At 40.7% G+C, this 72,089-nt stretch overlaps 1 protein-coding gene across 1 annotated transcript; it reads left to right on the top strand.

Moving 5' to 3' along the window:
• Positions 1-33,791: 33,791 nt before the first annotated feature.
• LOC111884522 (REF/SRPP-like protein At3g05500) lies at positions 33,792-35,496 on the top strand. Its single transcript, XM_023880834.3, has 3 exons — positions 33,792-33,995; positions 34,535-34,759; positions 34,882-35,496. The coding sequence occupies exons 1-3, from the start codon at positions 33,957-33,959 to the stop codon at positions 35,254-35,256; spliced, it is 639 nt and encodes a 212-aa protein (XP_023736602.1). The 5' UTR covers positions 33,792-33,956; the 3' UTR covers positions 35,257-35,496.
• The last annotated feature ends 36,593 nt before the right edge of the window (positions 35,497-72,089 follow it).

The raw sequence follows: 72,089 nt of genomic DNA on the forward strand, positions 1-72,089 counted from the left end.
TATATTTTGTTAATGATAGTCACACTTGGGAAAATTACACACTTTTACAAGAAACGAACATACAAAACAGTCGGGCCTTGGTAGAAGGCTACTTTTAGTAGAAAATATAGGATTTTCTAGGAGTTACAAACCTTTGCAAACATTTACAAACCTTTACAAACATTTACAAACATTCACATACTTTTACTACAAACATTTACAAACTCATACTTCAAACACTGATACAAACATTTTGATACAAACAACGACACTAAAATGCTTATGAACTCACCAGCTTTAAAGCTGATAAACTCTTTCAAAATAAATTGTATTCTTAGGACATCAGTAGACAGGTACCGATGCCAGCTTTTGAAAAGATGGAGCGCATTCATAACTCGTCTTTTATTTTGATTCATATTTTTGGTGTCTTTTAAACTATACAGAATACTTGTATTAAATTATATTATTAATGCAATGGATGATGTTGTTTGCTTGTTTACTGTTACTTTGTGTTATGATACTATACATGATGTCTTCCACCCCCGAACGTTTCCGCCGTTCCGATTTTGGGGTGTGACAAAGTTTCACCTTGATCCTCCAAAATGTAAGCATTTTTTCCATTTTATTAAGTATTATCCTTCTTAATCTTGTATCACCCATTGATTTCATCCATGAAAATCATGTTTTTTGGTAGATCTTCAAGTGTTCATCATTCTCACCAAGAACACTCACTAGTTCTTGGGCTGTAAACCCCCCCCCCCCAAAGTCTCCAAAGTTCTTGGTTCATGTTTTGGCCTTCAAACTCATCTAATTCCAAATCTAGGACCAAGAACACGTAGGGAATGCTTGTAAGACCTTAAAACACATCTTTGGCACAAAACATCTTGAGTTTACATCCGTAAACTCAAAGGGCCGCAAACCCTATGGCCGTAAACTCATGGGGCCGTGAGCCCTTGGACGAAAACACCAAAGTGTGGCCATACTCCCTTTATATACAATCATATGTGATTTGTACACTTCCATTCAAGTGTTTCCTTGCCCTTAAGATGTTTTCCCTTACATGATTGGCTGTATAAACACTAATTATATACATATATGTACCATTATATACTTATTAGGATCCGCTTGTGCCCGAGATTTCACTTAGCACTCAGCATCCTTTTCCGATCTTTCAGTCAAACCACTAACTAAAGGTGAGTTCAAACCCCTGCAATCAACCTTTTAAACTGTTTTAAGTGCTTTTAGGGGGAATACAAGTGAACACAATTGAGATTGTGTTAGTATAAACATTTATATCCTTGCTAAACGTCTTGTTTGAAACTTATTTTCAAACTACTTTTAAACATTGTTAGACTTCATTATAAAACCCTTTTCAAACTGCTTTTAAACTCTTGTCAAAATCTTTTACTTTCAAAGCCATATTTATTTATGTATTAGTGTATAAGTATGCTTTAATGGAATTAGGACTATTATGGATAACCTTGACTCCTGTTCCTTGTTTGGTTGTGAGCTTAGGGTAGGATACACTGGTCCAACTGTCGATTAACTCATAGTTATACATGCTAAATACGTAATAGAATATAAAATTTTATCTTTAAAAGTTATACTTAAACTCAATTGTTCAAGCTGAGCAATTGAGCCTTTTCTACAAGTCAAGATCAAAATAAACATCTAGTAAACTATAATAGGTATAATTTAGTGAACATAAATAAAGAACGGAAGCGAACATATACATATACAAAGAACGAAAGCGAGCATATACATATACATAGGGGTGTAAGTGAGCCGAGCTACTCGTGAGCTACTTGGGATCGACTCGTTAAAAGCTCGACTCGAGATCGAATTAAACGAGCCTGAGCCGAGCTCGAGCCTAAATATGAGGCTCGTTTATTAAACGAGCTCGAGCCGAGCTTCAATTAGTAGGCTCACGAGCCTAAACGAGCTTAAACGAGCCTAATATATATATATATATATATATATACACACACACACATACATACACACACACACACACACACACACACATATATATATATATATATATATATATATATATATATATATATATATACATGGAGGCTCGTTTAGGCTCGATTAGGCTCGCGAGCCCACTGAATTGTTCACGAGCCGAGCTCGAGCTTCATTTTAAGGCTCGAATCGAGCTCGAGCTCGAGCTCAAGCTTCCTCAAAATTAAACGAGCCGAGCTTGAGCTTAGTCAGGCTCGGGCTCGACTCAGCTCGTTTACACCCCTACATATACATCTACATATACAAAGAGAAGAAGAGAGCATATACATATACAAGAACAGGAACAAACATATACATATACATATACATATACATATACATATACATATAAGTACAGTAAGAACACGATAACTAGAATGTGAAATACTACTTCATGATACAACAATACATTGTTGTATCACATTTGTAACCAGAGTCTCCTGGAGGGAGAGTGGGCATCGTGTGTATAGATCTATACGGGATAGACACTCCCACACCTTGACTGTTAGCTACAGTCCCAGTCGGTAAGGCTCGGGGTGACAAAATGTTACCTTACTATTTTATGATGTCAGAAGGTCGTTAGGCATTCGGCCATCAATCAGTATGGTTACAACTAATTCACATCTAAAACTTTAATTAACCAAATCGGAATTAAAGGAAATAAGACTCTCCAAGGAATATAGTACATTTAATACGACTATGAGTCTTCATTTTTATCATTTCATATTCAGTAGTGTCACTGCTGAGTTAAAACATTCTATTTTCCTAATAGATGATAGTAATAAATGGGAGAAAACATACTTTTACACAGATATAAAATACTATTATTTTTTTCCATACTATTCTAAGTAGATATGCAAACATTACATTTTTACGAGAGCAAACATATAGAACAGTCGGGCCTCAAGTAGAAGGCTACTTTAATTATAAGCAGGAAATATAGGATTTTCTGGGAAAACTTTAAAAACTTTTCAAAGGTTTTAATACAAACATTTTGAGGTTTTAATTACTAAAGGAAACTAAACACTTATGAACTCACCAGCATTTTATGCTGATACTCTCTTCAAAATAACTTGTATTCTCAGGGAACTAGTAAGACAGGTACACCCATGCAACTTTTGAAGGACGAAGCAGACTCAAGACTTGTCTTTATTTTGATTATATATTTTTGGTGTCATTTAAACCTTACTAAAGAATACACATGTATTTACCTATTCTATTAATGCAATGGATGTTGTTGCTTATTTTACTATAATGCATTGTTATGATACTGTACGTGATGTCCTCCACCTCCAAATGTTTCCACCAATTCGGTTTGGGGGTGTAACAGATTGGTATCAGAGAATTGTTTATAGTGAACTGAGTATATCAACCCATAAAAGATATACAAACTATAAATGCATTGGGATTAAAATACTTTGACCAAGAGTCTGTACTTTAAAAATACAAATATTATACAAAAAGTATACATACATGCATTCATACTAATGTCAGTATAATACTAGAACAGAACAAAAGTATTATGATTGTTGAACAACACAGGTAGGCTTGGGGATGTATGGTTAGTTCTGGGAATGGAAAAGCCTGATCAACTATGCCAGTCCGATAAGTGATTAGCATATGCCCAAGAATGGTTGTGATGTTGCAACAAGTCTAAAAACCTACCAACACTACTACAATGAAAACTTTAAAACATAACATAAACTTAAAATACTATAGAGGTATCTTGCATTACCATAATTACTTATTTGAGAACTAAAGGTCTTTATTAGTAGGTCAATAGTTGCTTAGTGGATACGCTAAGGTTATATGTGACTAAGATATGAAAGAATTAGAATCTGTGATCTTTGCTTTGCTTCCTATTTCTTGTTTGTTGTGGATTTAGAGTTAGGATCGCTTATTCGAATGTCTATCCTATTTTGATTACATGTAACTGGTATACACTAAGCAGGTATTGAAGTAACTAATAAAGATCATCCTATAATTATCTTAATTAGTACGTCTAATAATTTTTCTTTTTCCCCTATTCTCGCGTAGATAACATGGTTGGATTCCATCTCCCTGGCGATCCGTACTTTCCCAACCAAGGCAATGTTAGATGGATTGATGATGAGCCAGAAGAGAATCATCCAATCCCTTTGGATGAAGACTTCACCGAGAATTTTTCGGAGGATTCTGACTCCAAGCCCAAAGTAAACAATCTACCCCCTTGTGGCTCCTGTCCCAAATCCTAACCCTCGTCCGGCTTTTCAAGGCCAGACGCCTCCGTAGGTGGAAAGCTTGGAAACATGGAGTAAAGAGCAGGATCAACCCATTCCACTCAATGGAGACAGAAGCTTCTACAATCTGAGCGCAGGAGGCTCAGCAAATAGGGTCCGGCCAATTCTGGTCCGCAGAGTTGCTTGAAATGAAATACAGGGTAGGATAACCCTCAACCAAATCATGGAAGTGGATGCCAATGCGAGAATGCATAAAATCCGAACCATCCATCTTGAAGATGCTCGTGAGAGGTCTATGAGAGACAACGAGGCCCTGCAGCAAGAGCTTGCTACAACTCGGGCTGAAGTCATAGAACTCCGAGTATGCCAAAGAGTATTTGAACGACACCTTCTTGACATGGAGCGTCAGCTGGCAAGCTTGAGGGTTCACTCGAGGGGTACCCGTCGCCGGTAGAGGATGCTCTACTCGTCCTCTATTTTGGTTTAAAGAATAGCCTTCGTATCTATGTTCTATGTAACACTTTTCCTGTAAAATATTTTTGTCTTTCAAGTACTATAACTAAAACTTCTATGCTGTCAAATTTTCCCTCTGTTGGTATGATGTAAGACCTACTCCAAGGTCGAATTTTTTGAACTCTATGTAACTCCATACCAACTATAATGACAGAAGTAGTTTCTACTATGTGATCAACTCTTTTAAATTCTATTATGACACTGTATTTATGTTGATAACCCTAAATGAAGTCTTATTACCATTTTATCTTTTATAGATAAAAGATGTCGCCTCGCAAGTGTCCAAACAGAGGCACACCTGTAAATCAAACTCCACCACCACCACCCCTCCGAAGTTTGATGCAGTAATGTTCCAGGCTGCTGTAAGCATGACTATGAACGCAACCATGAATCAAGTAAATTCTTGTGGTGCCAGTGGAGCTGGAACCGGTACCAACTCTAACCATGGTGAAAGCCAAACGCGTGCACGGGAGTGCACCTATAAAGACTTCATCAACTACAAACCGATGTTCTTTAACGGAACCGGAGGAATCATTGCACTGTCTTAGTGGTTCGAAACAACAAAGTCGATCTTTGAGATTTGCTCCTACCCCGAAGGAAGCAAAGTAAAATTTGCTACCTACACCTTCTCTGAAAGGGCCCTGACATGGTGGAATGGCCATGTCAAGTCACTCACACTAGTAGTGGCTAACGTTATGGGCTGGGAGAAACCGAAAGACCTGATGACAAAGGAGTAATGTACAAGGGGCGAGGTTCAAAAACTCGAAGAGGAACTTTGGAGCCTTAAGATGAAGGGTTCCGACATAGTGGCATATACAACCAGATTTAGCGATTTGGTGACCTTATGTCCAAACATGGTCCCCACCGAAAGCAGAAAGATCGAGAAATACATCTGGGGTTTGGTACCCCCATATCAAGGAAATGTTTTGGCATCAAACCTTGCAACCTTTGATAGTGCCAAGCAATTGGCCCAAAGGCTTATCGATCATGGGGTTCCTCCTCCAACTACAACTACAACTGCGTTCTCAGCACCAGCCAAAGCAGTCGACAACAAGAGGAAGCGTTGGGACCGAAAGAAGGGAAAATCAGCTCAACCTTCTTCCAAGAACCAACAGGTTGTGGCTGTCTGTGCTGCCACAACCCCTGTTGCCCCTGTACCAGCAAAACAATATGCATGGATTCTACCCAAGTGCACAAAGTGCAATTTCCATCACAACGGCCCCTACCGGGAAATGCACTGCACCAATTGCAACCTGAAGGGCCATACTATCCGGTTTTGCAAAGCACCACCAAGACCCATCACCCAGGTCGCTGGTATAGGAGTAACCCAGGCCTGCTACGGGTGTGGCGAGATAGGGCACTTCAAAATAAACTACCCTAAAGCTTGGAATACGGGTGGAGCAGGGAGACTACTTGTTATTGGTCATAAGGAAGCCGTGACAGACCCCACGGTGGTCACGGGTACGTTCCTCCTCAATAACTCATATGCATGTATCCTATTTGATAGTGGGGCAGAGAGAAGCTTCGTGAACCAAAAATTTAAACACTTACTTAATCAAGCACAGTAAGCACTAAAAGAAACCTTCGTTGTAGAAATGGCTAACGGAAAGACAGAGAATTCTAACGAGATTTACATAGGTTGTACCCTCATGCTAGATAACTATTCATTTCCAATCGACCTCGTACCTGTGTCAATCAAGAGTTTCGACGTCATTATGGGCATGGAATGGTTGAGTCTCCATCGTGCTGATATTCTGTGTTTTGAGAAAGCAGATCATCTAAATCTACCGAGTAACGAAACCTTATTAATCTACGATGACAAAGCAAGTACGAATCTTCGTATCATCTCGAGCATGCAAGCCCAGAAGTACCTACAAAAAGAATACCATGCATTCCTTGCTCATATAGTCGATGTGAACCAAGAAACAAAAGACCTAAATGACCTCCTAGTAGTGCGCGACTTCCCCGACGTCTTTCCAGGGCCGGTCCAAACATATATGGGGCCCGGGACGAAAAGAAAAAAAGGCCCCTCAAATACAAATATAATAAAGATTCAGAAAAATATCATTACTCTTCAATATAGATGTTTTCAATTAGAAATAAAAATCAAACTAAATTGTTTATATTTTGAGCTAAATTGAGTTTCAACCAACTTTAGGCCCTAAAAATCATTTAGGTGAGAATTTTTTTTATATATATAAACTACATAGCCCATAAATTTTGGGCCCCCTAGAGTCGTGGGCCCTGGGCGGTCGCCCGGGTTGCCCACCGTCTAGACCGGCCCTGCGTCTTTCCGGAAGAACTAACAGGGTTACCACCCTAACATCAAGTCGAATTCATAATCGACTTAGTTCCAAGAGCTACCCCCGTAGCCAAATTGCCCTATCGTCTAGCACCAGCTGAGATGCAGGAACTATCCGTTTAACTTAACAAATTGCTCAGAAAGGGCTTTATAAGACCAAACTTCTCACCTTGGGGAGCGCCAGTCTTATTCGTAAAGAAGAAAGTTGGATCGTTCAGAATGTATATCGATTACAGAGAACTGAACAAGCTAATCGTCAAGAACCGTTACCCCCTGCCCTGTATAGATGATTTATTCGACCAACTACAAGGGGCGAGCTACTTTTCAAAGATTGATTTAAGAACCGAGTATCACCAATTACGAGTGTTAGAGGAGGATGTTCCGAAGATAGCCTTCCGAACTTGTTATAGGCACTACGAGTTTGTAGTGATGCCATCCGAATTAACTAATGCGCCTGCAATATTCATGGATTTAATGAATAGGGTGTGTCATCCTTACTTGGACCAGTTCGTGATTATGTTCATCAACGACATACTTATCTACTCTCGTAGTAAGGAAGAGCACAGTAAACATCTACGGCTGATCTTAGAAACACTACGGTCAGATAAACTTTACGCGAAGTTTTCAAAGTGAAAATTTTGGATCAAAAGACTTGAATTTCTAGGTGACGTGGTTAGCAAAGAGGGAATCCATGTGCACCCTTCCAAAATCAAAGCCATTGAGAACTGGTCAGCACCGAAGACGCGTACAGAAATTCGTTAATTTCTAGGCCTCGCTGGCTACTATCCCAGATTCATTCAGAACTTCTCGGGGATTGTGAAACCTCTTACTACATTGACCCAGAAAGGCGTGGCCTTTGATTGGGAAGAGAAGCAAGAGAAAGCGTTCCAAACGCTGAAGCGAGCCTTATGCATCGCACCAATATTATCCCTCCCAAAAGGGATAGAAGACTTCGTGGTTTATTGCGATGCATCCAACCAGGGGCTCGACTGTGTCCTAATGCAACGAGGTAAGGTCATCGCCTATGCCTCAAGACAGCTGAAGACCCACGAGGTTAACTACACCACTCATGATCTTGAGTTAGGAGCAATCGTATTCACCCTTAAGATTTGGAGACACTACTTGTATGGTACGAAAATCACTATCTTTACAGACCACAAAAGCCTTCAACATATATTCGACCAGAATGAGCTTAATATGAGACAACGATAGTGGGTTGAGCTACTCAATGACTATGAATGTGAAGTTCGTTATCATCCCGGTAAAGCCAATGTAGTAGCTGAAGCCCTGAGTCGGAAAGAATACTCTGGTCATAGAGTTAAATCATTGACCATGACTATCCATTCACATCTATCCACACAAATTAGGGAGGCTCAGTTAGAAGCCTTGAAACCTGAAAATGTGGCGGGTGAATCCCGAAGAGGGATGGATAAAAACTTGGAGGTCAAGGGTGACAGAGCCTTATATCTCATGAATCGGATCTAGACACCGAAACACAGTGGCTTCAGAGACTTGGTCATGACTGAAGCGCACAACACTCGATATTCCGTCCACCCAGGTTCAGATAAAATGTATCTTGACCTAAAGAAGCTGTATTGGTGGCCTAACATGAAAGCAAAGATTGCTACCTTCGTGAGTAAATGCCTTACTTGCACCAAGGGAAAGGTCGAATACCAGAAACCCTCAGGTTTACTACAACAGTCGGAGATACCGGAATGGAAGTGGGAGCGGATCACGATGGACTTCGTAAACAAGTTCCCCAAGACAATGGGTGGTCTCGATACCATTTGGGTGATTGTAGACAGGTTAACAAAGTCCACACACTTCCTGCCCATCAAAGAAACTGACAAAATGGAGAAACTAACTCGAACATACATTAGGGAGATAGTACAACTGCACGGTGTTCCCATATCCATTATCTCTGATGGAGACAGTAGATTTACTTTGAGGTTCTGGCAGTCGCTACAAAGTTCCCTAGGAACAAGGCTGGACATGAGTACAACATACCATCCGTAGATCGATGGACAAAGTGAGAGAACTATTCAAACCTTGGAAGATATGCTGAGAGCCTATGTGATAGACTTCGGGAATGCATGGGATACTCATTACCCCTTGTTGAGTTCTCCTACAATAATAGTTATCACACGAGCATAAAGGCTGCTCCCTTTGAAGCCCTCTATGGCCGAAAGTGCAGATCCCCTCTGTGATGGGCTGAGGTGGGCAACACCCAGTTAGCTAAAGGATGAGTTCCTGACAGCACTCTCATAGGTATGGAAATCATACGCGAAACGACAAAGAAGATCGTTTAGATTCGTAAACAATTGAAAGCCTTTAGAGACCGGCGGAAGAGCTACGATGACAAAAGAAGGAAACCTTTGGAATTCCAGGTGGGAGACCGCTTTCTTTTGAAAGTCTCACCCTGGAAGGGCTTGATACGCTTCGGTAAGCATGGAAAGCTAAATCCAAGATATGTAGGGCCTTTCGAGATTCTCACTAGAATCAGCTATGTAGCTTACAAACTCAATCTACCTCGCGAACTCAGTAACATACATTCTACTTTCCACATCTCGAACTTGAAAAAATGTCTATTCGATGAGACTCTTGTAATCCCACTCGACGAGATCGAGATCAACGAGAGCCTCAACTTCATGGAAAAACCAGTAAAGATCATGGACCGAGAGGTCAAGCAAATGAAGCAAAGTCGTATCCCGATAGTGAAGGTTCGCTGGAATGCCAAGCGAGGACCTGAATTCACTTGGGAGTGCGAGGATCAAATGAAATTAAAATATCCTCATCTTTTCGCTTAGTTATTTATAACTACTTAAGTGCTTAAACTCTAATTTCGGGATGAAATTCTCTCTAACGGGGGGATGATGTGACAACCAAAAATTTCTATCTTGTACATCCATTCGATTCAATCAAAGTCAGACTTGCTTTTGGCTATCTTTTAGCCCTGTTAGAGGTCTGTTTGAGTGTGTTAAGCATAGTACCTTAAAGGATATAACATTGGGAAGTATCGTACGAGTTCAGGGTGCAACTTACAAGCCGGAAACTCCAACATAAGGAGTTTACGGCCATAAGCCCCTCCTTGGCCGTGAACTCATCCCTATAAGTATGAGATGCCTTCTTCCTTCACCTTTTTTTCCACCTCTAACTCAAGAAATCGGATTTGCTCTCAACCTTCATCAAGTTTCACCTTGATCCTCCAAAATGTAAGCATTTCTTACATTTTATTAAGTGTTATCCTTCTTAATCTTGTATCACCCATTGATTCATACATGAAAATCACGTTTTTGGGTAGATCTTCAAGTGTTCATCATTCTCACCAACAACACTCAGTAGTTCATGGGCCGTGAACCCCCCCCCCCCCCCCCAAAGCCTCCAAAGTGTAAGTATTTCATCCATCTCCTAGTTAGGCTTGATAAACCATCGATTTCTGGCCCTAAAAGATCATTTGGAGCATGAACATGAAGAGTTTACAGCCGTAAACCCTTGTGTTGGTTCATGTTTTGGCCTTCAAACTCATCTGAGTCCAAATCTAGGGCCAAGAACACTTAAGGAACGCTTGTAAGACCTTACAACACATCTTTAGCACAAAATATCTTGAGTTTACGGCCGTAAACTCATAGGGCCGCAGACCCTACGGCCGTAAACTCATGGGGCCATGAACCTTTGGCTGAAAACACCAAAGTATGGCCATACTCCCCTTATATACAATCATATGTGATTTGTACCCTTCCATTCAAGTGTTTCGTTGACCCTTAGATACAATCATATGTGATTTACATATACAAAGAACGGAAACGAACACATACATATACATCTAAATATACAAAGAGTGGAAGAGAGCATATACATACACAAGAATAGGAACGAACATCTACATATACATACATATACATACAAGGACAATGAGAACACGATAACTAGAATGTGAAATACTACCTCATGATACAACAATACATTGTTGTATCATATTTGTAACCAAAGTCTCCTGGAGGGAGAGCGGGCATCGTGTGTATAGATCTATACAGGACAATCACTCCCACACCCTGACCGCTAGCTACAGTCCCATACGGTAAGGCTCAGGGGTGACAAAATCTCACCTTACTGTTTTATGATGCCAGAAGGTCGTCAGGAATTCAGCTGTCAATCAGTATGGTTACAACTAATTCACATCTAAACCTTTAATTAACCAAATCGGAATTAAAGGCAATAAGACTCTCCAAGTAGTATAGTATATTGAATACGATTACGAGTCTTCATTTTTATCATTTCATATTCAGTAGTGTCACTGCCGAGTTACAACATTCTATTTTCCTAATAGATGATAGTAATAAATGGGAGAATACATACTTTTACACGGATATAAAATACTACTATATTTTTCCATACTATTCTAAGTAGATATGAAAACATTACATTTTTACAAGAGCAAACATATAGAACAGTCGGGCCTCGGGTAGAAGGCTACTTTAATTATAAGCAGGAAATACAAGATTTTCTGGGAAAACTTTACAAACTTTTCAAAGGTTTTAATACAAACATTTCGAGGTTTTAATTACTAAATGACACTAGACACTTATGAACTCACCAGCATTTTATGCTGATACTCTCTTTCAAAATAACTTGTATTCTCAGGGAACCAGTAAGATAGGTACACCCATGCAACTTTTGAAGGACGAAGCGGACTCAAGACTTGTCTTTCTTTTGATTATATATTTTTGGTGTCATTTAAACCTTACTTAAGAACACACATGTATTTAACTATTCTATTAATGCAATGGATGTTTTTGCTTATTTTACTATTATGCAATGTTATGACACTGTACATTACGTCCTCCACCCCTGAATGTTTCCGCCAATTCGGTTTGGAGATGTGACAATATATAATGTTAAGTTATTGTGATACCAAAAGATTTGCGATAACTTAAAAAATCCTAATTTGCTCATCACTTTTTCAAAACCATAACATTAATCTTCTCCAAATGGTGCGTCTAAGTCATATTTATGCTAAAAAAATTGACATTTTTTTATATTGAAATTTTGCATGTATGAACAATCAGTAGTTAAATGGAGTGCTTATAAGCACAATCAATAGTCATATGGATTATGGACATGCACAATCAGCAGTCATAACTACTGATTGTGCTTATCATAAGTCCATATGACTGCTGATTGTTCACATCTGCAGTTTATGTAGTCGTTGTACCTTGTTAGGTGTAAAATCAAGGAGTTTGAATGAAGCAATGGTCTTTGTTGAGGGAACAAATTCCGTGAATGTTAATGTTGTAGCAAGCTGCATATTCGTTTTGTATTAATAATATCATGATTTAGAGTTTGAGATCCCTTATAGACATCAGAAAAATAAGCAATGTCAAATAAAAAAAATAAAGAGAGTACATTTTTTTGTGATTGCCTTGCTCTTATGTTGCTTTATCTTTAATACAAGCACTAAAGAGCTTTTAAAGTAGACCATATAGTTAAAGATATGAACCAACTCCCTCACAAATCATCATATGTGAAAATCTAGTTTCCTGCAAGTTTTTATATTTAATAAATAAAGTTTTTAACTTTTTAAAAATTGAAGTTGTTACCTTCATAAAATTCAGCTTGAGATACTCTGCCATGTGATAATTCTTTATGATTCTGAGAAAGGTAGTGATGATATCAATTGGTGGCGATGCTTTAGACTAGAACAAGCACCATCAAATTTCCTTCTACAACATTCTGGACCATATTTTTCTCATGCAAAGGAGGAGGCTGATCACACACTTGAACACCCAATAAAATAAGAATAATTTTTAATCAACATTTTAAAGACGATAAATATGATTTAGAGTTTCATTTTTCATGATTTGACAACTATGTCATTTTAGACGTCTAATAAATCATCAATTAGTCATGAAATGGAGCGTTATTTAATCTCTTTCATTCATATCGTCATATTATAACCTCCATTCTCTTTACTTGGATGTCAATTAAGATCTCTTCCTATCAAACATAGACACAAATTATTGTAATTTATCGGAACCTAAAAACATAGACATAGTGAGGTGAGTCTCCTTACTGTTCTATAGGTTGAAGGCACCAATATCAGCCCATTTAGTTTGTATATTGTAGGAAAACCATAGGGTGGCCCTTGGCAATCTGTATGCAAGCAATCTGTATGCAAGACTAGAGTTTGAACTCTGACAGCTAATTGGTTAAGTAGTTGTAGATCGTATGCCAGTTGTCTTTGTGATGCTTGCATGGAAGACCAGAAGGAGGTTCCTAGCACTTGTCTGTAAGACCCGAGGTTTTGGCCCCTGACCTGGCAGCGAAGACCATGATACTGCTTGTGGCATAATGGCAAGACTATGGTTGGCACATACTACTTTCTATTGATTGTTGGATATGTATGATATGTATGGCTCATATGTTATGTATGGTATGTTGTGTTGGGGAACTCACTAAGATTTGTGCTTACAGTTTGTGGTTTATGGTTTCAGGTACTTCTGGTTTGAGAGGGAAGGGCCCAACTTGATCGCAGCACATACACCCATGTTTTTCTGTAATTCATGATTTTGAGATTTTACTCTAATAACTGTTTTACTCTGGAATACTTTTAAATGTTTGTATAAAGATAAAATAATGTTTGATTATACATTAAAAATGAAAATTTTACCTTATGATTTTCGGAATGTTACAAGTTGGTATTAGAGCCTTGGTTTGAGGGATTCAGGCATACTCTTGAGTATGCCTAGACTCAAACTGAGGGTTTGGCGAAAATTTTCATAAAATAGATATTTTATTAAAAAGGGGTTTCTAATCAAAGAAAGGGTTATGATGCGTGTAATCGGTCGAGCTCAAGTAAGTGGTTCTCAGAATACCAATACATGTTCACTATGATATATGATATGATTATGTGAATTGCATGCTAGATTAGGGCTAAGGATCTACTCATGATCTCATGATAGGAAATATGTCTGATTGTATGAGCTATTAGAATTGCATACTAGTATGGTTTTCAGATAAGTGGCTAGAATGGCCTGATTAGTGTATGCTGGTTAGACTTTTTGTTGCCTGAATGTTGCTTGCTTTATGCTCTATGAGACTCTTAGTGATGTGAATTGACTTCTAAGTGAATATGCTAAGTCACATGTGACATAGGTTAAATAATCTTAGAGTGATGGATCTAACTCTATTACACAACTCTTGTTTGAGTCTAACCATTCTACTTCTAGGGTTGAGTCTTTTACTCGAAGGATTATTTTATCTCTGTTACATATGACTATATTCATTAGGTAGCTAGTTGAAATTAATCGGTGTAACGCCCAAAATTTCAAAACAATTAAAACTTTTCAAAAACCACTCATTTTAATAACGTTGTTACAAAAAGGTTTTCAATACATTATTTGACAGAGTATTTTCCCAGGTTCATATCATAAAACACCAACGCGAGGAACGGTATGATCACGCCTTTGCCTTGCCACAGACTCCTGAGAACCTGAAACATAAAACCACAACTGTAAGCCCGAAAGCTTAGTGAGATACCCCCAATATACCAACGACATATACGCCCTTCCAGGCCACGACCTTCCGGTCCATACATATTGCCTTCCGGCCCATAACATATTGCCTTCCGGCCCATTGCATAAAGCGCATACATAACATAACAAATCATAGAACGACCCTGCATACCGGGTCACACCCCAGATCTAGCAATCATACGCATAACACATAATCATATAACAGTTCACAGTTAGCAATTGATCAACAGATCACATAACATAGCATTACTCTAATCAAGATACCGGTCTAGCCGGTCACTAGCATAACATTACCCTACGAATCAGTCCACATACTGAATGCATACATATGCCTTTCCAGGCCATGACCTTCCGGTCCACATAGCAATGCCTTCCGACCCATAACATGCAATGACAACTACCCGGATTTCCATCCGATAAAAGGGTCGGCCTTGGTGCCATAAACCCTAGCGATATAGTGAGGATAACTCACCTCGAAACTGCTGACTGAACAGATAGCTCAAGCTGCTCCGATCACTGATACGATCTCCACCTCTGGACAGCCACCAATGCACTGAACTCAAACAGTAATCAACAATTACCAAAATACCCCTGGAACCACTGGTCAACCCTTGGTCAAAGACAAGGTCAAAGTCAACCCCTGACTGACCCTACTCGCCGAGTCAACCCTATGACTCGCCGAGTCCCCATACTCAGAACTTCACTCAATCCACGATCTAACTCGCCGAGTATCCCCCTTGACTCGACGAGTTCCTCCTGGAAGAATCGCGGGGCCACCCCGACTCAACTCGCCGAGTCTGAAGAACAACTCGACGAGTCCCAGTTATTCTTCAAGCTACTCGCCGAGTATGTTCATCGGACTCGGCGAGTCCATGCCATGCAACCGCTCAAACTGCTTCCTAAGGTCAGAACTGCTCCGACCATTCATAGGTCTGACCTTCCTAGACTGGTCCATCACGTAAGGTCCTCATTTCGGTGCTCATGATACACCCCAAGACTTATAATTTACATATTGACCTAAGGCATAAGGATTCCAATCCAAAACCTTCATCAATTCCCGAAATGCACAGGCATGGGACATTCTGGACCTCCAAAGGTCCCAATACAGGGTTACAATCGTTTGGGGGACCAGGGTAACATTCAATCTAGCCACAAAAGGGGTTCCATAAACCCTAATTCTCTAAACACATCACCATAGCAGAGTATACTCGAATTCTTACCTGGATGATGTACTCTCTGTGTCCCCAATCCTCAGAACGTGACTCCCTTGCTGTTCCTTTAGCCAAGCCCTTCTCTTCCTTGCACAACCACTCCTTCAAAATCACCAATGGCCTTTAACCTTGCTCCAGATGCACACAATTGATTTAGGGTTCCTCTCAGAAGGCTAAAATGAACAATGACGGCCAATAAGTCCCTTTTATACGTCCCAAACCTGAACGGTTAGGGTTTTCGCTAAACAGCGCCGACTCGCCGAGTCCATATCCGGACTCGTCGAGTCTAGTCGCGAACCCGCGACCAGATCTGCGATCCTACTCAGCGAGTCTGAGCTCCAACTCGCCGAGTCCCCTCTTAAAACACCCAAAATCATAATTATAGCAATATCTGGAATTCCGGGGTGTTACAACTCTCCCCCACTAGGACTAGACTTCGCCCTCGAAGTCTCACTCTGAAAATAGCTCCGGATGCTGCTCCCACATCTCACGCTCCGGCTCCCAGGTCATTTCCGATCCCTTCCGGTGCTGCCACTGAACGAACACCAAAGGTATCTCTTTATTCCTCGGAACCTTGGTCTTCCGATCTCTGATGGCCACTGGTCTCTCGGCATAATTCAGGCTCGCAACCACCTGGATGTCTTCTAACGGGACCACTGCCGACTCATCGACTATATATACTTTCTTAATTGCGACACATGAAAGATGTCGTGGATTTGTCTCAAATTCGTGGGCAACTCCAAACGGTAGGCCACCCGGCCTACCCCCGCAATCACATGAAAAGGCCCAATATACCGGGGCCCCAACTTGCCCCTCTTCCTGAATCGAATCACTCCTCTCCAAGAAGAGGCCGTCAGGAGTATGAAGTCGCCGACCTGAAACTCAAGCTCGGACCGGCGTCTATCTGCATAACTTCTCTGTCGGCTCTGGGCGGTCAATAACCTCTGTCTAACCTGTTGAATCTGCTCTGTCGAATGAAGCACGATCTCTGTACTGCCCATCACTCTCTGGAACCGAGAATTACCCAAGATGCAACTCTGCTCTAAATCTCAATGATCACTTGACCCATAAGGGTTAGGAAAACATGAACCACCGGATCCCCGATCCAAAGCCCACTTTGTCCATTCCGGACCGACTGAGAGACCCATTCTCACTCTCAGAGCAACTCTCACGAGTTCTCCTCTTGCAATCACATACACATGCTGAACTAGCCCCAACGCCCGCAGGTTGGAAAACCCGATACACTGATGAGATCCTCGAACATCTCCCAAGATGAACCACTAATATCCACCCTATACCCTGATCAGAATCACACTGAGAATTCAAGATTCTCTCTCCCCCTGCATCCCTTCTATGTCTCGACAGTCATCCCAAACCGGATGGGTTCCTACTTCACTGCCGCGAACACGATGCTCAAAACCATACTCGAAATACCCTAACCATAACTCTGCTCTGCAGCTTTCACTTTCGTGAACTTGCACCCCCTTCGGAGTTACACACCTTCCTCTTTTCCTTTTCCAAGGAACCCTCTTGGCCATAATGCCACTCCAACCGGTGCCACGGTGCTCGCCTCAAGCGACACCACCCTTTTTGCGTAACCGCTATTCACATACTCTGGCTCTCATTGCAGGGGCTCTCAAGTCCATGCACTCTCTCCACTCCACCAAATCACTACCTCAACTAAACAAAATCACTAACCCGGGGCCAGACCTTCCAATGTAATCACACTGCAACATATCAAATCCGAAATCTCAAACTGATCCAACAATACCATCAGAGTCCCCAGCATGACTGGACCGACTCTCATAACACACACTAGCCACTCGAGGCTATATCCCTGTGGGTCCGTACACCCAAACTCTGTGAACCCTCAGGTTCTAACTCTGGGAACCTTCCGGTTCCAACTCTAGAAACATGCACAACATAAATCCCGTGGGATTAATGCAGTACAACCCATCACGTACATCAAGCATACAAATACTCTGATCGCATAATCCCGATCGCCTACTCAACTTGATCCCGGCCTGCTCCCAGGCCTCTACAATCAAATGCCCTAGGTCTGTATCCCGCCCCGCATACCCGACACTCGCTCTTGTCAGCCTATACTCTGAGCTGACAGAACACTGCTGAATCCCAACAGCTAAGCACCCTCACATACTCATCGATCTCCCGGAGAATTCTCCAATTCTCCCCCACTTAAAGCACTGACTAACAGCCACCGATCGCCATTAACGACCTTCTAGAACAACCCCGCACAAAGAGAACGCTTACACACTGGCTGCTTCCCACAAGCATAAGCAACCCTCAACAAAACACATCTTCCCCCTGATCAATCCGCTCAAAAGAATCCGGTCTTTCAATTATCCACTCCACGACTGCAGATGCTACCCGACATTCAACTCAGTGCCGCATCTCCACTATCAACCCTCACGAATGATAACCAACAGAATTCCCAAACAATAACCCATAACCAAACCCACAACCTGCAAAGGATGAATATCGCATCGAAAACCGCACAAGGATACCGGCACCAAAACACCAACTGTAACTATACCAAACCATCAGGGAACAACGAATGCCAAAGCGAAAACCTGAAACACCAGTCCATAATCATGCCAAACCCGCGAAACAACGAATACCACCTCGAAATCCACACAAGATACCAGCACAAACAATACGCCAAAATCAACGCGAGATAATCAAGACATCAAGAAGGCATCATACCCGCAGCTGCCTCCGGCACTGTTCCGTCTCCCTCTGCCGCAAGCTGATAAGCACGACTATGAGCCCTTGGGGCTCCGCTCCATCCTGTCCTCCTCCTGAACTCCTCAAGGTGGCCGGTGCTAGAGCCTGCACCGGTCCTGCAGAAAGTTGTGGACAGTTGACCCTCAAATGTCCAACCTGCCGACAATGGTAACAAATCCTCAAATCCCGAATCAGCACTGACTGCCGACAATCCCGCGCATAGTGCCCCTCCTTTCCGCACTTACGGCATGCACCACCGGACCAGCAACCTCCGGTGTAACCCCTCCCACACTTCTCACAAGTGTGGCCGCTCTGATCCCCCATTCTAACATCAACGGTACTGGACCGTTTTGGCGCTGGCTGCGACTGCATCGGAGCCCGCCTCAGCTCACGCAACTGCAACTCAACCTCTAACTCACGCCGCATGGCGGCCTCCTTCCACACCAACAAGGTCTCGCTCCTCTGTGCAGACACGAACTGTCGGATATCCCCCTTGAGCATACTCAGATATCGGGACATCTGAGCCTGCTCCGAAGCGAACTCAGGGCAAAACATCGCCCTCTTAATAAACATCCTGGTGATCTCAGTCACCGACTCCGAATCCTGCTTCAGCTCAAGGAACTCCCGAGCCAATCTCTCCCTCTCATCTCGCGGAATATAGCGAGTACTGAACATCTCTCGGAACTGATCCCCTGAAACCGCAGCCCCCTGCGCATCGAAATATGACCCCGTGGTCAATCTCCACCAATCCTTCGCCCCGAGCCTTAATAGGTTTAGAGCACACCTCACCCTCTGATCAGCAGGGCATAAACTCGTGGAGAAACACCCCTCCATGTCTGATAACCATCTCATAGCAACAATCGAGTCCTGAACTCCATCGAATGTGGGAGGTTTTGTATAATAGAAGTCCCGATACTGAAAACCCCGACTAGGTCTTCCCTTTGCCGCTACTACAGCCGCTGTAGCCGCCGCGGCAGCCGTCTCTGCGAGAGCCGCATATCGCTCATCAAACTACTCAACCATGGCAGTCCTGATCGACCCAAACAATTCCGGCAACTCAGCCCGTAACAATGCAGCAACCTCATCACGCAGGATCTCGCGAACCTTCGCGTCCAACTCGTTCGTGCTCGTCTGATCGATAACCTCAGACAGTACCGATCCACCCGGAACTCGCTCTCCAGCTCCCGATCCTGATCCGGATCCACTATCATCATGCCTCGAAATCTCCATACCGAAAACACCATACCCAATCCCAGACACTTCCTACAATCCTGGGATCCACTCTCGCAACTCTACCCTAGAGATCATGGTTTCCCTGATACGCGTATGGGTCCTGTGCTTTCAGTAGTACGGGCCCATACTACCTTCCACACCTACCCATATTTGTATGAAGTACTACCACAATACCCTAGAGAGCATGCATAACAACTATCAACCCTCACCACTAAAGAAACAATGAGAATCTCCCATAAGGGACCCTAGGCTACAGGCATCACAAATCAGGCAACATTATCATGAATTCCTGAAGATCCCTAGCCTAACTCTAGCATGCTGTTCTATCAAGCTCAAATAAAACAAATATCATGTATGGTATCTTGGGGTTACTTACTGGCTCTGGCTGATCGTACCTCCGCGTCCTCCTTTTACTTAATTTGAAAACCATTTTAATTTCTCTTTTTAAAATCCTCCTCGATTTGAGACTGGGGTCACACGAATGTTTCCCCAATTCACTCAAACCAAGGCTCTGATACCAACTTGTAACGCCCAAAATTTCAAAACAATTAAAACTTTTCAAAAACCACTCATTTTAATAACGTTGTTACAAAAAGGTTTTCAATACATTATTTGACAGAGTATTTTCCCAGGTTCATATCATAAAACACCAACGCGAGGAACGGTATGATCACGCCTTTGCCTTGCCACAGACTCCTGAGAACCTGAAACATAAAACCACAACTGTAAGCCCGAAAGCTTAGTGAGATACCCCCAATATACCAACGACATATACGCCCTTCCAGGCCACGACCTTCCGGTCCATACATATTGCCTTCCGGCCCATAACATATTGCCTTCCGGCCCATTGCATAAAGCGCATACATAACATAACAAATCATAGAACGACCCTGCATACCGGGTCACACCCCAGATCTAGCAATCATACGCATAACACATAATCATATAACAGTTCACAGTTAGCAATTGATCAACAGATCACATAACATAGCATTACTCTAATCAAGATACCGGTCTAGCCGGTCACTAGCATAACATTACCCTACGAATCAGTCCACATACTGAATGCATACATACGCCTTTCCAGGCCATGACCTTCCGGTCCACATAGCAATGCCTTCCGACCCATAACATGCAATGACAACTACCCGGATTTCCATCCGATAAAAGGGTCGGCCTTGGTGCCATAAACCCTAGCGATATAGTGAGGATAACTCACCTCGAAACTGCCGACTGAACAGATAGCTCAAGCTGCTCCGATCACTGATACGATCTCCACCTCTGGACAGCCACCAATGCACTGAACTCAAACAGTAATCAACAATTACCAAAATACCCCTGGAACCACTGGTCAACCCTTGGTCAAAGACAAGGTCAAAGTCAACCCCTGACTGACCCTACTCGCCGAGTCAACCCTATGACTCGCCGAGTCCCCATACTCAGAACTTCACTCAATCCACGATCTAACTCGCCGAGTATCCCCCTTGACTCGACGAGTTCCTCCTGGAAGAATCGCGGGGCCACCCCGACTCAACTCGCCGAGTCTGAAGAACAACTCGACGAGTCCCAGTTATTCTTCAAGCTACTCGCCGAGTATGTTCATCGGACTCGGCGAGTCCATGCCATGCAACCGCTCAAACTGCTTCCTAAGGTCAGAACTGCTCCGACCATTCATAGGTCTGACCTTCCTAGACTGGTCCATCACGTAAGGTCCTCATTTCGGTGCTCATGATACACCCCAAGACTTATAATTTACATATTGACCTAAGGCATAAGGATTCCAATCCAAAACCTTCATCAATTCCCGAAATGCACAGGCATGGGACATTCTGGACCTCCAAAGGTCCCAATACAGGGTTACAATCGTTTGGGGGACCAGGGTAACATTCAATCTAGCCACAAAAGGGGTTCCATAAACCCTAATTCTCTAAACACATCACCATAGCAGAGTATACTCGAATTCTTACCTGGATGATGTACTCTCTGTGTCCCCAATCCTCAGAACGTGACTCCCTTGCTGTTCCTTTAGCCAAGCCCTTCTCTTCCTTGCACAACCACTCCTTCAAAATCACCAATGGCCTTTAACCTTGCTCCAGATGCACACAATTGATTTAGGGTTCCTCTCAGAAGGCTAAAATGAACAATGACGGCCAATAAGTCCCTTTTATACGTCCCAAACCTGAACGGTTAGGGTTTTCGCTAAACAGCGCCGACTCGCCGAGTCCATATCCGGACTCGTCGAGTCTAGTCGCGAACCCGCGACCAGATCTGCGATCCTACTCAGCGAGTCTGAGCTCCAACTCGCCGAGTCCCCTCTTAAAACACCCAAAATCATAATTATAGCAATATCTGGAATTCCGGGGTGTTACAATCGGAGTCCTTCAGTAGTTGAGGGCTAGGTAAGGTCAGGAACCTAGGAGAGTCTAGGATATGTTTTAATGGGTTTAGTGGTGCTATTTAGTGGGTTTGGTGCATCGGTTTGAGAGGGTGACTTAGAGGATTCAGGATGATTCCTGAGAAAAGTATGGATATGTGTGGAGGGTAGTATTGGGCTCGTACTACTGAAAGCACAGGATCCATACTCGGATCGGGAAGAGTCTCGGAGAATCTAAGAAGCTTATAGGAGGAGGATTTTTGGGTATGCTCGGATCTTTGGCATGTTGTATTTCAGTGTGGTGATGAGCACTCAGGAAGGAGGTTCTAGTTCTGGTTCTAGCTCAGGTGTAAGTACTGAGCCGATTAGCGAGCAGATCTGGGAGTTCATTTTGTCGGTGACTACCCGCGGTATTTTGGAGCAAACTCCTGTGATCTTTGGTTCGGTCAAGGAGGGGATTTTAGAGATCTTAGATAAGCACTTGGGAGCACTTTGTGCTGAGGTTGTTGCTATTGTTAGAGCTCACACTCTTTCTTTCCGTGAGCTCCATGCTTGTAGAGCTCATGCGTTTTACGGGAAGAGGGACCCCATTGCTAATAGGAGGTGGTTAGCCAATATGGCTAACACATTCAGGATGAGTTTCCGCCCCGAGGAGGCGAAGGTCAGATATGCTTCCTGCTTTTTGAAGGACAAGGTACGAGATTGTTATGAGGAGGTTGGTATTGAGGTCACTAATGATGCAATTGATGCCATATCTTGGGATGATTTTTTGACCAGGTTCCGATATGAGTTTGCATCGGTGATCAAGGTGCAACAGTTAGCGTGAGAGTTTCATGATCTCTGCCAGACTACTGAGATTGTGCAGAGATCACTACCAAGTTCCGAGAGAGGGATTTATTGGTTCTGCAATGTGCAGCAGATGAGGAAATGAAGAAGGTGATGTATCATGATATGATGCGGGATGATATCAGGGAGTTTGTGAATATTTCAGGCTGCAAGACCTTGAATGATATGATTTCTAGATCCCAAGAGCGGGAGATCGATTTGAAGCACCTTGGGAAGAGGATGCCAAATTAGGTGCATATAACGGAGGGTCCCGGGAAGAGACCCAATACTTATGATCAGCGTTTTAGAGGCCAGCAGGTCCGGTGTCAGTGCAGCATATGTAGGAAACTACATGATGGAATTTATCGTTCTAGGGATTTGGGCTGCTACAAGTATGGCCGGATTGGTCATCTCAGTAGGGATTTCCCTCAGGAGGCAAGCACGTTATGTTTTCACTACAACCAGGTGGGCCACAAGAAGGCCAACTGTCCGATGTTGAGTGGAGGAGCAGTGAGTGCACCTACTTCAACTACTTTGAGGATTACTGATGGGCGTGAGGGTAGGGCTGGATCCCCAGTAGAGAGGATCCGGTCCTTGTGGTGTCAGACAGGGGAGGTCAGAACTCCAGCAGGTAATATTGCTGGCATGTTATCTTTTGATATCTTTTGGTTTTCATCAGTATTCATGCGGTTGAGATTTTGTATCGGTTTGGGTAAGCTTCATTTGTGGTTTAATTCTCGGTTATTGATTGTGTTGAATCATTAAGAATTTTTATATGCCATTTGCATGCTATGAATCAATAGTAGGTTAATGAGGGGTTGTATCTCGTGTAGCGGATTCCAAAGTGTTTGGTTGTTATTCTGGTTTTTGTTCAAGAGCGATTTAGGGGTATTGTATGGAAGGTATATGGTCAGGATTCAGTGGGTTCATTCTCCAGTATTGTCAGGGTTCAGTTGTTTTACCTTTTGTGCTCGGTGGGTCACTAGGAGTGCCAAGAAAAGGGGTCTATTGCTGAGGTTTTAGTCTGGGCATCAGTTCCGAGGACTTGAAGAGTTGGGTGTTGTATCATAGGAAGCATCTATGTAACATCCCAAAATTCGAGGCCAAAAATTTCACTTTTGATTAGGTGATTTATAAAATGGTTCATCAAAATGTTGCCAAAATCATGTCAATACATAAAACCATAATATCATGTCTCAAAACCAAATCATCTGAAATAACAAAATATCATAGTAAAATCCAAGAAAACTCTAAGCGGAAATCATAAGTGTGCGTGTGTGATGCGCTGCTACACCGCCAACTCCTTCCCCTTGGACGAAGAGGTACCTGAAACCAAAACTGAAACTGTAAGCACGAAGCTTAGTGAGTTCCCCCATCATACCACATACCATACAATCACATAGCATACATACTACCAGGCAATTCTGGGGCGCCCGTCCTACCCATGTCAAGCCATTCTGGGGTGCTGACCTACCCATTTCAAGCCATTCTGGGGTGCTGACCTACCCATGTCAAGCTATTCTGGGGTGCTGACCTACCCTCCGGTCTATCTTAAACGAATATGGGGACTATTTTACCCTACTACTAACACATAACATCATATCATAATCATCTTGTCAGACATATCTAGGGTGTCCGACCTACCCATTGGTCCTATCGACCGAATCGGGGACTAGTCCCCTTCTACTTATACTATCTCATATAGCATGTCAACTAGTAAATTAGCATACTCGCATATATGGTAGTCTAGCATACTCACATATCCAACAATTAGACCGACCAGTTATCAGAAAGATAACCATCCCAACTAACAATTACTAGTGGGCCGTCCTTGGTGCCTCATACCCACTCTTACTGGAATGTAACTCACCTCGATGTCGTGTAGTGTCTGAACTGTCCTCGGCGTGAAGGTCAGCTCTCCTTGACTCCTTAATCCATACATGACAACCCTCAAGTCATCAAACAGAACATACAACCCTAACCAGGGTCAATACCCAAACCAGGCAGAGTCAACATTGGTCAAAGTCAAAACCTAGTTGACCTGACTTGTTGAGTTGGTCTACCAACTCGTCGAGTCCATACTCCACTAACCCGATCCAACCCCGACTCCACTCGTCGAGTCTAGCAAGAACTCGACGAGATCTCCTTTATTCAAACCATCGGGACCATCTTCATCGGACTCACCGAGTTCTTCCTTGAACTCGGCGAGTTCATCTCCATCATAAGAACGTGTCCAATCTACGACTCGCCGAGTTTTATGAACAACTCGTCGAGTCCATCTTTAAAGATTGGGAGATTGCCTTGGACTCGCCGAGTCTGTTCATACACTTGTCGAGTCCCATCATTCCAAGGTCCCTTTTTGCGTCTAAACATCTACGGGACTTTCCTCCCTAACAACTGGTCTATCCATAAAAAGGATTTGGTGGTCATTACACCGCGACTTGCCAGTCCCAAGAACAACTCGGCGAGTCCATCCTTGACCAACACTATACATTCGATTTAGATGAGCCTTAACACCTCAAAACCATAGATCTGGCCCCCTAATGTCCATTTCATACGTAAAGCTCCAAACTTGGTGCACATGCATGGGGGCTTTGTCTCAAAAATCCATAAAAGGTGCTCTAGATGATGAATGGGGCTCTCATGGCCATAAAGTTGGCACCTTTATGCCATTATACCCTTCCAATGACTTAGCTTTGAAGTCAAGACACCATATAGCACTCCACAAATCTGAATATGGCTTGGAAAGCCCTAAATGTGTTCAAAACCCAAGTCTAAAGATGAATAAACACATAGAAGACCAAGACAGGGGCATTTTACCTTGATTGTGATGAAATGGAACTAGATCTATGAATCTCCAAGCCCCAATTCGAACTCTCAAGCTTCTTCCTTCTTCTTCAAGCTTCAAAAACCACCAAATGTACCAAAATAGCCTTAGAACACCCAAAATCAGCTAGGGTTACGATGCACAACTTTCTCGGAGTGATAAGGGCAATGGAGGCTGAGATAAGGTGTTTAAATAGGGCGCAAACCCTCAGATTTAGGGTTTTACTCAACCAGCACCTACTCGTTGAGTCAGTCCCCCGACTCGTCAAGTAGGTTACTTAAACTGTCTGCGAGTCACGACTCTACTCGACGAGTTGGGCCTCCAACTCGTCGAGTCCCAGAGAAAATCACAAAATACTTGATTAATAGGCATACCAGGAATCTGGTGTTACAAATCTCCCCCACTTATCTTAGACTTCATCCTCGAAGTCTGCTACTCGATCCTGAAAAAGCTCGGGGTAATGCTCCCCCATCTCGTCCTCTGGCTCCCAGGTCCATTCCGAGCCCTTGCGCTATTACCGTTGCACCTTTACCAACTCCACCCTCTTGTTCCTCAGATTCCTTGACTTCCTGTCAAGGATTGCCACTGGCCATTCGATGTAGTTCAAGCTATTATCAACTTGAATATCCTCTAGAGGCACCACTGTCGAATCGTCCACTAGACATTTCTACAACTGGGAGACGTGAAAAGCACTATGAATCTGAGTGAGTTTGGCTGGCAGATCCAACCTATATGCTACCTTCCCACCCGGGCCATAACCCTAAAGGGTCCAATATACCTGGGGCCCATGTTGCCCTGCTTCCTGAAACGAATGATGCCCTTCCATGGCGACGCCTTCAGGAGTACCATATCCCCGAACTGAAACTCCAAGTCTGACCGCCGCTTGTCGGCATAACTTTTCTGCCGACTCTGAGCAGTCTGAAGCCTGCTCTGAACCTGCTGGATATTCTCCGTAGTCTTGAGTACCACTTCGGTACTCCCCATGACTCTCTGCCCAACCTCTCCCCATCATATCGGGGTCCTGCACTTCCTCCCATACAACATCTCGAAAGGAGTACGGTCGATACTTGCATGATAGCTATTGTTATAGGAGAACTCAACCAACGGAAGGTAAGTATCCCAACTACCTCCAAAGTCTAAAACACAACCCCGCAACATATCCTCCAGAGTCTGGATGGTCTGCTCGCTCTGACCATCCGTCTGTAGGTGAAAGGCGGTGCTAAAATGTAGTCGAGTACCCAGCTCGTCATGAAATTTCTTCCAAAACCTGGAAGTGAACCGCACGTCCCTGTCTGAAATCACTGAAACTGGTACCCCCGTGCCACGCCGATACCTCCTGGATATAGATGTTGGCCAACTTTTCGGCTGAAATACTCTCCTGAATCGGAATAAAATGGGCACTCTTGGTCAATCGATCAATGATGACCCAAATTGAATCCACCCCTTGCGCGGTCCTGGGAATCTTCGTAATGAAGTCCATAGTAATATCCTCCCACTTCCACAGCAGGATATCCAATGGCTGGACCTTGTCATGAGGTCTTTGGTGCTCAGCCTTGACCTTACTGCAGGTCAGGCACCTTTCCACAAACCAAGCTATGTCCTTCTTCATACAGGGCCACCAATAATGGAGACGAAGATCCCTATACATCTTCGTCGCCCCAGGATGGATAGAGAACCTGGATTTGTACGCCTCTGCCATCAATACATGGCGCACACCCCCATGATAAGGGACCCACACCCTACGGTGAAGTGTCAACAATCCCCGACTATCATAGCCGAAGGAGGAAACCTGATCCACAATTCGCTCACTCTTCCGATGTTCCTCCTTCATGGCCTCCTGCTGGGCCTCATGAATCTGCTCCAATAGCGGAGTCACAACTGTCATTCTCAGACAGATATCCCTGATCAGCGCTGCCTTGTGGCTAAGCGTATCGGCCACGACATTAGCCTTCCCTAGGAGGTAGAGGATCTCGCAATCATAACCCTTCACTACATTAAGCCACCGATGCCGCCTCATATTCAGATTTGGCTGGTCTGTGAGATACCTCAGGCTCTTGTGGTCTGTGTAAATGGTACAACGAACACCATAGAGGTAATGGAGCCAAATCTTGAGGGCAAAAACAACAGCCCCCAGCTCCAAATCATGCATCGGGTAATTCGCCTCGTGAGGCTTCAGCTGCCTCAAAGCATAAGCTATAACATGCCCCATTTGCATCAATAACGCGCCTAAACCCGAGATGGACGCATCGAAGTATACCATAAAGTCCTCCATGCCCGCTGGCAGGGCTAAGATTGGTGCCTCACCCAATCTATGTCTCAACGTCTCAAATGCGGCCTACTGCACAGGCCCCCAGCGAAAGACCACAACTTTCCTCGTTAACCGGGTCAGGTGCATGGCTATCTTGGAGAAGTCTTGAATAAACCTCCGATAGTAGCCTGCCAGTCCTAGGAAGCTCCAAATCTCAGATGGAGACCTCAAAACCTCTCACCTCATCATGGCCTCCACCTTGGCTGGATCAACTGAAATCCCGTCTTGGTTGACAAGGTTCCCAAGAAACTGCACCTCGCGCAACCAGAACTCACACTTGGAGAAGTTATCATGCAAGCTCTCCCTCCTCAAAGTATCCAAAACCTCTCGCAAGTGCTCCTCATGCTGCTCTCGCGTCTTGGAATAAACCAAGATGTCATCGATGAAAACTATCACAGACCGATCCAACATTGGTCTGTACACGCGGCTCATGAGATCCATGAACTCATAGTGGCCATAACGCGTCCGAAAAGCAGTCTTCTGCACATCATCCTCTCTGGCCCTCATCTGATGATACCCTGAACGCAAATCAATTTTGGAGAACCAAGATGCTCCCTGTAGTTGATCAATGAGTTCATCGATCCTCGAAAGTGGGTAACGATGATTACCTTATTCAGCTCCCGATAGTCTATACACATCCGATGTGACCCGTCCTTCTTCTTCACAAACAAAATCGGGGATCCCCAGGGTGAATTGCTTGGTCTAATGAATCCTTTGTCTAACAGCTCCTGTAGCTGTGTAGACAACTCCTGCATCTCAGGAGGAGCCAACCGATACGGTGCCTTGGCTATTGGAGTCGCACTAGGGACTAGGTCGAACCTGAACTCTACCCGCCTCTCCGGAGGTATCCTAGTCAAATCCTCGAGGAATACATCTGCCTCTCCGGAGGTATCCTAGTCTATCTCAAACGAACACGGGGACTATTTCACCCCTACTACTAACACATAACATCATATCATAATCATGTTGTCAGACATATCTGGGGTGTCCGACCTACCCATTGGTCCTATCAACCGAATCGGGGACTAGTCCCCTTCTACTTATACTATCTCATATAACATGGCAACTAGTAAATTAGCATACTCGCATATCTGGTAGTCTACAATACTCACATATCTAACAATCAGACCAAACAGTTATCACAAAGATAACCATCCCAACTAACAATTACTAGTGGGCCGACCTTGGTGCCTCAGACCCACTCCTACTGGAAGGTAACTCACCTCGATGTCGTATAGTGTCTGAACTGTTCTCGGCGTGAAGGTCAGCTCTCCTTGACTCCTCAATCCCTACACGACAACCCTCAAGTCATCAAACAGAACATACAACCCTAACCAAGGTCAATACCCAAACCAGGCAGAGTCAACATTGGTCAAAGTAAAAACCTAGTTGACCTGACTTGTTGAGTTGGTCTACCAACTCGTCGAGTCCATACTCCACTAACCCAATCCAACCCCGACTCCACTCGTCGAGTCTAGCAAGAACTCGACGAGTTCTCCTTCATTCAAACCATCAGGACCATCTTCATCTGCCTCCCCGAGTTCTTCCTTGAACTCGGCGAGTTCATCTCCCTCATAAGAACGTGTCCACTCTACGACTTGTAGAGTTATATGAACAACTCGTCGAGTCCATCTTCAAAGATTAGGATATTACCTTGGACTCACCGAGTCTGTTCATACGCTCGTTGAGTCCCATGATTCCTATGAGTCCCATGACTCGCCGAGACTTTCCTCCCTAACAACTGGTTCATTCACAGAAAGGATTTGGTGGTCATTACACCGCAACTCTCCGTGTCCCAAGAACAACTTGGCGAGTCCATCATTGAACAACACTATACAGTCGATTTAGATGAGCCTTAACACCTCAAAACCATAGATCTAGCACCCTAATGTCCATTTCATACGTAAAGCTCCACACTTGGTGCACATGCATGGGGGCTTTGGCTCAAAAAGTTATAAAAGGTGCTCTACAAGATGCATGGGGCTCTCATGGCCATAAAGTTGGCACTTTTATGCCATGAGACCCTTCCAATGACTCATATCTGAAGTCAAGACCCCATATAACACTCCACAAATCCGAATATGGCTTGGAAAGCCCTAAATGTGTCCAAAACCCAAGTCTAAAGATGAATAAACACATAGAAGACCAAGACAGGGGCATTTTACCTTGATTGTGCTGAAAATGGAACTAGATCTCTGAATCTCCAAGCCCCAACTCGAACTCTCAAGCTTATTTCTTCTTCTTCAAGCTTCACAAACCACCAAATGTACCAAAATGGCCTTAGAACACCCCAAAACGGCTAGGGTTACGATGCACTACTTTCTGGGAGTGATAAGGGCAATGGAGGCTGAGATAAGGTATTTAAATAGGGCGCGAACCCTCAGATTTAGGGTTTCACTCAACAGCACCTACTCGCCGAGTCAGCCCCCCGACTCGTTGAGTAGGTTACTTAAACTCTCCGTGGGTCACGACTCTACTCGACGAGTTGGGCCTCCAACTCATCGATTCCCAGAGAAAAACACAAAATACTTGAATAATAGGCATACCAGGAATCACGTGTTACAATCTAGAGTTATCGGATTTGTTGGGATTTTGGGAAGTGTTCATCTGGTCTTTAAGGGTTGTGCAGTCTTTGGGTTTTGGCTAGTAATGGATCGCTAGCACTGGCAAGTGCAGGTTGTTGGCAGTTTAATCTAAAGGGGGTGAGATGGATTGAAAATCCTTCAAACCTTGAGTGCTGGGAGAGCTTAGTCGAATCAAAGTGGGGGAGAACCTTTCAAATTTCCAGGAGCGGAATCAGGTGTGAAACTAGGATGAGTTTCACATCCCCGTTTCGGAGGAAGGCGACCCAAGTGATCGTTTGGATTGAGGAATGTGTGAATTGGGAGTTCAGGAAACTTCTCAACAGTTGGTTAGTGCCTTCTTGGTGATGGATAGCAGGCTTTTGGTGGACCCAGGGTGGGGTTCCAGGCATGCCTGGAGCCTAGTTCGGGCGTTTGGTCGGGTGCGTGTTCGACTCTAGACATGTAGGGATGGATTGATAGATGAGTAGTAAGACCATGGGCGGCACCCATGGAAAAATAGAAGTGTTGTAAGACTACGGGGTGGCCCATAGCATTCACTAGTTGACAGATAGTGTAGAAGTGTTGTAAGACTGATGAGTGACCTGTAACATTCACTAGTTGGTAGTTAGTATGGGAGTTATGTAAGACTGCAGGGTGGCCTGTAGCATTCACCGGTCCCTGTGCAACGGTAAGGGTGTGGTAAATCCATGATTGGTCACATATTTCTTCAGATGGTTAGGACCAGAGTGGGTCAACTCGTAAGACTGTAGGAAGGCCACAACATACATGGAATCAGGAAATGGTAGGTCGTAGGAGACCGGGTATGATACAAGACTACATTAGGTCATGTAGCATTCCTTTTAGTAGTGGATTTGGTGGCAAGGTGGGTTGGGCAGTTATTTCTAGTCGAAATTTTCTTTCGGAGAGTTGCGTGGGGCGACTATGTGTATGTGTCTTTTGGCTCTGTAATCGGGTAGGAGTCCGGTGTTTGAGGTAGTTGGAAGACAAGTTGGGACCAAGGAGGTCTCGGTTGCTTTTGGAAAGCTGCTAGGGGGCAGCAAGATGATTCTGAATGGTTTCAGTGAGTTGGGTTTGTGTGTGGAGTTGCTTGTTATTCAGGGCATGTTAAGCCGCTTGTAGTTGGATTAAATAATCCCAGAGTGGTTGATTGGACCCTATTACCTAACTCTCATTTGAGTCTAACCATTGCAGGGGAGGAATCTCCTACTCGAAGGATTATCTGAGCCTTATGTCAAGTATGAGTGTTCTGCAACAATATATAGTCAGTGATTTTGTTCATGTGGAATCATCAAGATAATCAGTATTAGAAGTGCTTTGTTTAGTCTAGTATTCAATGAGGGTTTGGCATGATAGTGGTTCAGTGTAGGTGGTCTGTCGGGAAGTCAGACCAATTTGAGATATCGGGTTTCGGGAAAGGTAGAGGTGGTTTTCTGCAAGGGTTTAAGGTTTGTTCTTCTTCAGGTTTGGTGAGTTCTTCTATGGTTGATTTTGTTCGCCTTAGGACGGCTGTGGTATTCCCGAGATTGTGGTCGTATTGCTTAAGATGTTGGCATATTGGGAAAGGTAATGGCTGATTTCGAGGAAGGAATCTAATTTAAGTGGAGAAGAGTTGTAACGCTCTGTTTCAAATCATTACACATTTGGGTGGGGGTGATGAAATGTAGATGGTCCGGGCATTTAGAATTGGTTTTGCTGCCAAAGGGCATTTTGGTAAATTGGCAACGGGCCTTTATGGAAATTGGATTTTGTGTTTTGGAAACTTTAAGTCAAGTATGAGTTGATAATAGTATAAGGCTTCTCGATACCTTCTCATTGATATAAGCATGGTCGGAATCGGAAAGGTCTCGACGGACTAATAAGCAAATAATTAGTTTTAAAAATTAGAACTCAATCTCATACGACTTCTAAATTGCTCTAAATTGATACGACATAAAATTAACTTTAGTTAGGCGTCGCAACTATTCGTTCACGTTACTGATACCACTCCCCGGACCCCGGGTTTACAAAGAAAATTTTGGCAGCTGTTAAACACGCCCCAGGGTAAGCGCGTAGATTAATGTGTGGAAGAATCTTTTGTCTGATACCAAAAAGAAAACTTAACCATGTCAACAAATTTCAATATCTCAATAATACGCCTCCTTTTATGTCTATGTGCTTGTTTTGACCCCTCCACTTCTAGGTGTCTTGTTGATATACCCCAAATGTTAAAACTTTTCTTCATTGAAATCAAGTGCATCATTATATTATCGGAACATTCTTACTAAATTATTAAGCAATTAGTAAATTTGACGTCTAACTGAAATAATTGATAACTGAAAGATTAGCTAATAGACATAAAATAATTGCTATAAAAAATATTTAATAAGACTAACTTATAAATTAACTGTAATATATCAAATAACATAAAAGAACATATAAATAATTGAGTTTTTTTATAATTAATAAAAGAAGTGTTTTGGCTTGACAAACAAAATACCTAAAAAGCTCAAAAATTAAGTGAATTTTTTATAATTAATAAAAGATGTGTTTTGCCTTTGACAAACATAATACCTAAAAAGCTCAAAAATTAAGTTAATTTATAACCTAGACTTGACGTTAAAAAAACACAGCCTTAGCTATAAAAATATGTATTTTTCTATTAAAGGTTCTCAATTCAAATATAAAAGCTTCATGAAAAAGCGTTAATCTTTTTCTTTTACTAAATAAGACTTTCAAATATATTGTATTAGTGGAAAAGATCCATATATCTTTAGCTCAAACTCTGAAATGCCTAATGCTTTAAAACTATTTTTTTTTTCAACAATTAAATATATATATTTTTTATTCTAAAAATTGCATATAGCCAGAGTTATCAGATTTGGCCATGTATTCACATATATGCCAAATAACCTTTTTACTATCGACATATTCTTCCAAATTACTGAACAATCTGTCATGTCAAAATGAACCCTAAGAAAATTGTTTGGAAAGCATTTTAAAAACATTATTTGAAAGAAACTAACGATTCTATTTAAAAAAACTATAGGGTTATTTATGTAAACATAGATAAAGTTAAGGGTTCAATTACACCATGCCTTTTGCGTTCAAATTACAGTCAAAGCTTCTCGACCCGAACCTCCTTTCACACGGGTTACATAACCACAGTTTCGTCTATTATTGTGCCTGCCCTTTGCAACCGACTCTGTGTATTGTATAAATATAGATCCATCGATTGATCGATTATCATCCTTCAGAATTAAGCAACAATCAGTTTTCAGTAGACGATTTCATCTCTCTTTGAATCAATCATCTTGATCATGGCCGAAAACGCTGTTCCTGTTACTACTCAACCAGAGGTTCGTCTTTTCTAATTTTTAATTATTCTCTATCACTAATTTTAGTCTGCATGTTTGATTTGTTGTTTCGATTGATCTGCTGTGTAAGAAAGTAGAACATATTAATTGATAATCGTAACCTAGGGCTATAGCGAAGCCGATTCGTTGAAATTTATTATTAATAATGGAAAATTGGGAGAAATTGTTTTGATCGTTTGAAAATCGATAACAAACCTAAATCACGAACACAAGTCCTTGCGAAGATGTGAATCTGCATAAAATTATCTTGATACTAATTGTGCCTAATTTCAACTGTCTGAAACAATGATCTTCTATCTCAAACACATCTTCCTTTCTGCAATTCTAGTAAGATCGATCCTTCAAAAACCAGTAGGATAACGAAATACAAGACTTTAATTGCATGCAAGAAAGATAGGTGTTAATATAATAACATATTCACAAGAAAGATGAAACGATAATCGACTATTACACTGCTAATTTCAATACTGTTCAAATCCGCTTATTGATTTGACAATGTTCTCTTGTTTTCGTTGCAAAAGGTTCAGATCGAACAAGAGAGGTTGAAATACCTTGAATTTGTTCAAGTTGCAGTGTTCCACGCAGTTGTTTATGCATCAAGAGTCTATGGTTACGCTAAAGACAACTCTGGCCCTCTAAAACCTGGTGTGGAAACAATCGAAGGTACCCTCAAGACTGTTGTTGGCCCTGCTTATGTCAAGTTCCATGATGTCCCTGTTGAGGTCCTCAAGTTTGTTGATCGTAAGGTCAGTTTTTCTCCTCTCCCCCCCCCCCCCCCCCCCCCCCCCCCCCCCCCCCCCCCCCTTTTTTTTTTTTAATTAAAGTATTCTTAAGGTATAAAAGTACGTTGCAAATTCTTGCTTTTCAGGTTGATGAGTCGGTGACCATAATCGACAGCCGTGTGCCGCCTTTGTTGAAGGAGGTGAAGACCGCCGGAGTGGTGGAGACCGCCTCAGGGCTAGCGAAAACCGCGTACACGAAGCTGGAGCCGACCGCTAAAGGGCTTTATGTAAAATACGAACCGGTTGCAGAGCAATATGCTGCATCAGCTTGGCACTCTTTGAATCAGCTTCCACTCTTCTTTAAAGTGGCTAATGTGGTTGTACCAAAAGCAGCTTATTATTCTGAAAAGTACAACCAAACTGTGCAGCAAACAGCTGAGAAAGGGTACAAGGTTTCTTCTTATCTTCCATTGGTGCCTACTGAGAGGATTGCTAAGGTGTTTAACTCTACTGCTGCTTGAGTGTGTGGTGGATGGATGTTATGGTGATGTGGTTTGGTTTGATGTTTGAAGATGGATGATGGATGATGGAAATGTTTGCTTTTTTTTCTTTTTTTGTGGTGGTGTTTTTACTTGACATTTGTTTTGGATTGATGTAGTCATGAAGAATGGGGATTTGGTTGATGTGTACAGTTTAAGGTTTGGGAGTATGTTGTTGTTTTTGGTTTATGAAGTTTCATCTATATCTTCTTTTGAAAAGAATATGCGTTTTTTTGTTAGGTGTCATGATGAGCAACAAATATGCAAAAAGATAATATTGTTTAATGTAAGAGTTGAAAGAAGTGGAATATGTAGTAGGCAGTTAGTCATGTCGGTCTTTAATGGATATGTTTGAACTCTCTAATGGAAGAATAGAAGTTCTTTGTAATGGGTATGGAATTTAGTTTCATAAATGATTTTCTTTAGATATGTTTTATTGAAGCCTTGTAAAGTTCTACGTATTTTAGAGACAAAAATTGTAGAATTGTATGAAAAGTAGAGTGTTGATTTGACAATTTAGAGTTTAATGTGTTGTGAATGTTATAGCGGAACCGATTAAAATGATGTTTGAGGCTATGAATCATACTAGCCGATAAAAATAATGTGTTTGAAAGATATAAATGACATTTAGAAAAATATGTTATTTATAATTAATTAGAGGTACATTTAGAAAAAATATTTAAAATCTTTTGAAAAACTAGTCTAATAACTTACTTTTTTTTACCAAATATATATTTTTACAAACGATCGAAATATAAGTTAGTTTATCGGTTACGCACCAAACACATTTTAGATATTTCTTTTAAGAGGTATATATGATATTTAGAAAAATATGGTTACACACCAAACACATTTTAGATATTTCTTTTAAGAGGTATATATGACATTTAGAAAAATATGTTATTTATAATTAATTAGAGATATATATTTTTACGTACCAAACACATTTTAGATGTTTCTTTTAAGAGGCATAAGTGTATAACTTCAATGTGAACTTTTTCCCCAAACAAAATTTACATGGCCTTGATTAATCTTTAGTGTGGAAATTAAGCTTCCTATTACCACAATCAAAAGCATCACTTGTAACTGTCGTATGACTTTCTCTCAGACTTTGAAAACACCCATTTTTAAGGTGGCTGCTCATCTCGGGTCCGTTGAAGTGTGCGTTACATTGTTGATTCTTCCTAGTAGCACTCTTCAGTTGTTCAGACCGAAGAATAGGCAAGAAGGTAGGTCTGGGAATAGAAAGTCATTGCAGCATCGTAATATCCTTGGGGATATCGAATACGGTATAGCCAAGCTTGTAAAAAACATGGTTAACAATGCAAGGCTGGAGCAACAAGGCAAAAAAGAAGAGTACACTCAGGAGGAAAGAACATTGGGCCACACCAACGCCAGGTAATGTCTCTGTAAGGTTGCAGATAGGCATTTCACAGCAACAGTGAAAGTATTATGTTCCTCGAGGGTTGCTCCATATGGGGATGATACCACAAAGGCATTGGAGGATAAGCGTCCATACAAGCCACCACCATCCATACCAAGTACTATCTTTTTTGTAACATCCCAAATTCGAGTCCAAAATTTTCATTTTTGTTTAACTGATTATAAAAACATCCATAAGAAAATTTCATAAAAATATATCATTTCGCAGATCAATATATCATATCTGAAAACCCAAATCATAAAATAGTAACATGTCAGAGTACAATCCCAGAATATCTCAAGTGCGGAAAACCAATGCGTGTGTGTATGATGTGCTGCTACCGCGCCAGCTCCTTCCCCTTCGCTGAAGAGGTACCTGAAACCAAAACTGTAAACTATAAGCACGAAGCTTAGTGAGTTCCCCCATCGTACCACATACCATACAATCATATAGCATACATACACTCGAACAATTATGGGGTGCCCGACCTACCCGGTACGACCATTATGGGGTGCCGCCCTACCCGTGTCAAGCCATTCTAGGGTGCTGACCTACCCGTGTCAAGCCATTCTGGGGTGCTGACCTACCCGTCGGTCTTAACAACCGACCCTCGGGGTCTATTCCACCCCTATTGTTACTATCAAATATATCATAATATAAACATACTATCAGACATATCTGGGGTGTCCGAACTACCCTTCGGTCCTAACAATCGAACTTGGGGACTATTCCCCTCCTACTACCATTATCACATATAACATATCGTGCCAACATATAAACATATCATCACATACTATCAGACATATCTGGGGTGCCTGACCTACCCTTCAGCCCTAACAACCGTACTCTACTACTGTCACATATAACATATCATGCCAAACATATAACATATCAGGTAGTAGCAAACCTAGATGATATCACAAAGACGATCATCTAACATACAACTCCTACTGGTGGGTCGGCATTGTGGTTGTAGACCCGCCGCTACTGGAAGGTAACTCACCTTGCAAGGCTGACTGCTGAAAAGCTGATCTGCAGATGTCTGACTACTGCTCCGACGGTCTTCTGGCTGTAAATCCATAAAACACTTAATCAAACACAGATAACTACTCTTAGGGTAAAATGACTATTTTACCCCTGACCAAGTCAAAGTCAAAGTCAAAGTCAACTTCCAGTTGACCCGACTCGCCGACTTGGGCCGCCAACTTGTCGAGTCCATATCCTTTCATCTGGCCTTCTTCACGCCTCAACTCGTCGAGTTTGGCAACGACTCGACGGGTTCTCCTTCTAAAATAACTCCGGATGAGCCTTCATCTGACTTGCCGAGTTGTATGAACAACTTGTCGAGTTCATTACCATCCTATGAACAAGTCCTGCCCTTGATTCGCCGAGTTGTATGAACAAGTCGTCGAGTTCATCTTCAAACATTGGGAGATTGCCTTGGACTCTCCAAGTCTGTTCATACACTCATCGAGTTCCATGGTTCTCAGGTCCTTTTTCGCGTCTAAACATCTACGGGACTCCCCTCCCTAACATCTGGTCCATTCACAGAATGGATTCGGTGGTCATTACGCCTCGACTCGCCGAGTCCCAAGAACAACTCGGTGAGTCCATCCTTGACCAATACTATACAGTCGATTTAAATGGGTCTTAACACCTCAAAACCATAGATTTGGCCTCCTAATGTCCATTTTATACATAAAGTTCCAAACTTGGTGCACATGCATGAGGTTTTTGGCTCAAAAATCCATAAAAGGTGCTCTACAATGTGCATGGGGCTCTAATGGCCATAAAGTTGGCACCTTTATGCCATAAGACCCCTCAATTGACTCAGATATGAAGGTTGAACTCCATGAATCCCATCACAAATCCGAAAATGGATTAGAAAGCCCTAAATGCACCCAAAATCTAAGCCCTAAAGTTGAACAACCACAAGAAAGACCAAAACAGGGGGCATTTACCTTGATTGAGCTGAAAATGGAACAAGTTCTCTGGATCTACAAGCCCTAAATCGAGTTCCCAAGCTTCTTCCTTCCTTCCAAGCTTCACAACCACCAAAAAGCACCAAAAATGGCCTTAGATCACTCAAAGTGGCTAGGGTTTCAATAAGAAGTGTTCTGGGAGCATAAGGGACAATGGAGGCTGCAATAAGACTTTTAAATAGGGTGCAAACCCTCAGATTTAGGGTTTCCCTCAAACAACACCTACTCAGCGAGTCAGTCTCCCGACTCGTTGATTAGGTCACTTAAAATGCCTGCGGATCGCGACCCTACTCGACGAGTTGGGCCACCAACTCGTTGAGTCCCAGAGGAAATGCAAAAATGCTTAAATTAAATGCGTACCGGGAGTCAGGTGTTACAAATCTCCCCCACTTATTTTAGGCTGTGTTTGGCGCGCCACAGCTAGCTTATAAGCTAGCTTATTTTTCGAGCTTTTTTATGTTTTCGTGTTTGGTAAGCCAAAAAGTAACTTTTAAGCTAGCTTTTTGAAAAGCTACTTAGACTAGCTTTTTAGGAGCTTTTTTAAAATTTTCCAAATACACCCCTTAATTAATTATAGAAACACATACTCCTACATGTCCTTTTATGTAATTTTATATATTTCAACTAGCTTTTCAACTAGTTTTACCAAACGTTATTTTTTATCATCTAGCTTTTCACCTATCAGCTAGCTTTTTATTTAACAGTTAGCTTTTCAGCTATCAGCTAGCTTTTCAGCTAACAGCTAGCTTTTCAGCTTGTACGCCAAACATAGCCTTAGACTTCTTCCTCGAAGTCTGCTGCTCGATCCTGAAAAAGCTTGGGGTAATGTTCCCCCATCTCGTCCTCCGGCTCCCAAGTCCATTCTGAGCCCTTGCGGTGCTGCCACTGCACCTTTACCAGCTCCACCTTCTTTTTCCTCAAATCCTTCGAGTTCTTGTCAAGGATTGCCACTGGCCGCTCGATGTAGTTTAGGCTGTCATCAACCTGAATATCCTCTAAAGGCACCACTGCCGAATCGTCCACCAAACATTTACGCAACTGGGAGACGTGAAAGGTGCTATGAATCTGACTGAGCTCGGCTGGTAGATCCAGCCTATATGTTACCTTGCCCACCCGGGCCATAACACTGAAAGGTCCAATGTAGCTGGGGCCCAACTTGCCCCGCTTCCTAAATCGGATGATGCCTTTCCAAGGCGACACCTTCAGGAGAACCATATCCCCGACCTGGAACTCCAAGTTTGAACGACGCTCTGGAGCCTGCCGAATCCTTTCAGTCGTCTTGAGCACCACTTCGGTGCTCCTCATGACCCTCTGGCCAACCTCACCCCAACATATCGGGGTCCTGCACTTCCTCCCATATAACATCTCAAAGGGAGGACGATCGATACTCGCGTGATAGCTGTTGTTGTAGGAGAATTCAGCCAATGGGAGGTAAGTGTCCCAGCTACCACCGAAATCTAGCACACACGCCCTAGGGTACCTTTAAATCCACCCAAACCAGTCCTTAGCTGCCGAAGGCCTCTTTGTAATGCCAATTAGCCGCCATATGGATACAGTCACATGCCACGAGGCTCGGATAATCCTTCGAGTAAGAGACTTATCCCTACAACGGTTAGGACTCAGACAAGAGCTACACAATAGGGTCAAATCCAACACTCTAAGATTATTCAACCCTGATTTCATGTGACCTAACGTGCCCACCAAATAGCTAGCTCCCATTACTTCGAGTCCCACGTAGCACAAAGCAAGCAGCATTCAGACAAAAGGAAACAAGCTCAAGCAATTCTATCCACATAACAGGAATATGTACTAGCATGCGATATAAGCTCATGTAATCGGGCATAACCTAAGCAGGCTATCCTATCTTTGTCTAATCAACACTATCGTGCAACTCAAAATCACATATAACAGGCACATAAGGCGTCCTTCCTATATCCTTAGTCCTATTCTAGCATGTTGTTCTACTGAAGTTGATAAACATAACATAAACTTGTATGGGTACTTTGGGGAATACTTAGTTGAGCTCGGCCGGTCGCGCACATCACACACTTCGTTCTTTCTCAAAACTCCGTTAACTTATCTTTTAGAAAACCATTTTCTTGTAAAAAGCTTTTAATCCCTCGATTTAAGTCCAGACACCCCCGAGGGTGTGTCCGAATACCTCAAACTAGGGCTCTGATACCAACTTGTAACATCCTAAATTTCGAGTCCAAAAATTTCATTTTTGTTTAACTGATTATAAAAACATCCATAAGAAAATTTCGTAAAAATATATCATTTCATAGATCAATATATCATGTCTGAAAACCCAAATCATAAAATAGTAACATGTCAGAGTACAATCCCAGAATATCTCAAGTGCGGAAAACCAATGCGTGTGTGTATGATGTGCTGCTACCGCGCCAACTCCTTCCCCTTCGCTGAAGAGGTACCTAAAACCAAAACTATAAACTGTAAGCACAAACTTAGTAAGTTCCCCCATCGTACCACATACCATACAATCATATAGCATACATACTGCCAGGCAATTCTGGGGTGCCCGACCTACCCGGTACGGCTATTCTAGGGTGCCGACCTACCCATGTCAAGCCATTTTGGGGTGCTGACCTATCCGTGTAAAGCCATTCTGGGGTGATGACCTACCCGTCGGTCCTAACAACCGACCCTCAGGGTCTATTCCACCCCTACTGCTACTATCACATATATCATAACATAAGCATTCTATCAGACATATCTGGGGTGTCCGAACTACCCTTCGGTCCTAACAACCGAACTTGGGACTATTCCCCTCCTACTACCACTATCACATATAACATATCGTGCCAACATATAAACATATCATCACATACTGTCAGACATATCTGGGGTGCCTGACCTACCCTTCGGTCCTAACAACCGTACTCTACTACTATCACATATAACATATCATGTCAACATACAACATATCAGGTAGTAGCAAACCTATATGATATCATAAAGACGATCATCTAACATACAACTCCTACTGGTGGGTCGTCATTGTGACCGTAGACCCACCGCTACTGGAAGGTAACTCACCTTACAAGACTGACTACTGAAAAGCTGATCTGCAGTTGTCTGACTGCTGCTCCGTTGGTCCTCTGGCTGTAAATCCATAAAACACTTACTCAGACACCGATAACTACTCTTAGGGTAAAATGACTATTTTACCCCTGACCAAGTCAAAGTCAAAGTCAACTTCCAGTTGAACCGACTTGCTGACTTTGGCCGCCAACTCGTCGAGTCCCTATCCTTTCATTTGGCCTTCTTCACGCCTTAACTCATCGAGTTTGGCAACGACTCGATGAGTTTTCCTTCTAAAATAACTCCGAATGAGCCGTCATCCGACTTGCCGAGTTGTATGAACAACTTGTCGAGTTCATTACCATCCTATAAACAAGTCCTGCCCTTGACTCGCCGAGTTGTATGAACAACTCGTCGAGTTCATCTTCAAACATTGGGAGATTGATTTGGACTCTCCGAGTCTGTTCATACACTCATCGAGTTCCATGGTTCTCAGGTCCTTTTTTGCGTCTAAACATCTACGGGACTCCCTTCCCTAACATCTGGTCCATTCGTAGAATGGATTCGGTGGTCATTACGCCTTGACTCGCTGAGTCCCAAGAACAACTCGGTGAGTCCATCCTTGACCAATACTATACAGTTGATTTAAATGGGTGTTAACACCTCAAAACCATAGTTCTGGCCTCCTAATGTCCATTTTATACATAAAGTTCCAAACTTGGTGCACATGCATGGGGTTTTGGCTCAAAAATCCATAAAAGGTGCTCTACAATGTGCATGGGGCTCTCATGGCCATAAAGTTGGCACCTTTATGCCATGAGACCCCTCCAATGACTCAGATCTGGAGGTAGAACTCCATGAATCCCATCACAAATCCGAACATGGCTTAGAAAGCCCAAAATGCACCCAAAATCTAAGCCCTAAAGATGAACAACCACATGATAGACCAAAACAGGGGGCATTTACCTTGATTGAGCTGAAAATAGAATAAGATCTCTGGATCTACAAGCCCTAAATCAAATTCCCAAGCTTCCTCCTTCCTTCCAAGCTTCACAACCACCCAAAAGCACCAAAAATGGCCTTAGAGCACTCAAAGTGGCTAGGGTTTTGATAAGAAGTGTTCTGGGAGCATAAGGGACAATGGAGGCTGCAATAAGACTTTTAAATAGGGTGCAAACCCTCAGGTTTAGGGTTTCCCTCAAACAACACCTACTCGCCGAGTCAGTCTCCCGAGTTGTCGAGTAGGTCACTTAAAATGACTGTGGATCGCGACCCTACTCGATGAGTTGGGCCACTAACTCGTCAAGTCCCAGAGGAAATACAAAAATGCTTAAACTAAATGCATACTGGGAATCAGGTGTTACATTTTAGAACCTCCCCTTGTAGTTGATATTGAGAATGTATTTGGGGGCATTAAATCATTCCCGGAAGGAACCTTGTGTGGGAGAGACAGGTTGAGAGCTCAACACATTTTGGATTGTAACACCTGTTTTCCAGGATGATTCGAATTAGGGTTTCAAGGAGTCAAAAAGTTGGATTTTGGAAGAAAAGAAGCCTCACGACGTGATATAGGAGGTTCACGAAGTGAGATGAGTTGCATGAAAACTTTTGTTCGGGACTGATCTCACGACTTGAGACAAGGCGCTCACGACGTGAGAGCTGGTGTAGCCCAAGCCCATGATTATATTAGGGTTTCCTTTATATTTAAGCATCTCTAAACTCATTTTAGGGTTTCTTATCAGCCCCAAACCCTCTTCACCTCTAGAAAAACCATAGTCTTCATTCTTGCTTGATCTTTGGTCATTTTGGAGCTTTTCATTGTTTGGAAGAAGGAGAGAAGAAGAATAAGAAGGTGATATTGAGTTGAGGCTTGCAAGGAATCATCATCAACATCTACATTGTTTCTGGATCATTTTAGGTATCAAAGATTCCTCCTTTTATTGTTCTATGAGGCTAGATCTAGGTTTTTCCCACTTTTCCTCTTGATTGTCCAAGTTTGATGAATGGAAACCATAAAGTTGGCAACTTTATGTGTTATTATGGTCTTAAGAGTAATATGGAGTTCAGATCTAGGGAATGGTTGAGTTTTGGAACCTTGCATGAAAGTTGGATGTCTTTTCTTCAACTATTAACACAAATGAGATCTAGACATGTATTGGACATATGTCTTAAAAGCATCGACTTTCCAGTGCATTATGGAGTTATAAGACCTTCTGGAAAGTTAGAGTTCAAGGCTTAATGGATTAAGGACTTAAAAGTTGGACTTTTGGCTTCAGACTGTTCTCACGACATAAGACATGGAGGTCTCACGATGTGAGGGTTGAATGACCTCGTTTCTTGTTAGCTTATTAGAGCTCATGGAGTGGGAGGAGGCTCTCAAGACGTGAGGTATCCTCCTGTGACTTTTCATGTCTGAGTTTACTGAGTTGAGTTAGGATGAGTTGACATTGGGCTGTTGACTTTGACTTTGACCGTTTACTTCTGGTCAAATTCTACTTTTAGATAGAAGACTTAAGGTTTACCTTGTGTAGATTGTCAGGATGTGTTAAGCACCATTATTTATCACGAGAGCAGTTTGATGTGGTCGACACAATTTTGAGTTGAGTGTTACTCGGCCTTGTGATTCAGGTGATTTTCCTTCACTGTACTCATGAGTCGAATGCACCAATGCTGACCCACTATATTATGTTTGTAGGATGATGATGATTGTCTTCGTGACAATTACTTGTTATGCATATATATGCTTGATGTCTTTGTGACTCTTACTGTTATGATTATTTGCTAGCTATAGGGGTGAAATAGACCCAATACCAGTTTAAAGAGATTGAAGGGGTTGAAATATACCCAATACTGGTTGAAAGAGACTAAAGGGCTTCAAATATACCCAGTACTAGTTAAAAGAGACCGAATGGGTTGAAATAGACCCAATACCGGTTGAAAGAGACCGAAAGGATTGAAATAGGCCTAGTTATGCTTTGATTGTTATGTATCTATGGTATGGGTTATTTTTGGGGGAGCTCACTAAGTGTTGTGCTTACAGTTTTCAGTTTATATTACTGGTACTTCCAGCTTGAAATGGAAGGGCCTGACTTGATCTCACCATATCCGCCCATGTTTTCCGCATCATGTGATTTTGAGATTTGTACTCTGATAACTATTTTACCTTGATATACTTTTGAATTATTGAAATGATTAAATAGTGTTTATGCTTGAACTAAAAATGGAATTTTTACCTTATAATTTTTGGACGTTACAAGTTGGTATCAGAGCCTTGGTTTGAGGGATTCAGACATACTCTTGGGTGTGTCTGAACTCAAACTGAGGATTTTTAAAATCTTTTAAACGAAAATGATTTTCTAAAAAGGTTTTCTAAGAAAGGGGTGAGATACACGCAATCATCCGAGCTAAAGTAAATATTTCCCAAAATATCCATACATGTTATAGGTTTGATGTTTGTTATATTATATGATATGAGATCTGCATGCTAGATTAGGGCTAAGGATCTGCTCAAGATTTCATGTTAGGAGTGATGCCTTTGTATGCATGTTATTTGTGATTTAGAATTGCATGCTAGTATGGATTTCAGATGATTGGATAGAATGACTTGATTAGTTGGTACGCTGGTTAGACTTTTCGATACCCGGATGTTGTTTGCTTCGTGCTTTGTGGGAATCACACTGATATGAGCTAATTATTTCATGAATATGTTAAATTACATGATGCATAGGTTAGATAATCTCAGACTGATTTATTTGGCCTTATGGCGTAGCTCTCGTATGAGTCTAACCATTATTGGGTTGAGTCTTTTAGTCGAATGATTCTCTAAGCTTTGGTGCATGCAATTGTATTCATGAAGTAGTTAACTAACATTAGTATGGGATATTCAACAACTGATGGTAGCTTGGGGTGAGGAATCCTAGGAGAACCTAGGAAGTATGATAGTACAACGAAGACATTAGTAGCTAGTGAGCTTGAGAAGTCCTTTGATTTGTCTATGGCTTGGAGTGTTACCGCATGAATGTTGCTTGCTTTGTGTCTGGTGGGAATCTTGATTGTGTGAGTTAACTATCGAGTGAATATGATAAGTGACATGCTGCACGGGTTAAATAATCTCAGAGTGATTGATTTGGACCTATTGCATAGCTTTCGTATGAGTCTAACCATTGTAGGATTGAGAGTTTTACTCGAAGGATTTTCTAAGTTTTGTTGCATCTGATTGTATTCGTGAAGTATTTAGATGACATTAATGGGATTTCTTCAACAAATAATGTCAGGGTGAAGTCGGGAACCTAAGAGAGCCTAAGAAGTGCTTAGTGGGCTAATTGCGCTGTTTAGCAGGTATTTGGAGTATCAGTTTGAGAAGGTGACTTGGAAGATTCTGGATAATTTTTGAGGAAAGTATGAATAGGTGTGGAAGGTAGTATTTGGACCGTGCTACTGAAAGCACAGGATCCATACACGAATTGAGGAGAGTCATAGAGAATCTAGGAAGCCAGTGGTATAAGGCTTATTTGGGTATGTTATGATCATGTGTACCGTTGCTTTTTGGAGCAGAATCCTGTGATATTTGGTACCATCAGGAAAGGGATCATGGAACTCTTGGATGATCGTCTCGAGGATTTTTGGGCCGAGTTTGTAGCAGGACAGTTGGGGACCCATCAGGAGCTCAGGGTTTGTGGAGCCCTAGAATCTTTCGGGGAGGAGGATCCAATTACTAGCTCTTGTCATGAGGGATCGAAGGTGGGATATGAATCATGCCTTCCCATGGATCGATTCCATGATTGGATTGCTACTGAGGTTTCACGAATTTTACATGAGGAGTTACCTGACATTACTGGTCATGTCACTGGCAGGCTTATCGCCAGGTTTGAGGATTGGATTTCTGTTGTTCAGACAGTTGATGGAGGTGGTTAAGGTGACTCGGGAGTAGGAGCTTGGTTACGAGAGGTAACTAGGAAAGAGGAAGCGGACTCATGATCCAACTTTGATAGAAACATCTAAGAAGTTTGATGTTGCCATGTCTAGTGTTGGAGGCCTGAGGGACCACGACATTTGTGCGCAAGGTGAAGGAACACATGAGCGTGTGCACGACAAGTCCAAATGAGGCAGGTGTGGATGGAAGGTCCACCTTCGTCAAGAATGCACCCTGGATGTAGAATTGTGTCATCATTGTCATCAGTCTGGTCATATCATGGCAAATTTCCCATGTTTAGTCGTTGGGACGGCTTAGGTTCCATTGTAAGTGCTTCTGCAGGAAAGGGGAGCAGAATCCTATGACACTACGGGTATGTATCATATTCCTCTCTTTCATAATGTGAGGTCAGCTCATGTGACTTTTCATGTCCGAGTTGATTGAGCTGAGTCGAGATGATTTGTAATCGGACCAAGTGAGATCTCACGACATGACCGAGGATTGGTCACGATGTGAGGAGGGATGAGTTGACATTGGGCTGTTGACTTTGACTTTGACCGTTTGACTTTTAGTCAAATTCTACTTTTAGAAGGTAGACTTATGGTTTACCTTGTATGGATTGCTAAGAGGTGTTAAGCACCATTATTTGTCAGGAGAGCAGTTAGTTGTGTTCGATACGGTTTTGAGCTGAATGTTACTCGATCTTGTGCTTCAGGTGAGTTTCCTTCACTGTACTTGTGGGTCCAAGGCACCAATGCAACCCCATTAGATTATGTTTGTAGGATGATGATTGTCTTTGTGACAGTTAAATGTTATGCATGTATATGCTTGATGTCTATGTGACTCTTACTATTTTTATTATATGCTAGTTGTAGGGGGTGAAATAGACCCAATACCGGTTGAAAGAGACCGACGGGGTTGAAATATACTTAGTACCAGTTGAAAGAGACCGAAGGGGTTGAAATATACCCAATACCGGTTGTGTAACAGCCTAAATTTTACAGAAAATTTTAACTTTTATAATAATAAATACCAACCACAATTGTTTCTAAAATTTCCATTAGATGAACATAGTGTTTTAAAAGGTCAGAGTATCAAAACTAAATGTGAAAATATTGGAGAATGCATGTCATGCCATTAAGTCGGTCCCTTGCCCTTCGAACTAGAAGTATCTGAAACATCCAACAAAACTGTAAGCACACGCTCAGTGAGTTTTCCAAACCACACGAAACATATAATCATATAATGTCATGCACACATACATATAAGTTTGCCATGGACTCCCTCCATGGTTTTCATTTGGAATGCCATGGGCTACCCCCATGGTCTTGTATCCCTGAGCCATGGGCTCCTCCTATGGTCTTGCCAAGTGCCATGGGCTCCTCCCATGGTCTTCACATAAGTCCACATATAGATCAAATAACAAACAATTACATGCTCCATTACTAATCATCTTATAACAATTAATGGGCCAGCCTTGGTGCCTTCAACCCATAAGTGTAGCGAGAAGACCCACCTCAATCCGCTGAACACAAAAGCTGCTCGCCTAACAGTCTGAAACCACACACTGAACAATGATAGAATTAACCCTAAATTAGGATTATAACACAACCTAATAAAAGAGTCTAAACACCTAAGCCTAAGTCCTTCCATAGTGGCCCAAAATTCTTCCCTTTGCTAATGGGCCTAAGATCCAAGATAAAAGTCATTAATGGACCACATGGCCCAATAAGGCCCAACCAAAACAACTATTGCCCAAATAAGAATATCAACCCAAAACTCAAAATGGGACCAGGGCTAAAACTGAATAAGGCCCAATAAGCTTACAATCCCACACAAAGCCCAGACCCAACTGGAGTGCGTACACCCTGCGTACCAGAACCTTAAGTTGTACCTTCTATGTACACAATATTACGGACGACATACAAGCAGGACATGCATCAATTGACCATTAAGTGCTTAATACTTGGGATTTCAATGTGAAACTTTAGATCTGAGTCCATTAAGATGTCCTAGGGCATAAAGTTGGCAACTTTATGCCCTTGCATGTCATGAGTGACCCTAACACTTCATTCTTCCCATTAAGACCTCATTTAAGACCTCTAACTTATGCATGGAGTCAAAAAAACCTTCAAGATGGCACCTTTATGCATAAAAAATGCTCAAGGAGCTTAGATCTAGCAATCCTAATCTATGGAGTTGCTCAACTCACAAGAGAATGTTCAAAAGCTAAAAAGGGACTCCATAATAAAACCCTAGCTCAAACAATCAAAAGATATGACAAGGTCATGACTATATGCCTCCAATAGTTCTTGAAGATGAACTTGATACAGAATCTATAAGCTCAATGACACCCAAGGCTTGATCACCACCTTCTCCTTCTTGAATGCTCTCTAAAATGGCCACCAACACACTTTCTAAGCTCAAGAATCACACTCACAAAGAAATATGAGGTTAAGGGACGAAATGAGGCTATAGAGGCTGATTAGGGTTTGGTCCAAAAGACTTAAGGACGTTTATAAAGGTCTCAAGCCCGAATATTAGGGTTTTGGTCTTCAGTCATGTACGCCCCGCGTATCCCTTAGTATGCCCAGCATACAAAGGGACCAATTTTATAACAAACTTTCATACTAATGGTAAAAAATGTAAATACCTGGATCCCGACTGTTATAAGTTGAAAGAGACCAAAGGTGTTGAAGTAGACGTAGTACTAGTTGAAAGAGACCGAAGGGGTTGAAATAGACCCACTTATGCTTTGATTGTTATATATTTATGGTATGGAGTATTTTTTGGGGGAGCCCACTAAGCTTTGTGTTTATAGTTTTCAGTTTATGTTTCAGATACTTCCAGTTCGAAAGGGAAGGGGCTCGGCTTGATCGCATCGTATCCGCCCATATTTTCTGTGTCATATGATTTTGGGATTTGTACTCTGATAACTATTTTACCTTGATATACTTTTGAATGATTGAAATGATTAAATCGTGTTTATGTTGAACTAAAAATGAAAATTTTACCTTATAATTTTTGGGACATTACATGTATGCTTTTTGTGGAGAAGGTTCAGCTTGTAACGTCTTGATTTTCAACCCAAATTTCTCATTTTTATTTATTAAAATATTCATTTACATCAAAGTATAATGCGGAAACATGATTGCGGATGCATGTGTGTATAGTCGAACCTTGCCCTTTTCTAAGCTAATATTAAGGCCACCTGCTTCGTGGTGTGTAGTTGACATTATGTTAATATAAACAAAATTTTTCACCATATATTCTGATAACCTTTTATTACAAACGGTTACTAACGAACTAACACCTAAGACATCCCTCATCTATCTTATCTTTCTCGTACTGGTAATTAGATCCTTCCTTCTTTGCTCCTACAACGTCCACATACAACCATGTTACAGTGACTAACTAAACAGTCACATCCTAATGACCGTCGATTTCATGACACTAGGATTTATAACTAACTAGACTCTTGTCTCTACTAGTCAAACACTTTAAAACAGAAGGAACCTTCTTTCATTATCTAATGTGGTACAACCACCTCATGGAAAGTAGCAATTCTAGCTGTTGATTGTGAAGGGTGTAAATCTTCTGTCGATCACCTTGATCACTTCCCTCTTAAATATTATGACTAAAGTCGACACTATGTCAGACTGGTTTCTTGGAGCCAATTCTCTTACACGAATATACTTTGTCCTAACTCGATCCTTTGTGGCCACTTGGGCTCGAACTTAGAGTCACTATCCTAGACAAAACCATATGACAAGTAATGATGGAAATGAAACGAATTCATAGTGTTAGGCATACTATCTTCCTATCTACCAGTGCCTTAGCAACTTTGTGACTCTTCCTGATCCAAGTGTGAGTCATGTGTTTCGGGTAGTATAGGCGTCTACTACGTTTCACACCTACTCATACTTGTCCCAAAAATTGTCTCGTAGTTTCCAAGTCACTTCCAACACTATGTAGAAAACATATATGTATGTGTCCCCTGAGCACATACATCAGGTTTCCCTAAACACCACTAGGGCTTTGTATCTTTACCGATGCCCTACTTTACGAATATATGTTCTATCAATTATATATTACACTTCCTAGACTATCCTTCTAGGATTCCTTTCCACTTTAATTTATTAGATGAGGAATAAATTCTATCAATATTATGTAATTACCGGACGAATACAATTGCATGCCACTAAAATCAAACAGTCTGTTGACTGAAAGATCCGACACTACAACAGTTGGACTTAAACGAGAGTTGCGCAATAGCGCCCAATCAGGCAATCAAGCAATTCCCTAAGCTATAACACATCTTATGTATCAGGCTATTCTGCCAGGCAATTTTTTAAAAGATCCATAGCCTAAATACTAGCTTGCATTTCTAAATTTTCATGCATATAAGCAAATATGGATATTTTGGAAATCACTTTCCTTTCCGAGCTTTGGCTGACTTTATGCATTGCATTCTTTCCTTTTTGTATTATTATTTTTATGAAAAGATTTATTAATTAATCAAATTCTTAGTTTGTGTATGGAATTACACGAGGGTTCTTCCAATTTGCTCAAACCATGGCTCTGATACCAACTTGTAACGTCCCCGATTTTTGTGACATCCCCATTTTTCACGGCCAGAAAAGACCGATTTTGTTTATGCTTTATAAAAATCAGAGTACTTCTTTTCATAAAAATGTTGCGGAATTTGTTCCCAGAAAAACGCGATAAATACGTTATCAAAACATTTTCGAAGAAATGTATTTTATTCATTTTAAAACGTTTGGGATGTCATTGTCAATACAGGAACATAAAAGTCATTAATGGACCACATGGCCCAATAAGGCCCAACCAAAACAACTATTGCCCAAATAAGAATATCAACCCAAAACTCAAAATGGGACCAGGGCTAAAACTGAATAAGGCCCAATAAGCTTACAATCCCACACAAAGCCCAGACCCAACTGGAGTGCGTACACCCTGCGTACCAGAACCTTAAGTTGTACCTTCTATGTACACAATATTACGGACGACATACAAGCAGGACATGCATCAATTGACCATTAAGTGCTTAATACTTGGGATTTCAATGTGAAACTTTAGATCTGAGTCCATTAAGATGTCCTAGGGCATAAAGTTGGCAACTTTATGCCCTTGCATGTCATGAGTGACCCTAACACTTCATTCTTCCCATTAAGACCTCATTTAAGACCTCTAACTTATGCATGGAGTCAAAAAAAACCTTCAAGATGGCACCTTTATGCATAAAAAATGCTCAAGGAGCTTAGATCTAGCAATCCTAATCTATGGAGTTGCTCAACTCACAAGAGAATGTTCAAAAGCTAAAAAGGGACTCCATAACAAAACCCTAGCTCAAACAATCAAAAGATATGACAAGGTCATGACTATATGCCTCCAATAGTTCTTGAAGATGAACTTGATACAGAATCTAGAAGCTCAATGACACCCAAGGCTTGATCACCACCTTCTCCTTCTTGAATGCTCTCTAAAATGGCCACCAACACACTTTCTAAGCTCAAGAATCACACTCACAAAGAAATATGAGGTTAAGGGACGAAATGAGGCTATAGAGGCTGATTAGGGTTTGGTCCAAAAGACTTAAGGACGTTTATAAAGGTCTCAAGCCCGAATATTAGGGTTTTGGTCTTCAGTCATGTACGCCCCGCGTATCCCTTAGTATGCCCAGCATACAAAGGGACCAATTTTATAACAAACTTTCATACTAGTGGTAAAAAATGTAAATACCTGGATCCCGACTGTTATAAGTTGAAAGAGACCAAAGGTGTTGAAGTAGACGTAGTACTAGTTGAAAGAGACCGAAGGGGTTGAAATAGACCCACTTATGCTTTGATTGTTATATATTTATGGTATGGAGTATTTTTTGGGGGAGCCCACTAAGCTTTGTGTTTATAGTTTTCAGTTTATGTTTCAGATACTTCCAGTTCGAAAGGGAAGGGGCTCGGCTTGATCGCATCGTATCCGCCCATATTTTCTGTGTCATATGATTTTGGGATTTGTACTCTGATAACTATTTTACCTTGATATACTTTTGAATGATTGAAATGATTAAATCGTGTTTATGTTGAACTAAAAATGAAAATTTTACCTTATAATTTTTGGGACATTACATGTATGCTTTTTGTGGAGAAGGTTCAGCTTGTAACGTCTTGATTTTCAACCCAAATTTCTCATTTTTATTTATTAAAATATTCATTTACATCAAAGTATAATGCGGAAACATGATTGCGGATGCATGTGTGTATAGTCGAACCTTGCCCTTTTCTAAGCTAATATTAAGGCCACCTGCTTCGTGGTGTGTAGTTGACATTATGTTAATATAAACAAAATTTTTCACCATATATTCTGATAACCTTTTATTACAAACGGTTACTAACGAACTAACACCTAAGACATCCCTCATCTATCTTATCTTTCTCGTACTGGTAATTAGATCCTTCCTTCTTTGCTCCTACAACGTCCACATACAACCATGTTACAGTGACTAACTAAACAGTCACATCCTAATGACCGTCGATTTCATGACACTAGGATTTATAACTAACTAGACTCTTGTCTCTACTAGTCAAACACTTTAAAACAGAAGGAACCTTCTTTCATTATCTAATGTGGTACAACCACCTCATGGAAAGTAGCAATTCTAGCTGTTGATTGTGAAGGGTGTAAATCTTCTGTCGATCACCTTGATCACTTCCCTCTTAAATATTATGACTAAAGTCGACACTATGTCAGACTGGTTTCTTGGAGCCAATTCTCTTACACGAATATACTTTGTCCTAACTCGATCCTTTGTGGCCACTTGGGCTCGAACTTAGAGTCACTATCCTAGACAAAACCATATGACAAGTAATGATGGAAATGAAACGAATTCATAGTGTTAGGCATACTATCTTCTTATCTACCAGTGCCTTAGCAACTTTGTGACTCTTCCTGATCCAAGTGTGAGTCATGTGTTTCGGGTAGTATAGGCGTCTACTACGTTTCACACCTACTCATACTTGTCCCAAAAAATGTCTCGTAGTTTCCAAGTCACTTCCAACACTATGTAGAAAACATATATGTATGTGTCCCCTGAGCACATACATCAGGTTTTCCTAAACACCACTAGGGCTTTGTATCTTTACCGATGCCCTACTTTACGAATATATGTTCTATCAATTATATATTACACTTCCTAGACTATCCTTCTAGGATTCCTTTCCACTTTAATTTATTAGATGAGGAATAAATTCTATCAATATTATGTAATTACCGGACGAATACAATTGCATGCCACTAAAATCAAACAGTCTGTTGACTGAAAGATCTGACACTACAACAGTTGGACTTAAACGAGAGTTGCGCAATAGCGCCCAATCAGGCAATCAAGCAATTCCCTAAGGTATAACACATCTTATGTATCAGGCTATTCTGCCTGGCAATTTTTTAAAAGATCCATAGCCTAAATACTAGCTTGCATTTCTAAATTTTCATGCATATAAGCAAATATGGATATTTTGGAAATCACTTTCCTTTCCGAGCTTTGGCTGACTTTATGCATTGCATTCTTTCCTTTTTGTATTATTATTTTTATGAAAAGATTTATTAATTAATCAAATTCTTAGTTTGTGTATGGAATTACACGAGGGTTCTTCCAATTTGCTCAAACCATGGCTCTGATACCAACTTGTAACGTCCCCGATTTTTGTGACATCCCCATTTTTCACGGCCAGAAAAGACCGATTTTGTTTATGCTTTATAAAAATCAGAGTACTTCTTTTCATAAAAATGTTGCGGAATTTGTTCCCAGAAAAACGCGATAAATACGTTATCAAAACATTTTCGAAGAAACGTATTTTATTCATTTTAAAATGTTTGGGATGTCATTGTCAATACAGGAACATAAGCATAAACGAAACTTACATTTATTTACACTAGTGATCTACATCTCTTTAATCTCTCAGTGTAATGTGACTTGATATCAACACCTGTGATATAAATAAACTGAGTGGGTCAGGTTGGGAAACCTGGTGAGTACATAGGGATTTCAATCCCATAATGTTATATCATATATATAGTTTAAAACTCACAGAATATACAATTTCACCATATATATAAACAACTCTTATCCCACCCCGTCGATCCTCACAACGAGACTATCCATACTCTCGGACCTAAGATTAGTCGTTTTACCTAATCCATACTCCTGGATCAGAAATGAACGACTTTACCTAATCCATACTTTCGGACTAGGGATGAATGTCTAATCCATACTCTCGAATTAATGACAAAGAATTATAACTAATCCATACTCTCGGACTAGGGACGGATGACTATATCTTAATCCATACTCCCGGACTAAGGACGGATGACTATGTCTTAATCCATACTCCTGGACTAAGGACAACTGACTACGTGTTAATCCATACTCTCGGACTAAGGACAATGACTGTGTCTAATCCATGCTCCCGGATGAATGACATATACTAAATTTCTATTCTCTGAGTATAACTCACTTGTACTCGTAAGAAAATACTACCCAATATTCCTCATAATTAATTTAGGTCTACTCTTTATCCTAAATTATCAAATATAATCAGGTATGTTCGTGAACAAGTATTTCAGGCAACATCAATTAACTCGCACATCAACATATAATTAATACTTCAATCAATACTTGCATTAAAATCATGTTCATGAAAGGGACTATGCACTCACTTGTAAGTTGGTGACTCAGCACTCGGACAGCACTTCGATACTCTCAAAACGATTTTCCTTCGATAAAACCTAGTACCAATACCACTAGGGTTTAGTCTAACGATAACCGCGACAATTTAATTAGTCTGACTATTATTATTATTATTATTATTATTATTATTATTATTATTATTATATAAGCGTTAATAAAACTCAATATAACTCATAATAATAGCCCAAATAATTATTTTAAGGACCTAATAACATTCCTATAATTATTTGAAAGCTATATTAAAAATTACGTAAGCGTAGCTCACTTACAGCGGATTTTAACGAAAACCGGAACTTTATTTGGAGCAGCGTTTCGAAACCGAAAGACTATTTTTCTCGGGAATCCGGGAGCCTCGGGGCTTCCTTAGGGTGCTAGGGGCCTTATCTAGGGTTTAGGAGGGGTTTGGAACCCTAGAGAGAGAAAGAAGTTAGAGAGAGAAAGAGAATTGGTGTGAAAATGTTGGAGACCCTCGCCCCTTTTTATACCCAGCGAGGCCTCGGAGTACGCTGGGCGTAGTCCTTGGCTACGCTGGGAGTAGTGCTCGGATAAGCATGACACCTTGGACCAACTGTCTTGCACTCCATCGGACGGATAAGAACCGAAGTACGCGGGGCGTACTTGGCCTCGGACGCGGGATGTACTCTGGACGCTAGGCATCTCTTCTCTACGCTGGGCGTAACCCTCGCACCAGGTGTCACCATCCGAAGCGATTTCATCCGATGGCTGGGAGTTCGGCCACGTCATCATTTCATGCATCAGCTTCGCAAGTTCACTTTCCAACTTTAAAAATTCGTAACTTTCGGGACAGGATTGGTCCATTAAATCCTCATAACTTCTTCATCTGATGTCCGTTTTCGCCCATATTTTTTTCGTTATGCTACTTTTAACGAGATCTTCGATTCTCGTTTATGTCGTGTCAGCTAAAAACCACTCAATCTAATATTCGAATTTCGGGCTGTACACTGCTAACTCGAAACTTCGAAAAATCATAACTTCTTCATACGAAGTCAGATTTGGGCATTCTTTTTATCGATGTTCTTAGTTTAACATATTCTACGACTTTCGTTTAGATCGCTAAGGCTAAATCTCGCTCTATCATAAATTCACTATTTACGCTTCCCGGTATCGTGTCGGTTCCGTCGCGAAACTTCAACGGGTCATAACTTTTTCGTTATAACTCGGATTTCGGCGTTCTTTATAAGTACGGAAACCTTGTAACATATAATACAACTTGGTTAAGGTTATTTGTTCTAATTAATATTTTGCCAAAAAGTCATTTTCGACCCTTATTGCCTCTAATTTGACTAGCCCGGATCTGCGGGAGTTACAATTTTCAACCCAAAATTTTAACTTTTATTTATTAAAATATTCGGTTAGATCAGAGTATAATGCAAAAACATGATTGCGAATGCGTGTGTGGACAGTCGAACCTTGCCCTTCTTTCGAAGTACCTGAAAAACATTTGTAACAATTGAGTAAGCACTAGGATTAGTGAGTTCCCCAAAACATCATATCCCACAATACATATACAATGCATACACATAACGACCTTTAGCATAAAGCTGGTCCGCCCTTGGCCTTCAGAACAAAGTTGGTCCGCCTCTTTTTCCAACAACATATAGCTGGTCCTCACTTTGGCCTTTAGTATAATGCTAGTCTGCCCGAATCTATATGCCTTCAGGTCTGCCTCAACTACCATATAATATATCAACACATATATGGCAAACCAACAGTCCAACATAACATGCAACTAACTAAACTAGTCTAGTGGCCTAATTTCATACTGCATGGTGGAAGCAACAGTCAAAAAATGACGATACGGATGTTGGAGCTGTTGTTACAGTAGGTCAATGAGTAGTGGTCGACTGGAAGAGGTTAGTAGGTGTTTCAGCGATGGCGCTGATGGGAGTTTGGTTTTCGATGTACGACAGAGGGAGGGGTAACACGTCATAGATCGGAGGTCGAAGATTCATACAAGAGTGGGGTATGTTGGAGCTACTAGTGACAGCGAGTGGAGGAGGCAAGAGGCGGCTTCTTCGAAGCTGCTATCGACAGATCGGAGGCGGAGCTCCTATCGCTGGCGATGTAAAGAAAAGGAGGCCGAAAGCTGATGCCGGTGGTGGTGAACAGGTCCATTGGAGTAGTTTTGTTAGAAGAATCTGAAGAGACCGGTGACGTGGTTTCCGATCATTAACTCAAAATGGTGGTTTACTGCGTTGTACCAGAAAGAGTAGATGGCATGAGCAAGGTGGGTCCCCTTGGAGATGCTTTTTTGGTCTTAATCGGGTTGTATGTACTGACTGATGTAAAATAAAAAATGTGCCTACTTGTGGCATCTTTTTTCTTTTTTGTCTTATACTTTTCCTTTGCTTTCTTGGTCTGTTGAGAAGAGACAACTAACCATTTGATAACCTTTGTATAACTAGAGGTTGTAAAATTAGTCTATGATAGGTGTAACTTTTTGAATGGGTTTCAAAAATACCTGATCCATTTTCGGTAAAAGTGACGAATAATGTTATGGGGGTTTTGGGATGTATAAGCAACATAGCATTGCTTACAATCAAAATGTTTTTTAAATGATGTTGTTCATGGAAAATCATCGACTAAAAATGGATTTTTTTTGGAATGTATGAACTAGTAAGGTAAATACCCATGCACTTTTCTTGTATTCTTAATAAAGTTGTACAAATTATGAGTTGTAATTTTCGAGTTTTATTTCTTTTTGAGAAATAAGATGTATTTTTGTGAAAATAGTAAATATGAACATGGTTCTTGGGGTTTTGTTGAGTTTTATGAGATGTCCAAGCTTTGCAGTTGTATGTACAAACAATAGTTCAAAAAATGTGGTTTTACACAGAAAATCACCAACTAAAAGGGGTTTTCTTGTAATATGAACAAATAAGAGTTTAAGAACCCATAAAACTTCATTTCTTCTTCCCACTTTTATGAATAAATCACCAAAGTATGAAAATAAACTGATTTGAGAGACTTTTCTTATTCTTGAAAGACATTTTTATGAGCTAAAGATGAATTCTACTGGTCATATTAAACGGAAATGGTGTAAGAACGTATGAAAACTTTTGTTCTTCTCAAGTTGTTGGATAAAACACCAAAATATGAACATAGAATGGGTAAAAGCTCATAGAAACTTATTTTCTTCCCATCTGGCTGAACAACTTGCCATAGCATGAACGAAAATGGATCTGGGAAGATCCTTGCCAGCTTGGACAATGTTCACATGAGCACGAATGGGGCAGATCTAGAGAACTAAGGGAAGAAACGAAGTAGATCTAGAGATATGAACATTTAGGAAACATATCCGAACATATCTTGGCGAGAGTCGAATGAATATCAACAAACAACGGTACAAATGAACAGATCTGAGGCGAAGAACAACATATTTGAACAGATCGGAAGGGAAATTGATAGCGAAGTTAGATAAAAATGTTTTCAGTAGTATGCAATTAGTAGTTAAGCATTAATGATAGTGAAATGGTTTGATTAAACCGAAATATTTTTGCCAATTTATTTATTAAAATGTGGTATCTTTGCATATGAGAACAAGATGTTGTAGTAAAAAGATTTTCTACTATGTATAAAAGGCTAGGCTTTGTTTCATAAATATTTTAACTCCCTGAAGGTAAATGCATGCCATGATCATCATGATAAAGTTTTAGTAAATATTTTTGGTTTACTAATTGGAGATAAAATCTACACGTATATGGTATTTATTTACTTGAGAAAAGAGAGTTAGGTAGACCTTGTATCCAAAGTAGGTCGAAGTGTGTCTGACGTCGGATTTTAATTTGAGCATTTTCGTCATGCTAAGGAGCGTAATTTCGCCATGCAACCCTTGAGACCATTATCCGATGTGGTTGTTGTGGCGAGCTCTGAAGTCCGTAGATAAACGCAACGTGTTTGGTCTGTGGTTGCTGTGGTCCAGTCATAGTCAAAATTTGTTCATAGAAATACAATTGGAGGAAAACCGCATGTGCCCCAACGATGGGGATGGGATCCGAATCCAACACCAGGTAGAGGATTACATTTCTATGCCCACTGGTGGAAACTTTGGGTGAATGGTCAGTAGTGCACACTTCGCGAGTCCTTGCAAATGCTCTACTGACCGAGTTTTGCTTCCGTGAGCTTGCCATCAGCGCGTTCTGAGTGTCGCAGTGCTAGAGCGGTTATCTTAAAAAGAATAGAGGGGGATGGTTGGCAACATCTATTATGAATACGTGTTTTGTTGAGCGAAGCTTGCAGTATTCAAGGGTCGAGTGGCTTACTCTTAACTTGTAATATAAACATTTTTTTCGTTGAGCTAACCCGTTGGAGCCCAAAAGCTGTTGAGCTCAAAATGGGATTGTTCAGCCTACTTGGAGGAGCCCGTGATAAAATATAAGGAGCCTAAAATGAGTTGTTGGATATCATTAAAAATACTTGGCCCAATTCTTCTTTATTTTTTTTTGAAATGTCTAGTGTACCGGGCCGCAATGCTTATTCTAAAAGCATATTTTGTTCAGCGGGATCGCAACTTTCAATCGTTGAGCGTTTGAATTCTTATCTTGAAAGATTAGCTCATATATGGATCAGTCCATAAAAAAGCTTAAGAAAAGCCTATGTCCGTGACAAACCATTGACTAACTTATTTAGGAGAAAGCCCAAAATAATTATAGCCCAAATGTGAACTAGTGGGAGCCCACTTGTGAATCTTTAAGCCCGATTCCTTTTCTTTTGGAGTATGTGTATGTTATAACGAATTAGGTACCATGGTAACACCTATAGCCCTACCCCATTTTTTACCAGTTTGGAGGAAAAAGGGTCCACCCGCCGTTTCTTCGTGCCAGTTTCCAAGGATATGCCAAAAGAAAAAAAAAAGGGGGGGGGGGGGGGGAGGGCACAGGCGGCTGGAGATTTTCCAATTCCCGATGGTTACTCGCTGGTCTTCACCATCTATAAGAGAGACCGGGGCAGAGAGGTATGATGATGTTTTTTTGGTTCCCGATAGGGGGAAATTGGAGATGATTTTTCCAGCAATACGAGGCCGTCGGTGCTTCGTGAGGTGGAAGCGGCAGTCGAAAAACGATGACATGGTTGTTAAATCTGTTGTTGTAGCAGGTCAGCAAGTGGTGGTCGACTGGAAAAGGTTAGTAGGTGTTTCAACGATGACGCTGATGGGAGATCAGTTGTTGTGACAACCTTCAATTTCCGGTCAAGTCAAAGTCAAATAAAGTCAACAAGTCATACCGATCAACTCCGTTAACCCTTGTATATTAGGGTTTACAATATGTTAGCTATGGTACAACTCGCTATTTTAATAAGAAATTATCACTTGGAAAGTTCGTATGATTGAAATTCTTAAACCCTAAACGGGGTAAGTGGGGTAACAAAATGATAAAACACTAAGGCATATCCTTCGGGGGTGTGTAAGACTCTTAAACATGGCTTAACGGGGTTTACAAACCTTGCCTTACAAAGTTAAACACTCACAAAAGTCGCAAACGAAGTCTCTCACAATCTCTCTTTATAAACCTCTCTCTATCTAAAATCTCTCCCAAATCTCTCTAAGTATGTGAAATCTATCCCAAATCTCTCCAAGTATGTGGAATCTCTCCCAAATCTCTCCAAGTATGTGAAATCTCTCCCAAATCTCTCTAAGTATGAGAAACTCTCCAAGTATGTGAAATCTCTCCCAAATCTCTCTAAGTATGAGAAATCTCTCCAAGTATATGAAATCTCTCCCAAATCTCTCTCAAAATGTCTCTCAGCTTTTTATAATCACTCAGGGCATCCCGACCCTTAATTTAGTCGAAAACCGCTCCAAAACGGAAGTTTACGCGAAAAACCCTGTGAAGGAGCCGAACCTTCTTAAGGAGCTGAACTAGGAGGACCGAACCTGTATGAGACCGAAACCAGCTTAAGAACCGAGACCTCCTCAAGAACCGAACTACCCTTCGCCTTCGCTTTGCCTGCGATGCCTTCGGTCCCTAAATATTCATATTTTAATCTTTTCTGGAGAAAAAACGTTGCCTAAGAGTAATATCTTTTGGATAAGATTTTGAGGTGGAGTGTTGACTTTTCCATAAATCTATGACACAAGCAACCTCCCATACCCACTCCATGTCACTATTCATGCTTTAAGTCACCAATCCCATCACCCCTATTCTATTCCTTGCCCCCTCTCACCCTTCCCCAACAAGTTATCTTGCACATGGGCTGGGAATTTGTTATCTCTCCTCCAAGAAGCCATTTCTTACATCAAAAGATAACACTTTTCTCTCTCCATTTTCTCTCCAAGAAATTCGCGATTCTCCAGGGGTTTTGAGTTTCTCATCCACTTTTGGTAAGTAAATTTCATCCTCCACTTGATTATCTTACATCCCTTCACTCAAATCATGGGTTCCTTACACAAATATCATCATACTTGTTGCTAGATCTACAAATCTTCAAGCATCTCCTAAGTGTTCTTGACTTGGAAACTTCTTCTATTCATCATCCATCTTCTGAAATCACTCAAGGTGAGTTCATACCCCTATCTTTTCATATTTTTCTTAAGTTTTAAAGGGGGTGGGGGGGGGGGGGGGATACAAGTTAAAACACCAAGAACACAACTAAACTCAAACATCAGCTTTCAACAGAAAAGTTAATGTTCATTCACGGACTATTTTGAACATCTTATACTTTTTATTTTTCAAAAATTTATTCGATACAAATAGTTCAGATTTATACCTTTAAAATTACTACTTGCACATATTCACACGATGTTTCTACAATTTATGGTAATTTTTACAAAACTGCCTATCACTGTAGCTATGATTTTGAACCAGTATGTGAATATGAACGTTTTCACACTAGTTCTAGACTTCTAAAAATCATGAGAAAAATTATGAACGAACTAGACACAATTTCTAAACTCTCAGAATTTACGGAATCAGTTTTTGGCTCCGTATGAATTTTCTATAATTATTACAAGAACAAGAACAGTAAGGATAAAACTAGCAAATAGTTATTAACTCATTTACACCTTGTAACTTGCTGAGCAAGGTGTGTATTATCATATATAAATACATGTTGGTTGTATTACATGTCTTTTACCTCATTACAGAGGTTTACATCATATGTAAAAAGGATTTCTACCATTACAAAACGTTTTTGATAAGCTATAATAGGTATAGTTTATGTTTCGTATACATTACAAACATTTATGATAAACTATGGTAAGTATAGTTCATGTTTCATATACATTATGAACATGTTGTCCATTAACACAACAAACACATCTCGGAAGGTTATATACCCATAAAAAATGTTTTACACTCATGCACACTACACATAAACTTGTTAACTTAAATTGGGAGACATTCTTCTCAATACTCCTAAAGTACAGGTTAAAATTCCTGGTAGTTATAAGCAGAGTCTATTGTAGGGAGAACGTGATAATTGTGTATAGATCTATATTGGGTCTGACAAACCCACACCTGAGTTGCATGCAACAGCTAGACCGGTAGGTCTGGGGTGACAAGTGTCATTATCTTTTTCGACGACTGAGAAACGTCGTGGCAGGTTCATTAGTCATAGTATGGTTATAGCGACTCACATAGGGAGTTAACAACACAAAGTTTACGGGGATTTTCTCAAATCAAAAAGGGTTTTATGTCAATTTAAAATCACTTTTTATATCAATAAGTATGGATATTACTTTTACATTTCGGTCTTGGTATTTAAGACTACACGTCACTCTTGTAAGGAAAATATTGGATTTTTCTTGGTAACACACAACTCATTACAAAGATCGGTTTCCAAACTCTTCATCTAAAAAGCTTATGAACTCACCAACTTAATTGTTGACACTTTTTTCAAAACTACTTGTATTCTCAGGAAATCAACGAAACTAGGTAACCACAAGCTTTTGAGGATGGAACGCTACGACGTTGAACAACTATTTTTATATCATGTTGTAATCAATCACTAAAATATGTAACACTTGAAACCATGTAATTCTTTTTCGATTATATTTATGATTGGTTGTATTTACTTTGAGCACTATTATACTCGTTGTTGTGATACTATAAATTAAGTCCTCCACCCCCAGACGTTTCCGCCATCCTAGGTTTGGGGGTATGACAGTTGTCGATGTATGACGGAGGGAGGGGCAGCGTGTCATAGATCGGAGGTCGAAGATTCACGCAAGAGCGGGGTTTGTCGGAGCTGCTAGTGACGGCGAGTGGAGGAGGAAAGAGGTACGTGGCTTCTTCGAATCCGTTATCGACAGATCGGAGGCAAAGCTCCTATTGCAGGCGATGTGGAGAAAAAGAGGCCGGCAGCTAATGTCGATAATGGTGAGTTGGTCCGTTGGAGTAGTTCCATCGGAGGAATCTGAAGTGACCGGTTAGGTGGTTTTCGGTCGCCAACTCAAAACGGTGGTTTAATTTGTTGTACAATCAAGAATAGATGGCATGAGCTAGGTGGGTCCCGTTGGAGATGCTTTTTGGGTCTTAATCAGGTTGTATGTGCCGGCTGATGTGAGAGAAAAAAGTGTTCACACTTTTGGAAACTTTTCTCTTTTTTGTCTTATACTTTTCCTTTGCTTTTTTTTTTTGGTCTGTTGAGAAGAGACAACTAACCATTTGATAATCATTGTACAACAAGAGGTTGTAAAGTAGTATAGGATAGGTGTAGCTTTTTTAATGTGTTTCAAAAATACCTGATCCATTTTGGGTAAAAGAGATGAATAATTTTATGGGGGTTTTTAGCAAGGTTTTAGAACTCGCTACTCGGTACCTGTTCGGCCGACTACCGAGTAGCGAGTACTCAGGAGTACTCGGATTCGGTAATTCATGTAGAAATATTTTTAGGGAACTTATATATGTCAGAATCATAAGTTGAAATCTTAAGATGATTGAAATATATAACAAAACTAGATACAAGTGAATACACAAAAACTAAAAAACACATAATGGTCTCACTTCGTGAATAATTACTAAAAATTTAAGATATATACGTAGCAATAATCACATGTGTGTGTGTTAAATAATAATCTTTACGTATATTATACATATTAATCAACGAGTTGACTAGATTTGACAACACTGCTCAGTTTAGTAAGGGGCCGATCGGGGAGTACTCGGGATTCTGTAACTCGCCTCGATAAAGGGTCGAGTAGCGAGTACTCGGAGGAGTAATCGGCTAACTAGGCGAGTTTTACAACACTAGTTTTTAGGATGTATAAGCAACATAGCATTGCTTACAATCAAAATCTTTTTTAAATGATGTTGTTCATGGAAAATCATCGACTAAAAATGGATTTTTTTGGAATGTATGAACGAAGTAAGGTAAAAACCCACAAAAACTTATTTTCTCTTTGTACATTATTCTTGTACATTTTATTACCCTTTATACAACTAAGAGTCATAAAATTGTCCAACTTTTAGGGTTGAGTTAGATCTGATGGGTTTTCAAATATACAAACACCACAACTATGTCTACAAGCAATAGCTTTGAATAATGAGAGTAGTTGCACTTTTTTTTGTCCATTGAAATGAGACAAATACTTACACTTTTCTTGTATTCTTAATAAAGTTGTACAAATTATGAGTTGTAATTTTTGAGTTTTATTTCTTTTTGAGAAATAAGATGTATTTTTGTGAAAATGGTAAATATGAACATGGTTCTTGGGGTTTTGTTGAGTTTTATGAGATGTATAAGCTTTGTAGCTGTATGTACGAACAATAGGTCGAAGAATGAGGTTTTACACAGAAAATCACCAACTAAAAGGTGTTTTCTTGTGATATGAACTGATAAGAGTTAAAGACCCCATAAAACTTCATTTCTTCTTCCCACTTTTCTGAATAAATCACCAAAGTATGAACAGAAACTGATCTGAGAAACTTTTCTTATTCTTGAAAGACGTTTTTATGAGCTAAAGATGAATTATGTTGGTCATATTAAACACAAATGGTGTAAGAACTTATGAAAACTTTTGTTCTTCTCAAGTTGTTGGATAAAACACCAAAATATGAACATATAATGGGTAAAAGCTCATACAAACTTATTTTCTTCCTATTTGGCTGAACAAATTGCCAAAGCATGAATGGAAATGGATCTGAGAAGATCTTTTCCAGGTTGGACAATGTTCAGACGAGCATGAAATGGGGCATATCTAGAGAACTGAGAGAACAAACAAAGCAGATCTAGAGATCTGAACGTTTAGGAAACAAATATGAACAGACCTTGGAAAGAGCTGAACGAATATCAACAAATAACGGTACAAATGAATAGATATGAGGCGAAGAACAACAGATCTGAACATATCAGAAGCAAAATTGAGTTTGAGACCAAGAGACAATAACTTTTCATTCTTGGTCCCATGGATGGCACTAAATGTTTTGACATGTACTCAGGCTGCCGAGTCTTCTGTGTTGGTTCCAGATCGAAAGTCTGGAGGTGGTGCCATCAGCGAGTTTCCGGCGAGATACCTAAGTAAATATCACACCAAAGTCATTAGCATTACCCCAAGGACTGTGCCCTAGGAGCAAGCTCCGACGATCAAGTTAGATCGGTTGGTAGAGATGAGATGGTTCTTCCTGGTCGGGGAGAACCACCTTGGCGTTGGATGTGTGTGTTGAGCCATGGAGGCTCTAGGGTTTCAGCCTCTTGGGGAAAGGTCCAAAAGAAGCTCCCTCTCTTGGGCCGACCCAACTTAGGCTTAACTAGGAAGGAGCTGGGTAAGGCCTCCTGGTGTCGTCAGGAGAGTGCCAGGAACGTGCACTAGGCGAGCGCAAGACGCAGTCGCTATACAAGGCTGACATACCAAGTCTTGACGTCTGTACTATGCTAATGGATCATACGTTAACAGGATTAGACAAACCAGACAGTTGGGAGGTAGGACCATTTCGGCGTATAACCTTTCTAAAATCCAACAACCAAGCCAACATGACCAATCTAGACACCTCTCCTATAAGTAGATTAATCAGCATTATAACTAGAATTACAAAATAAATATTATTTATATATCCATAACAATGACTATGGATATAAATATAAGTTACACTTTAAGTGTAGTAAGCGTAGCCAAACTTAGAGAGAGTTTCTAGCAAAAATCGAGAATTATGCGGGAAAAACTCCGACATGAGAGCTTCTGATCTCCACCCATCTGAAACCGCATAGCCAGGTTATGCTTGGAAACTCAGGAGTAAAGGGCTAAAGGTTGGAAAGAGATCAAGAGAAAATTGTGTGGAAAGTGAGTGAGAAATGAGGAGAAATTGAAGGTTATATAGGCTGGAAAAGCATGCGCACCATGCACCTGGTCCCATGAACACATCGCATCTGATCGGGTCCATTGACATGGCTCCAGCCGTTGCATGGCACACTTTGATTATCGGGTGGAACGTTAGGGCGCACCGCGTATATGTGCTATACGCACGGCTGCACGAGAAATTTCTTATTATAAAAAGTCACATCTTCTTAATATAATTTCCGTTCTTTACGGGTTTTATATCCACATGTAGCTATCGATGAGATCTACAACTTTGCTTTAGACTCCATCGCCTATTTCTCACTTTATTTTTAAATCTCTATTTTTAACAAACTTAGGTGTTGTTTGCTTTTTTCAAGCCAAAATGTCTGCAGTCTGCGGACCACATCTGCAAGCCTCTGCGGCAGAAGAGGTGGACCAAATGTCTGCAGTCTGCAATAAGAAGACTGTTTGTTTTTAACGTCTGCAGCTGTTGAAATAAATTAATTTTTCAAACTTAATTTCATGTCATAAAGATTAAAAATGCATTTTCAGCAAAAAGAGAAAGAAAAAAAATGGGTGGTCTTTTTTTTTTTTGGTTAAAATGAGGTCTGAAGACGTTTGAAGACAGTGGCCCATGTCTGCGCCAGGAAGACCTCGCGCAGACATTTTTTGGTCTGTGCACTTCCAAAAAACAAACACTCTGCGAGGGCATATGTCTTCGCGTTGTCTGCGCGGCGCAGACAAAAGTGGTTGTGCAACTCTTCACAAAAAAAAAACAAACAGCCCCTTAGACTGTTAAAGCCCGTGTAAAAAACATAACTTTCTCATACTATATCCGTTCTCGATTGTCATTATATCGACGAATAGGTATGGAAGAAATCTTCAACTCTTGTTAGATTGTTTTTTCCTAACAATTAACTGATCTTACTTTCGGTTTCTATCTCGTATACTGTTGTGTTGAAACTTAGAAAAATCATAACTTCCTCATACGAAGTCAGATTTAGACGTATTGTATATGCATGCTCACGGTTTACAACTACTACAACTTTCGTTTAGATTGCCTAGGCTAATAAGCAACCTATCAAAATTCACTATTTACGATGCACTAAGCCGTGTCGATTTAATTGTGAACTTTGAAGACGCATAACTTCTTCATACAAAGTCAGATTCGTGTGTTCTATATATCTACGAAAAACATATTGATGTTTCCTATGTGTTTATAACAACTACTTTGGCTAAAAAGTAATCTATTTGTTATTTCGAATTTTATAAACTACAATTTATAGGGAATTCTATTGGAAATGCGAAAACGGGGTGTTACATAGTTATAGCCAAAGAACTCCTATGTTTTATTACATCTGTGGTTAATCTATGGCTATGGGTAATTCCCTTCGAGTTTCGCAGAATTTGTTGCCTCTTCTCCTTTTACACTGCTCTTAAAACATGACAAGGGAATACGACCTATTGCAGTAGGCATTATATGAGACACTTGGTTTCTACGTTGGCTATGAAAGATGTTGGTAAAGAAATGACCATGTATTTCAATGATTTTTAGTTCGGGGTCGGGGTGTCTGATGGTGCTGAAGCCGTATTACATTGCGCCAACAGGGTGTTGAGTGAGCACCACGATGACAGGTCTCTTTCCATGCTTACCATGGACTTCTCCAATGCCTTTAGCCTTGTGGACAGATCCACATTACTTCATGAGGTCAGATTGAGGTGACCTTCTATATCCTTGTGGGTATAATTCATATATAGTCAAGCAACAAGGTTGTATCTGGGAGACACACATACTTGGTCCACTAATGGTTTTCAAAAAGGAGACCCTTTGGGACCACTGCTCGTTTTTCTTGTACTGCACCTGCTCTTGCATGATATTAGAGAAAATTGCAAGCTTCTTCTCCATGCATGGTACCTTGCTGATGGCACACTAATTGGAGATCTGGTGGAGGTGGCCACAGCGTTCGACATCATTAAGTTGATTGGTCCCAAATTAGGTCTTTTGTTGAATATCAAAAAATCCGAGCTCTTTGGGCCCTCGTGTGATGGTAGGAAGCTTTGTCAGGGTCGATTCCCGGTTGGCATCAGGAGGCCTCCATTGGGGGTGAAACTTCTTGAGGGAGCTATTAGTAGATATGTGAGTTTCATTAGCAGCTTAGCCATAAAGAGAGTCGAAAACGTTGTGAATTTGATGTGACTTCTTCCCAAATTATCTAACCCCCAGAGTGAGCTCCTTCTACTTCGGTCTTCTATGCATATTACTAAACTTTTCTATGGTTTGAGGACGTGCCAACACGTTCACATTGAGGAGGCGACGTTATTCTTTGACAAAGGGTTGCGTGGGGCGATTGAGGACATCATGGTTTTGATGGGTTTCAAGCAATACATCATTCCTATGGTGTATATGCAAACCCTAATAGATTTTGGATCTAGTTTGTCTAATGAACATGCAATTGAATATCCAAAGCTATAAACCCTAGATCTAGCATACAACTAATCATATTAACATAAAATAGGGTTTAGATCTAACCTTTGATTGTTATATAGCAATAACAATCTAATCCTTGGCTTCAGAAAGCTTAGTGCCTCAAGTGTTGCACCTCTAATGGAGTCACAAACACCACTAAGCAACAAGATGAAGAAGAGAAGAGGAAGAAGGCACAAAAAACGACTAGAAACTCTAATCCAAGTGTTCACCACGTTTTTCGGTTTTTGGGAGCCCTAGGGGTCTTTATATACTTATGTGGGCTGCTAGGGTTTACATCAAACCCTAATGGATAACTTAAACCATAAGTAGCCCATGGAACCTTCTAGGATAAGGCCATGGACGAAAATATGATGGGATCCCATCATAATTTTGTTCACCCCTTGTTCCTTTAGCATTCCTTAGCCCAATAACTCAACTATCCAATAATTACAGTCTAATCCCCTATATTTAATTAATCTCTTTTAGCCACAAAATTAATTATCAGTTAATTCTTGCCATTTTTAGTAAAATTATTTGATATATGGAAGTGCATTTCGACATGATAGCTCAACAAAAAGTAGTTTTCCAGTGTTTACGTGCACCACATGCTCAAGTTTTTCTTCTACCTATCCCTATAGATGGACTTGGCTAACATATGTCTCCTTTAGAGTATCGTACTATCCTTAAATATTGACTTATGATCCCAATATTTCCATATGAAGAGATATGACCGGTGTACCACAAAGCATGTTTGGACTCTTTTAAAGAGCATTTCGTTCAGTGTAAAGAACTCTATGGGTTCAAATATAGGCATGATATGGTTAGAGATGTTTTATTTGACATATTTAAGCATGCCAGGGTTTCTGCCAAGAGAGAGACACCTGTGAATTTCTCGAATAACGCGACAGAAGGAAGGTCAACCCTAAGACCAACTTACATTTTGATTTTTGGATGGGTTAGAAGGAAACACACATGTGTGGACCTGACAGGGGTATCCTCTCTTGTGGGTTTAATGGCTGAAAGTTTCAAGGAGGGACATAATGCTTTAAAAGTTGCTACATGCAAGGTCACAAAACATGAGAAATCATGTATGAAAAATCAACACGTGCTCATACTATTTGCGTTTGATACGTTTGGTTTCCACGTACTGGATGTGGTGAAGTTCTTAATAAATTACAACAGATCATGCATATCAATGTTATATCCCTAAGATATATAGATGTGATAGTCAAAAAAATTAATTTTACCAAACAAAAAAGTTTAGCGGCACAACTTATTCCCAATTTGTCTTCTCACTCATACGATGATAACTACTTTTGTTTAAAGTAGAAAATTTCCTTTTCCAAACTCAACCAAAACACAACAAATTAGTCAATGTTAACAAATTAACAATAACTATACCCCTCATGATTGACAATTTTTAAATGTGATACTAAACAATATAGAAATATAATAATAATAATACAAATAATAAATTATAAAAATCTTCTACGGCGGTGAATTGGTTGTTTGGTCCATATTTTTCCTTTTCCTTTACTCGATTTTGCTTTATATTTTTTTATGATTTTGTTTTTTTGTGTAATACAAAATAATTATCATAACCTTTAGATTTATTATTATTAATTTAAGTTTTATAATTAGAAATGATGTCATTTGTTTCACATCTTCTCTCTCTTCTATACATATACCATACATACATAGAGTCAGAGACATATATTACTATCATCGAATCCATCCATCTATTATTTTCTCTCCTACATATACATACAAACATACACTATCAATGGCTACCATTCAATCCATCCATCTATCTATTTATTTATCGGGATACGTTATTTATTAATATCCCGTATTTTATAACTTTACCTCGTTAATTATTAACCTCGTTAATTATTAAGAGTTTGGTAATTTTATTGCACACTTATACCATAATAGACTTTTGAGCCAATTGATACGCTCCTATTTTTTTCTTTTTTCTTTGAGAAAATTCGAAATATAACCAAAAAAGAGGGTTGGTTCAAAGAAAATAACCAAGAAAAAAAAGGATTTCGGAAAATGACCAAAGGATCCGCAGAGCACCCTCTGTGGATCTCTCTACAGCTCTACGGATCCCTCTACAGCTTTGCGGAATGTGGAATTTTTAATTTTTTTTTCGTTTTTTTTTGTTTTTTTGGCTTCATTTTCGTTTACTAATATTAATTTTTTTTAAATACATTAATATCTTATGTGATTGTTATGTAAAAAATTTGACAAAAAAGGTTAAAAATAATGAAATGTCCAAAGGATCCGCAGAGCACCCTCTGTGGATCTCTCTACAGCTCTACGGATCCCTCTACAGCTTTGCGGAATGTGGAATTTTTAATTTTTTTTTCGTTTTTTTTTGTTTTTTTGGCTTCATTTTCGTTTACTAATATTAATTTTTTTTAAATACATTAATATCTTATGTGATTATTATGTAAAAAATTTGACAAAAAAGGTTAAAAATAATGAAATGTCCAAAGGATCCGCATAGCACCCTCTGCGGATCCTTTACAACTCTGCATAATCTTTGTTTTTTTATTTTTTTAAATGTTTTTTTGTTTTCTTTCATTTTTTTGCGTTCATTTTCGTTTATTAGTATATATATTTTTTAAATACACTAATACCTTATGTGGTTATGTAAAAAATTTGACAAAAAATGTTAAAAATAACGAACTTAGTATCCGTAGAGCACCCTCTGCGGATCCATTAAAGGCTCTGCGGATCTTCTACAGCTCTGGAAAATCTTTGTTTTTTAATTTTTTTAATTTTTTTTGTTTTTTCGTTTTTTTAGTTCATTTTTGTTTATTAATATTAATTTGTTTTAAATACACTAATACCTTATGTGATTATGTAAAAAAATTGATAAAAAAAAAGGTTAAAAATAATGAACTTATGTTTCATATTAGCCCACATAACTGTTTGGGAATCTACATAGCTATTATCAGCGGATAAGTTTACATACATATGTTCT

This window comes from Lactuca sativa, chromosome 9 (assembly GCF_002870075.4).
Source record: "Lactuca sativa cultivar Salinas chromosome 9, Lsat_Salinas_v11, whole genome shotgun sequence".
NCBI classification, from domain to species: domain Eukaryota; kingdom Viridiplantae; phylum Streptophyta; class Magnoliopsida; order Asterales; family Asteraceae; genus Lactuca; species Lactuca sativa.

What these genes read in the sequence shown, in the direction of transcription:
- LOC111884522 (XM_023880834.3), top strand. Translation starts at nt 33,957, where the DNA reads ATGGCCGAAAACGCTGTTCCTGTTACTACTCAACCAGAG. An exon ending in CTGTTACTACTCAACCAGAG is followed by an intron (nt 33,996 to 34,534) that starts GTTCGTCTTTTC and finishes TCGTTGCAAAAG; the next exon opens with GTTCAGATCGAACAAGAGAG. An exon ending in TCAAGTTTGTTGATCGTAAG is followed by an intron (nt 34,760 to 34,881) that starts GTCAGTTTTTCT and finishes CTTGCTTTTCAG; the next exon opens with GTTGATGAGTCGGTGACCAT.